Below are 72,089 nucleotides of genomic sequence, written 5' to 3' on the forward strand. Positions count from 1 at the left end.
GATCTCAAGTTTAGGCATAAGCCATTATCCACTAGAGCTGGGAGTTATCAACTAAAGGTTTGGTGACAACAAGAGAGTTCAGCACCCAAGTCAAGGTATGTCCTTATGCATCATCAAAAAAGAGGACAAAACTCATTTGAAGGAGCATCTGGGTGGTTGCTTAAAAGTTTTGTGCCACTCCTGATAATTGGGGCTTCAGAATACTGTGATGGGAGGAAGAAGTGGCTTCCAGAAGATGGGTGGGTTGGAGCAGAGGAGCAATAGGGAGCCCACATTAACATCCTGATTGTTCCTTTGAACAATCCCCGCCCCGCACCTGACATCAGGTGTAAAACAGTTAAGTGTGGCTTCCTGAAAATGACCTTGCAGGCCAAATGAGGAGACATGATGGGCCAATTTTCACCTGCGGGCTGGAACATCTCCACCTCTGCCCTAAACAATTTAAATCCAGAATATTAGAAAGACCCCATCCTCCTATGAACATGGCTTTAAACTGAGATCATTTCCCAAAGCCCTGTTGTATATCTCAGCACTTAAAAGGGATTCGGCTAGTGGGAATGTGGGGCAGGGCCTTTTCTGTGACAGCACCATGCTATGGAAATCCCTCTCTTGGGAGGTTAAAGTGGCCTCATCCGTGATGACTTTTATGTAGGCAGCAGAAACATTTTTATTGGCTTTTAAAGGATCATAATTTGAGGTTGAAGGTTTCAGCTCTGCTTGTCTTGATTTCTGAGACTGTAATTCTGTTCTTGTTAAAGTGACAGGGGGTCCTCTTCTTGCAAACCACCTTGGGGGATCCTTGTTATGGTGAAAGGGAGATATAAAAATGCTTTTTATAAAGTTAAATAAATAAAAGTATCTTTGAAGAACGTGGAACCTCAGGTGTGCTGTTATCTGAGCACAATTTGTACTCCTGCAAATAATCCAAGGGGAAATTACCCAAGCAGTTTAAAAGACCAGAGAGAGAAGGTAGGAAAGAAAAAGTCCTCTGAAAGCACAATTCCTTTAATGTATTCCCTTAACCCAAATTTCATCCCAGATACATTAAAGTATGAAAGGGAAGGCCACTGTTTAAATCAGATGCTTGCTTGCTCTCTTTTTCCTGAATGATGCTTGAGCACCTAATTACACCTATATTTTCCACTGCTAAGGTCAATGACCAGAGATAATATGAAATAAACCCTTATTAAAACATACTTAGAGAGAGTTAGTGCTGTCTCAGTCTGGGCCCTTTTACTCTCATTGGAATGTAAACAAATCAGCATGCCTGCACCTTGATCCCATTTCTGTACAGATCAGAGACCAGGCACCATGTCACAAGTTGGAAAATAAAGCTGGATCATCTCCAGAGCTCATGAATTCATAAATACAGGGAGCTAGTTGGGGGGAGGAATCTAATCCTGCTAAAAGTTGTATACTGTAGCAGCTTAAACCTTACTTACTGTGACTTTACCTTGTAAGAAAGAGTTGAATAGTGCTTTCGAGGGTATAAAATTGTTAGCTAAAGGGGCTAGCAGGGGGAAGTAGATGTTGTGAAGAGTTATCAACATCATTCCTGCAATGTGACTTGAGCTCATAGAGCTTCCTGGTGGCCTCTCTGGGTGCTAGAGAAATGTCCTCCTTCTGTCAGTAGTTTAGTGTAGGGTACAAGCAACAACCACTTCCTATAACGTAACTCAACTCCAACACCTTTGCGTTGACATTATCCAGGTATCCTGGAAGAATTGACCTGGCAATATACTTGTTGATTATTGTACCTGACTTCTGTGCACACTAAAATTGCGTACACACCATCCATTTAAAGCACTCTAGTTTATCCCCTCACCGAGCTACAGTTCTCAGCGCATTTAACCAACTATGGGTCCCATAATTCTTTGGGAGGGGGCTTAAATATGTGTTCTGTATGCCAGCCTAAGAACATTCAGTAACTTTAGCTTTCCATAGGTTTGTCCTTTGACCTTGTGGTTTGTCGGGAGGAAGCAAACCATAGCATGCTAAGCCAAACCATGGCTTAGCTCACAGCAGCACAATAGCAGCAGGACTGGAAGAGGAGCAAAGTGGCTGCAATCTCCTTGCTACTAGCCTGCATGCTCATGTATTCACAAAAAATGTATGGTTTAGTGTTGTGTGCAAACTGGGCCAATGTGATGATTGTTCCTCACATTTACTAGAATAATTATAAAAGAATAACATACGAAAAGACCATAATATCAACATGGTTTATAAGTTGCTGATGGAATCCCTCATTAAATCCCTCCCATGGAGTTTAATGGGATTTGCTCCCAGTAAAGTGTTATAGGACACTTGAAGAATTTCTGTCACAGTCTACCAATACTGCACAATCTGAACAGTTTACCGTTGTCATGCAGACTGAGCAATAGTGGAAACAAAATCCATACTTTCACTATGTGTGAAGAACTTATTGGGTGGAATCCAAGAGGTGCCTGGTGTTCGTGAAAGGACTTTTGGTCCTTTGGAAAGCCCTGTTAATGGAAGAGAAGGAAATGCAATTTTTGCTGATCACCCCTATTGTGCCCCTCACCATCTTTCACCCTCCCCCAACTCTCTGGAGCCACAATCTGGGGAGTGCTGGGAACTGCATAAGGGAAGGGAAATTAGTAAAAACTAACTTCCCTTCCCTCCCACTAGCAGATGCATTGGCTGGGCCAAAAGTCCATCCATGGGTACAAGGGCACCATTTTGTCTGTGGTCAACTAATGCAGGTCAGCTTCACTGAATGTCTTGACTTTCTAGTAACAAAAGAAAGAAGGAATTTAATTAAACTTTGGCTGATGGCTGATACTGTATTTTCAAAATCTGTACAGTTCTGAATCCCTGTACCTAAGGACAAATAGTAGTATGTCTAGATATATCTTTGGTTCAATCCTTTATGCCACTTCATCTTCTTATCAGCACCTTCTTCATTTCCTAGGATCATCAACAGTACAGTTTTGCAGCAGTTCTTATTTTAACATTATTTGCCTCAAAATTTAAACACAGCAATCAATTTGTTTAAAAAACAAAGTGCTATGATACACACACACACACACACACACACACACACACACCAGTATATATCACTAATCTGCTAACATTTTTCACTTTACTAAGGAGTAAAGTCAGGACATGTCCAATTCTTTTGCTTGCATAAGACATTTTAATTCTAACAACCCATACTGTTTTTACTGTAACATCAGACTTATTTTTAAAATCTGCAAAAGACTTCAGCTTTTATACAGTTTATTATAAAGGCAACTCTTTTTTTCCCCTTAAGAAACCTTATTGGGGAGTTATCTGGCTTTGCTGGCAAACTGGTTTGCTTATGTTGGAAGATACTTATTTACTTTTACTACGCACATTAAGAAAGCTATTTTTGCTGTTTACACAAAGTGTGTGTAGTTAGATGATATTTTCCCTGTGATTGCCAAAGAGCCAATATCTAAGGTAAATTGGGTTGCTTACATGTCTAAGTAAAATAAAAATTAAGCAGTGCCTTGGGGGATAGAAAGAAAAGGGTGACAATTTAAACTAAGCCTTAAATGGGATGAAGGTGTTTCATATGCCATTCATGGAACTGGTTCCAAGAGGGAATGAAAGCTTTTTTTGATCAAGGGCATCAAGAGACCTTTCCATGAAAAACAATAAACATGACTCCCCTCTCTCCCAAATGCTTCTCCTCTTTTCAGTAGGGTACTTTTGTTTGCTTTTTATAGAGAAGCAGCATTTTGTTTCTGAATAGTTATGCAAAATTCTCTGCATCCTGATGAATTTACTTCTTTGGATGTCAGGCCACTGATGCTTTGTGATTTTTGGCAGCCATCCATTAAGGATACAGAAGCAACAGGAGAGATGGCAGAGATTAAGGATACAGTATTTTGCTAGTGAAAAATGGAGCCTAGAGAAGAGAACACACAAGGAGTAAACTCTCAAAAGCAAAGCAGAATCCCTTGATTAAAACGTGTTCACTGGGTTGCCTTTGTGAGGGTGAGGCTTCCTTAAGAAATGAGCTGGAAGGAACAAGGAGTAAAGACGGAAAGTGAACTACAACAAACTGAGAGGGTAAACATGATGAAGGTCTCTTGTATTAAGTCACACATACTGCTAGTTGTCCATTATAGATTTGTTCTGTAATTCAGAGAAAAACACATGGTACTATTGAAGTGGGATTCAATACAGGTTGATTGTGAAACTGAAAGAGGGAGAAGGAAGTATAGAACTGCTTGGAGTCCTGGACACAGAACTCAGCTATACAGCTGCAAATAAAACGTTTTAAGTAAGTTTTAGGTGCAATACGCAATGTGACTCTAGATGGTGAGCCTCGTGGAAAATTCAATGTATTTTTTTAAAAAGCTTTTTTAAAAAAAGAAAAACATTTTCAGAATGGTTTTATATGTCTGTAGATTCCACCACATTGGATCTCTCCAAATAGGCTGCAAACAACTGGAAAAGATGGAAGCAGTGCTTTGACTTATTCATTGAAGCTGGTGCAGGTTTTAACTTTGTTCCATAATCCAAGGAACAACCCACCCTTTCAAGGAAAATGATGCTACGTTAGGTTTATCTTATGCCCAATTCAGCATTCCCAATGTTTTCAGTCCACTTTCCACTGGTGTCTCATTGCCACTCAGCTAAATTCTTTACCCTTCAATTCTTTTTCATCACTCATGTGCCAGTAGTCATCTAGCAAAAAATACACTTATGGTGTGTGTGAGAGAGAGAGAGAGAGAGGGTGTGTGTGTATGAGAGAGAGAGAGAGAGAGAGAGAGAGAGAGAGAGAGAGAGAGAGAGAGATGCTGATATTCATATCTTGATAAAAGTGCTGTGAGTGCCAGCACAAAATGGCTGCCATGAACAGCAAAGAAAGTTGTGACAGTATGCCATACAATCACAAAAAGGCTGGCACATCTCATCCAAAAGGGTTGGTTTACTTGATTATTTTGTTTATGTTTTTCTTCTTCCAAGGAGTTCAGACCTCTGTGGGCTCAGTCTGATAAAGACTATGTGAGGTAAATTGGCTTCGTACATCAATTAATGTGTCTGTCTGTTTTATGATTCTTAAATGCTACATCATCAGGGCCTTTTTTGTGTTCCAAATGGAAATCCCTTCAGGCTTAATTACCATTCTGACTGTTGGGCATTAGCAGATGCACCAATAAGAAACTTTGACTTTAAATCGATTTAACAATGATGCTTATAATTAATTCTAACTGGATAGCTTCCACACTGAAGGTCAGAATGCAGTTCTGTTTGCAGTAGTTAAATTTTGGGGCAAGTGCTGTAACTTAGTGCTGTTGCACAGAAGGTCCTATGTTCAATCCTGGCATTTCAGATTAAATGGCTGGGGAAGACCCTCTCTCCCTGAAACTCTGGAGAGACATTATAATAGGAGATAATACTGGTCTAGATGGACAAATAATCTCACCTTCTATAAAACAGCTTCCTGTGTTACCACGCTTTGATAACCATTAGCTTGATGCTAATGGTTAAAGATATATTTAGGCCAAGCCCTACTGCAAAAATAAGTGTTTCGTTAAACCACACACACATACACAGAACATCTAATTTAGCCCATAATTCATTCTAGATGAATGAGAGAGGATCAGAGTATTTTGCTAAGCCATTTCTTTAGCTCTTGGATCCGTTATAGCTGTGCCAGGGTAGGCATATCACCCCCAGCGCAGCAAGTATTAAATCAGATCTCACAATGCAGTCCTTTGTGCGCTTCAAATGGTTTTAATCCATAATTGGAAAATAAGCTTTTATGGAAGAAGAAGGGAAAAAACCCTAAGCTTTTATGCAAATTTTATTACATATAAATAAATAAATCACCTCTCTGTTTCTGTACTTAATACTGCCTGTTGCCCAAAAGGTTTGGGAGCTGCCCTGAAACAAGAATAGAATTGCTTATTCAGAAGGCAAAGGCTTCCAGAACAAATAAAAATAAAACAAGAAACAGATGGATTTTGACAAAGAAGGAACAAAGACTCTGCAGTCTAAGAGGCAAGTTTTATTTAGTGGAATGGACCAATCTCATTCTCAGATGGACTGTATTTTTTAGACACGATAATAGACTGTGGATTCTAGTGGTGTTTTAAAATGGAATTTGATAAGCCAGGGTTCAAAGCACTGCTCATCTCTGATTTGCTCTGGGACAATCATTCTAGATCAGGCATAGCCAACAGATGTCGTTAACAGTTGCCACCAGTCCCACCAGTATAGTCAATGGTTAGGGACAATGGGAGCTGCATTCAGACATGCTGCATTCAGCACCATGCTGGCCACTCCTATAATGACTTGCCAATATCCTGTCATAAGCTACTGTGATCAGGAAACAGAGCAGAGTCATCATTCAAAAGAAGCTTCTTTTTCAATGGCTGGGCTAAGCAGTCAGGAAGCAGGTTTCAACTCCACCCCAATGCGTTTCTGAATGCATCCTTTTACTTTTTCTCATGTAAATAAGTGGTTACCATTTGTCCTATGGAGAAAGGAAAGTGCTGTGCTTTGTGACATTGTTGAACTGAAGGCAAAATCTTCCCCACACCCCTACCACAAACCCCATAAGGATGGAGAAGGCCCTCCCAAATGCATCTCCAGGGTTGCTGGGGAGGGCAATGCATTTGATGTTTCCTCACAGATGGCTCAGCGAAGTGTTTACAGGACCTCAGTGGCTGCAATATGCAGGGGCGTAAGAAGGGGGGTGCGGGGGGTGCGGTCCATCCTGGGTGTCACCACTGAGGGGGGTGACAAAATGCCGGGTGGCACTCACCCTGGGGCCTGCAGTGTGCCCAAGCCACACGTCTCTCCTGGGAGAGACACAGTGGCTTGGGTGCGTGCAGGCTCCATGCTGCCCTAATGGTCCGCCCGCTGCCTTCCCCCCCCCCCAGCTGTAGGGTGGCTGAGTGGGAGGAGGCAGGCAGACTCCAGAAGCCCCACGGTGCACCCCGCCCCTATGGGCAGCTCACCCTGCCCTCGCCCCGCCCCTATGGGTGGGCCGCCTTGGTCCTGGGCGTGCCGCCCCAGACGCCCGAACGGCTTCCTCCACCGCTGGCAATATGTTTGCAATTTCACATGTGTGTTCTTGGCTGAATGGTGTTTGGATCCAGTGATTTGCTTATTTTTAATTCCTATTAAAAATAGAGAGAGAGAGAGAGAGAGAGAGAGAGAGAGAGAGAGAGAGAGAGAAGACAGAACAGCTACCTTCCACAGTCAGTGTTAATGTGTTCAGCCAGGTAATGTCTGCCTGGAATAGCAGGAGCACCCCAGAGTTTCAGGTTCAGACGTCTTTCCTACTCATGATCTTCTAACTGGAGGTACTAAAGACTGAATCTGAGACTTCCTGTATTCATAGTATATGCATGGTTTGGTGTGGTCACATATGCATCATGCAAAAAGGGTAAATGCATCACACAAAACATTTGCATGTGCTAATTTATATGTACTGATTTAGAAATATTTACTCTAAACTAAATGGAAACACTATAATTTCAGCATAGCGAGGAAGACTCTGACAGGGTGATCTTCAAATGCAGGACTCTTTCAAAGAAACCCTAGGTCTGCTTTAATCTCTATAACAAGCAAATGCGATATGCCAAAAACATATTTTTTTAGCATTATAAAAAGAACGACAATTTTACTGTCTTTTCATTTAGTAGACTTTTTATTCAAAAAAAGTTTGCCTAACTACATGAGGTAGTACATGTAGCTGAACAAAATAATACTGTGATGCATGTATGAAGAATATCGCTTACCAATGGCATTTCGAAAGAAAGTCCACAACTATAAAGATAAAAAAATAACAGGAAAAAAACTATTTATCAGCTTTACAGTCTTACACCATACACTTTTCATAGAAAGCTTGATAATGTCACCATTATATAATTTCTCTAGTATACCACAATAGGTCAGATGTAATGCACAGGGCTATCTACCATAAATGAGATCAAATGAAATGGTGAAATGATGTGATTGTAATCTTTGGCACTGTGTCCCGCCCTGCAGGAATATGCATCAGATGAAGAAATTAAAGGTATTAGGGCCTATGTTACAAATTCTGTTATTCTGCAGTTTTACCATTTACCAGTACTATACAGGACAGTTTATGTAGTATAGGTTGTCAGTCTTACAAACAACCTTGTGCATAGTGAGAGCTCAGTTTGGTAGAGCATCTTAATCTCAGGGTTGGGTAAAAAGCTGTATGTTGGGTGAAAAGATTCCTGCATTGCAGTGGGTTGCAAGAAGGGTGACATTTGTGTTTCCTTAGAGCTTTTTGGTTCTGTGATTCTATGTCCATGATATTTCTGGGAGCTGATTTACTGGAGCCCAAATGAACTACTGTATTTTTCCTGTGTATAAGACTAGGTTATTTTATTAAAATATTATGCTAAAAACTTGGGGTCATCTAATACATGGATAGTGGAGAGTGTGACGGGCAATTGGTGGCTGCTGTGAGCAGGATATTGTCTGCGGCATTTTTGCGGGTGATTGGTGGGTGCTGCAAGGTCTGCTGGCTATTGGCTGCTGCGGCAACTGGGCATGCGATTGGTGCTTGCTTTTGGCGAGCATGCAGATGATTGGTGGTATCGTTGATATGCATGCAATTGGCTGTTGCATTCCTGAGGGTGAGCAAATTTCAGCAACCCCCTCCCCTACAAAAGCTCTACAAATCTGGACAATCCCCACCAAAAAAAGCTCAGCAACTGTGGGTAATCTCCCCCTCATTTTCTCTATTTGGAGTCCCAAAAAAGAGGGGGCGTCTTATACATGGGAGCATCTTATACACGGAAAAGTACAGTACATAGTCTGTCTTAAACCCAGTTCTAAGGGTTTACTCAAATGTCAGTCTCACCAATGCTTGACATGATTGTAGGATTTAAAACTCTAAATTTTTAACAGGAGTGGTGGGGCAATGCTTCTGGGGCTGGGACAGGGTGACAGAGAGGTGAAAGGTCCTTGTGTGTACCTGTGAGAGTGCTAGATTGGCTCTGCTAGCGTACTCATGTAGACTTGATGTTGCTGCTGCCCTGCCACACCCCAAGCTCATCTAGGTGAGCTGCAGTGATGCTGCTGCCAGAAAGCCAGTGTGTTCCTCACCCCGCCACACACACAGGGGCTGCTACTGGCTTTGAACCCTACTTTTACATATCATTATGTAAACAACTGCTTGTAACAAGTTGGTGGCATCTGATCCTGCTTTTTTTTTAAGATTTGAATTACCAACACGATACAAAAACAAGACAGTTATTATATTTAAAAAAAATACTGCTCTCAACCAGGATTCGTTTTAACTGGCATTTTAAAAAGTTGTATCAAAACAGAAAAGTGTGAAAATGGCAAAATATCTCATTCTTTTGACTTTGTGTGTTTCTGCAATAATATATGTTCACTGCTTGCTTTAGGGAATTAGTTATTTTTAGTTATTTTAGTTATTTTTTTCCAATTTTAAGCAATGAAAAATGATATATACAGTGGATATAAGATCTATCATAGATATACCTTTACAGTTAATGTTAGTGGCATACATAAAACACCATAATAATAATAAACACCATAATAATAATAATAATGTATTCAGTTTTGTTTTGTTTTTAAATTGTGGAACATTTATGAGCTTCAAACGAATTGCATAGGAATAAATGCTAAGAAAATATAGCAATATTTAACACAGGATTCAAAAAGAAGTTATTTATCATCATAGTTTTTCATATGCATTTTCCCATGTTTAACTTTACAGATTTTCCCCCATTAAGATTTACATGCAGTTAAACCACTTTTCAGTCAGAAAACAGTAAATATATTCTGTACAGCAATATTACATCTTTATACAAACTTGAGGAAGGAAATTAGATGGCATTTTCTTTCTCTTCTTCCAAGCACTGTATTTAGCTTTTGTTTTTACAGTTTACTTGTTACCTTCAAACCACAGCAAACACTCTGAATGCCTTGCCTCCTGGAGGATTCTGTAAACTACAGAAGGGAAAAAGTAGTAACATTTCATATAGGTTAGTTTGTATTTTAAGATCCCAGTCTTACCAAGCACTTATTCTAGAGATAAATCTACCCATACATTTAAGCCATCTGCAGAAGCCCTGGTCCTCCCACCATCAGATGTGCAAATAGACATTCAGAAATTTCTATCTGTACTTCCATCTGTACTTCCAAATGCTCAATACTGTCTGCTGAAGTGAAATATCTAGTTCTCAATAAGTGCAACCCTCCCAGCAAAACACACACTCCAAGTCAATCTTGTGTTCAAGGTTTTTACAGACCCATGCCTGACAGCATGTAAAATTATGATACAATTCAATAGCTTAGTGCTATCAAAACAACTACTAGGATCAGAAATCCTGACACACATTTTATGACATGGGCAGAGTAGGCCTAATGTCCTCAGGCTGGGAAGCCACCAGGGATGGATCTTTGCCATATCCTGAGCCCAGCTAGCTCATGCCAGCCCGGGCGGAAGGTGGGGTTGCAGATTTTGACATTATATTTACTATTTACCAAACAAGGGTGGCATAGCAGAGAGAAGAAAGACTGGATCCCTTGGGAAATCCTAAAGGCACTGGTCCAGCTTATTTAGGGGCTTCCTACTGGAGGAGGAGGAGTTCGGATTTGATATCCCGCTTTATCACTACCCTAAGGAGTCTCACAAGGCACTGGTCCAGCTCATTTAGGGGCTTCCTACTGGAGGAGGAGGAGGAGTTCGGATTTGATATCCCGCTTTATCACTACCCTAAGGAGTCTCACAAGGCACTGGTCCAGCTCATTTAGGGGCTTCCTACTGGAGGAGGAGGAGTAGTAGTTTGGATTTGATATCCCGCTTTATCACTACCCTAAGGAGTCTTAAGTATGCGGGTGGCACTGTGGGTTAAACCACAGAGCCTAGGACTTGCCGATTGGAAGGTCGGTGATTCAAATCCCCGCGACAGGGTTAGCTCCCGTTGTTCGGTCCCTGTTCCTGCCAACCTAGCTGTTTGAAAGCACATCAAATTGCAAGTAGATAAATAGGTACCGCTCCGGTGGGAAGGTAAACGGTGTTTCCGTGCACTGCTCTGGTTCGCCAGAAGCGGCTTAGTCATGCTGGCCACATGACCCAGAAGCTGTACGCCAGCTCCCTCGGCCAATAAAGCGAGATGAGTGCCACAACCCCAGAGTCGGCCACGACTGGACCTAATGGTCAGGGGTCCCTTTACCTTTTTAAGGAGTCTCAAAGCGGCTAACAACCTCCTTTCCCTTCCTCCCCCACGACAAACACTCTGTGAGGTGAGTGAGGCTGAGAGACTTCAGAGAAGTGTGACTAGCCCAAGGTCACCCAGCAGCTGCATGTGGAGGGGCGGGGATGCAAACCCGGTTCACCAGATTACGAGACTACCACTCTTAACCACTACACCACACTGGCTTCTGCCCACAGACCTGGAGCCTCCGCACCAGTAGATTTCTCTCCAGCAATGAAATCCAATGGATGGGCAATTGCACACTATCCTAACCACCACCACCATTCAATCCATCTACACTAGGGAATTGGGATAGATCTATAATGCTCTTTTGCAATTTTACAAATATAGTAAAACTTATTTTGTTGTTTATTTCTACATGCCACCAAATATATCTTCTCTATACCTCTACACATCTCATATATATATAGTCTAAAGAAGGTGATTATTTACAGTACACAGCTATTGCCTGTCTGATTTGGGGAGGTGGGGGTTGAAATCCTCCTGTGTAAGAAAACTTAGCTACCTACACTGAATAATTAGGGCACAATACAAAGTGAAACACTTCTGCTTTTAAATGCCAACTCTATCACTGAATTAAATGAGATTTCACATGCTTAATGTTGACAGGATTTTGCTGATAAATTGTGGATATAAATGTGTATACCTAGGCAGAAGCAAACCTGAAAATCCTGAAGAAACTCAATGCAACTTTCTTATCAGCTACTATGGTATTTGCTACTGGATCAACAACAAAAGAGTTGTTTTTATTCATAAGCAGCTTTTAGGGTTATGATTTGAGCTTCCGGGAAACAGGCAGCTGCTTCTCCCTGGCAATTGCCATTGTTATACAACTCACGTCTCGTTAATTAGCATTAAGTAGAACACAACTATTCCAGGATTAATGTAGGATTGCAAAGAATGGCAGGTGTGTGCATGTAGATAGTAAACACTGGTCTTCAAAGTCACAATCTGTACCTTTCTGAAAAAATCCCATTTTGAAATGAAGCAGTATACATCCTTCTTTTATCCACTGGCATAACGTCAACAAAGCCTCCTTCATTCCGAATCACTCCAGCATGTATAGCTGTCCGGCAGATACTAGATGCCTAAGAAAATTAAAACAGAAGGGTTTTTAAAAAAAATGAAAAATTGCAAATCAAGTGACAGAACTTTTATCTCTCTCTCTCTCTCTCTCTTTTTGTGGTTTATGTAGCACCAGGGTATTCACCATCATTTTCTTTGGGGGAAATATAGTTTTAATAAAGACGAAATGACCATGCATTGTAACTATGAAAGGTACTGGGTAACTCATAGTCTGCATTTAACACACTTTACTAAGCAATTATATATATATATATATATATATATTGGCCATAGTCTTACTGGGTTGCAGTACAGCAGTACAGCCCCATGCATAAATAAGACTGTCCAAAGTACTTTAAAAGTTAGCTTGAACATTTCATATAGTATTACAAGGCCTCGCTTTATTGCTGTGCTGTGAACCCTTTGGCATTCATCAGCATTTAACAGGTCACAGAATCTGAATACCGAGCTGCTTAATCATTTTCCTTCTTTCGCTACTCAGCAAAATTCCAGATACTTACAACAGCACAGAATCAGTTTGCAAAGGCATGTTAAACACTTATAAAAGGATCTTTCAAGCCTTTATTTACATAGATATTTATTATTGATGACAGATGGAATTCCAGGGAATTTTACCTATTCTGCTGTAGAAAGTTATCAATGTGCTCTCAAATATATGAGGAGAGATGTGTGTATATAATTCAAATGTCAATCAGATTGTCAGCATAGTTGAAATCAACCTATACTATTGTACATGACTGCAGTCACCAGCATATATATTGTAGAAGGGAATGATCACATTTCTAGCTTTCACCATTACTTGACAAGTACTGAATAAACCAATCTTGCCAGAGTATTTTCTAACAAACAAGTGATGGTAAAAGCATTAAAAGTGAGCCACAGAAACATGAATTTGGCAGAAACCATTTCTAGTTTATAAGACTGCTGGTTGTGCCTCATTCCTTCCCCAACATGATGCCCTCAGGATAGTTTGGTCTACAACTTCTATCATATTGGCTGGAGCTGATGGAAGCTGTAATCCAAAACATCTGGAGGGTAGTGATATAGCCAGTCACTACTAAGACTCCTTTTCCAGTGACATCTATGCTGGCTTGGTCATGTCCACAGAATGGAAGATGAGAAGATCGCCAAGGACGTTCTCTACAGGGAGCTGGCACCAGGCCATTTGGCAGACCAACTCTATGTTCAAAGATGTCTGCAAACATGACATGTAACATCAACCCCACCATGTGGGAATCCCTTGCAGACAACTGCAGTGCCTGGAGACAGGCAGTTGTCATGTATCCATAGCAATGGCCGGAGTAGAAGAATTTTATTTATTTATTTATTTATTTATTTATTTATTTATTTATTTATTCATACATACCCCACCCATCTGGCTTCCAACAAAATATTAAAATACAGTAGTCTATTAAACATTAAAAGCTTCCCTAAACAGGGCTGCCTTCAGATGTCTTCTAAAAGTCTGGTAGTTGTTTTTCTCTTTGACATCTGGTGGGAGGGCGTTCCACAGGGCAGGTGCCACTACCGAGAAGGCCCTCTGCCTGGTTCCCTGTAACTTGGCTTCTCGCAGTGAGGGAACCAACAGAAGACCTTGGTGCTGGACCTCAGTGTCTGAGCTGAACGATGGGGGTGGAGATGCTTCTTCAGGTATACTGGACCGAGGCCACTTAGGGCTTTAAAGGTCAGAAATGATGGCTGGGAGGAGTGCAGAGAGAAGAAACACCATGGTGCATCTGCAGCAGCACAACTGGACACCTTCACCTGCCCTGGCTGCAGCAAAACATGTCTCTTCCACTTCAGTCTCTAGAGCCACAGCAGGTGGTGTAACCTTCCAACAGTTTGGCTCTAACCTCAAAGGCACACTCCCCCATTGTCTCCTGAGGGAGACGGATGCCAACAGCAACTGAGACATGTAAGTGTATGAATGGAGTCACAGTCAGCTGAGGAGAACAGCCAGTCAGTGAAACCTTTCCTGCTTTGGCTTTTCTTAGTCCGCTTGTGTTGTGTGGTCTACTTTCTGTTTGCAGTTCAACATTCCTCTTGACAATTTCAGATCTTTCCTAGCACAAAATATGTATTGCGGCCACGTGGCATCCTGAAATAGGTTTTAATTGTTAGGGTTTACCACATGGATACGGTATGTGTAAAAGTATCCTGTGACTAGAAAGAAACTGAATATATCTGAACTGTATGTATCTATACTGGTTCACAATTGGTTCAAGTGCCTAAAACAGACAACAAGCAGCTTTGTAAACATAATGTCTGTTTGCACTAAAAAATTAAATCGGAGAACCAACGTATATCAGTGGATCTAAACTGGAAATGAAGCCACATATTTTTAATGATTCAATTCCCCACTTGCTAAGCTAGTATAAATAAATAATAAATAATTGTATAAATGCAATTATTTTACACTCCAGATTTAGAAATATGTTATCTTACTTACATCAGAATAAATTCTTGATCCTATCACTCGAGCATAGTGTGGATTTGCCTGCATGCAATTGTGAGGACAATAGAGCCTTGAAAATTGAAAATAAAATAAAAACATAGACAATTATAACTTTTTCACATGTAAAGTACAAATTTTCGATCATTTCATCCAATGAAAAGCACACATAATGGAACAGTTTTATGTCCATGCTTTGCTTTGTTCTATTATTTTTCCTGTTCTCTTGGTCATATGGCCTTTTTACACTATGGACTGCTTGAAGATTTCCCAATGATTCTGGGTTTGCCTTCAGTTCATAGTACTTGTACATGCTTCAGTGTGCACACAGAACTCACTGTGTGAATGGAGAAGCGCATTTTTATGAATGGGGGCTCAGAGAGTTCCACCTATGTATCAACTACAGAGCAATCTGACTTAGTCAACATAAGGAGTGGTTGTGGTGAGCAAATGGCCAAATCCAAAGCTCTGCCAGGCTCCTTTTCCTTTTTTTCCCTTTTCCATTTCTCCCCATAAAAAATGTTTTAATGGGAAGGAAAATAAATATGCCTGTTCCAGGATTGGCATAGTGGCCCTCATCTGTACCCTCAATGTATGAACTTATATTCATAAGGTTCAGTATAATGTCAGCAGCCTGAAGTTCAATATATAAGGAAGTCTAATGACTCTAATATTTCTAGTTCAACATCACCATATGGTTTGTAATAGCCTTTCCCCTGCATTGTGATAGGAATGGCAATTAAACAACAGACAAAATTAAATAGCTTACCTTGGGCAATGTGTGGCTGGCTTGTAAAATGGGCATAATTGTTCCACAGTTGTTTCACAAGTGATAGCTTGCACTGAAATTTTTAAAAGCATACTCAAATAAATGTTAATAGATGACATATACATTAATGAATGAGTAATGGTGTATTATATAAATTAATGCTAACCTGGCACTTTAGAGACTGTGAAGGAATTTGCAGACTGGTATTTGCTACAATAAAAACAGAAATGTAGCTATTATTACCAATATCCATATATTTGCTTTATGTATGCTCTCCAAAGTGATGTACAATAAAATCATAAAATAATTGCCACAAACATTTTTAATAACTGAGCAAAAGGAGCACAAATTAATTGGAAAATGGAACAAAAATGTGTTGTTTGAATACTTCTACAACTGTGTAGAAATCCACTCTGCAAGCATCTTTCTAACTTATAGTGTAGTGCTATACCTGTCTTCTCCGAAGTAGATTTCATTAACTTCAATGCATCTCATTCCCAACCTTGAATAAGAATGCAGCTTTAGGTCTCTAAATAAATAAATAAAGTCAAAGAGGCTGCATAAATATGTATTTAGGTGCTAAACATTTAAGAGCATCCAACACAAAGTCAAGTGATTGATTTTAAACCTGCTGGAGGATCCTTAACTGTGTTGATTCAGCCTAAAGTTCCACTGACTGAACAAGAGATGGCAAAAATTATAATGCAGAAATTTTGGAGAGATGAATGTAGTGACAGCCAGGTTACTTCAAAAGACCAGAGGATTTCAGAAAGACTGAGATGACTACTGAAGTAATTTTCTGATTAGTATTCAAGGTTCATAGATACTATGTTATCTTACAACATAACAGTAAACAGTGACAAGTATTATATGGTAAAACAAAATGTCTGCTCAGGATATATATTTTTATTTCACAACATTTAAAAACTTGATTATAAAAGCAGCTTTATATGGCAGAAAAACAGGATTTACATTGGTATATATATATATATATATTGCAGGTTTTGGTGTCCTCGGGTGTCTTCCCGTGTAAAAGTTGGGGTGTCTAGGCGACGTTTCGACGAGGTCTCACTCGTCATCTTCAGGCTGGTGCTTTCGGCTTCTTGTTACTGGAACAGAGCGGGATCTCAATGTTTGAGTTCCTATAAATACTGTAGAGGGGGTGTGGTGTCTAGCCTCCAATGTTCTGGGCAGAGAGGACACCAAAACCTGCATTCCTGTACCCGTGAAAATCTACGAAAGCAAATATATATATATATATATATGCAGGTTTTGGTGTCCTCGGGTGTCTTCCCGTGTAAAAGTTGGGGTGTCTAGGCGACGTTTCGACGAGGTCTCACTCGTCATCTTCAGGCTGGTGCTTTCGGCTTCTTGTTACTGGAACAGAGCGGGATCTCAATGTTTGAGTTCCTATAAATACTGTAGAGGGGGTGTGGTGTCTAGCCTCCAATGTTCTGGGCAGAGAGGAAGTTCCCAGGCTAGTGTGCCTTTTCTTCTTTTGTTCCTTAATTACTTGAGAGATACCTTGAGTGATTTCTTGAGTGATATCCTGAGTACCACTTAGGTGGGTCATTAGGTGTGGATTAGTTGCTAAAGTCTTTGTGTCTTGACCTCTTGAACTTTGTGAAGAGTTTTCCTGAGAAGATGGCTGTATTGCACTTAGTTGTGCTTTGGCTTGGCTTCGTGTATAGGGGCGAGCTGTGGTTTTGTGGCTTGTGTCAGCCAGATCTGTGTAGGGATTGCAGGGGGGTGCAGCATCCGGAGGTGCCACCATGGATTGGCTACTGGATGGTGTCAGTAATTCATCTGTGGAGAGGGTCTGGGTTTGGGTCTGGTGTGGTTGATTGGTGTTGGCGTTCTGTGTGCCTCTGGATCTGGTGTCAGTTTTTGTGGGGAGGGCTAATTTCCAGATGTCTGGCAAGCGGGATGTGTCGTCACGCTTGTTCATGTTGTGAGGGTGTTTCTCTATCTCGATGGCTTCCATGATTATTCTCTTGTGGTGATGTTCCGTGTTAAAGAGCAATTTGGAATCTGCAAAATTAATTTCGTGTCCTGTTTCTTTCATGTGTTGGAAAAGAAAGAAACAGGACACGAAATTAATTTTGCAGATTCCAAATTGCTCTTTAACACGGAACATCACCACAAGAGAATAATCATGGAAGCCATCGAGATAGAGAAACACCCTCACAACATGAACAAGCGTGACGACACATCCCGCTTGCCAGACATCTGGAAATTAGCCCTCCCCACAAAAACTGACACCAGATCCAGAGGCACACAGAACGCCAACACCAATCAACCACACCAGACCCAAACCCAGACCCTCTCCACAGATGAATTACTGACACCATCCAGTAGCCAATCCATGGTGGCACCTCCGGATGCTGCACCCCCCTGCAATCCCTACACAGATCTGGCTGACACAAGCCACAAAACCACAGCTCGCCCCTATACACGAAGCCAAGCCAAAGCACAACTAAGTGCAATACAGCCATCTTCTCAGGAAAACTCTTCACAAAGTTCAAGAGGTCAAGACACAAAGACTTTAGCAACTAATCCACACCTAATGACCCACCTAAGTGGTACTCAGGATATCACTCAAGAAATCACTCAAGGTATCTCTCAAGTAATTAAGGAACAAAAGAAGAAAAGGCACACTAGCCTGGGAACTTCCTCTCTGCCCAGAACATTGGAGGCTAGACACCACACCCCCTCTACAGTATTTATAGGAACTCAAACATTGAGATCCCGCTCTGTTCCAGTAACAAGAAGCCGAAAGCACCAGCCTGAAGATGACGAGTGAGACCTCGTCGAAACGTCGCCTAGACACCCCAACTTTTACAGGGGAAGACACCCGAGGACACCAAAACCTGCATTCCTGTACCCGTGAAAATCTACGAAAGCATATATATATATATATATATATATGCTTAGGTAAAGGTAAAGGTACCCCTGACCATTAGGTCCAGTCATGGACGACTCTGGGGTTGCGGCGCTCATCTCGCTCTATAGGTTAAGGGAGCTGGTGTTTGTCCGCAGACAGCTTCCACGTCATGTGGCCAGTATGACTAAGCTGCTTTTGGTGAAACCAGAGCAGCGCACGCAAACGCTGTTTACCTTCCCGCCAGAGCGGTACCTATTTATCTACTTGCATTTTTGGGTGTCCTTTTGAACTGCTAGGTTGGCAGGAGCTGGGACCGAACAACGGGAGCTCACCCCGTTGCGGGGACTCGAACCACCGACCTTCTGACCGGCAAGCTCAAGAGGCTCAGTGGTTTAGACCACAGTGCCACCCGCGTCCCATGCTTATAGGCTAATATATTAAAAACTTGAGAACTACCTACAACATTTGTGGCTGAATATTTGTATTTTTACTCACCCAATTGACTGAACTCCATTTCTATAGGATTTAATGAAATAATTTCTTCTTCCTTGCCTGGTAACATCAACCCAGCCCCCATCATTATCTAGGATGCCATAATGTATTGCAGCTCTGCAAATGCTTGATTGCTACGATAGAAAAATGCAGAAACAGAAATTAAGATCCATACCCGAACAATTATTTCCCCCATGACATTTCCAAAAGGAGGAGCACCTCTATTTCAAAGCAAACTCTTGTATTTTTCTTATATTCTGGCATACTGCAAGTCAGTCATCTATTAGTCATTTTCAGTTTGATGCTATCAAAGATGAGTTAGCAAATGATACCAGATATATTAGGTTGTGTCCAATTAAGTTCTACTCAGAATAGCCTATTGAAGTCAATGGACCTGACTTAATCAGGTCAATCAATTTCAACATGTCTATTCTGAATATGAAAGACACTGGATACAACCCAGTATGTCTGACTATATTTGTAAATTTTCTAAGTGAGGTGCTAACTAAATCTCCAACTCAAAATGAGATAATGAGTAAAATCTCACCAAACAGTTATCCTCAGATATTTCTATCAATTTTAGCTTACTTTTCACCCAGTTCTGTTTATATAATGTTTTGTCAGTGATAGTGTGCATTAGCTAACCTCCTAGATAAAAAAAATGTAATCAAATAGTGCTACAATGAATGTTAATTATAACATTTTTACCATGTCATAATGTACACTTCCAACAACTTTGGCACTGCTGTCCAAACAGCCAGCAGGACATTCATACCTAGGGGGGAAAACAGTTCGATCTGAGAATAATGGTAAAAACAATCAAATTTAAAAATGCATGTAATCCCATGGATTCTGGATAAACTGGAAGGATGCCCTACCTATTACAAGTTGTTCCTTTGCACTGGTCCCTTAGCCGTACTTCACAGGAAACAATTTGAGCTGGAGGAGAAAGTGGCCCTTATTATTGCAGTGTCCCACAGCGTTAGAAAAAACCAACAACAAAATGAAACAGATGATAAAAATGAAATTGACTTACACATTTGCAGTTTGCTTATGACTTCATTTCTGTCACCATCATCAGATGCTGCATGTGACCTTAATCGATTTTGTGATGAATCCTGAACATGTGACTGCTGCCGTTCAATCTCATTGGTTTCCATCTCTGGAGAGTAACGTCTTTCTGAACCTTCTGTTATAGCAAACAAATGGAACAAATGCCATTTTTTAAACAACAGTCAATTCCTGTGAATCAGAAATGGAATAGCAAGTGTGTCTTGTAACTAGCCACGAGGAAGCCAAAGCAATCCGATGGAGGTCTAATTGGAAGTAAGTCCCACTGTATGGAGCTTAGTACTTAGAACCTCCAGGCCCTGCTGGGAGCAAATTATCTCTCACTACAATTAATGGGACTTGAAAATGTTTAGTACTGGCTGGCTTGTGATAATTGCTTTTACTATCATGTCACTAAGCAAAGGTTACAAACAAAAGTAAATCTATTAGGATGCAAAGCTACTGACACAATGAGAGATTATCCTCTTCAATCTGGAGATAATGAAGATGCATTGAGAGGCAGCATCACGGGTACAGGCTTTTCCTCAATATTATAATGTTCATTATAATGTCTGTAGAGAGCCAGTTTATATTAGTGAGGGGTGGAGAGCCTATGGCCCTTTAGATGTTGTTGGACTCCAACTTCCATTGACCCCAGCCAATGGCCAGGTATGATGGGAATTGTTGTCCAAATACATCTGGAGGGCTATAGCTTCCCCATGCCTGCTCTTTGGACTCAGGAAGCTTAGAATCATAGAATCAGAGAATCATAGAGTTGGAAGAGACCTCAAGGGCCATCGAGTCCAACCCCCTGCCAAGCAGGAAACACCATCAGAGCTCCTGACATATGGATGTCAAGCCTCTGCTTAAAGACCTCCAAAGAAGGAGACTCCACCACACTCCTTGGCAGCAAATTCCACTGTCAAACAGCTCTTACTGTCAGGAAGTTCTTCCTAATGTTTAGGTGGAATCTTCTTTCTTGTAGTTTGGATCCATTGCTCCGTGTCCGCTTCTCTGGAGCAGCAGAAAACAACCTTTCTCCCTCCTCTATGTGACATTCTTTTATATATTTGAACATGGCTATCATATCACCCCTTAACCTCCTCTTCTCCAGGCTAAACATGCCCAGCTCCCTTAGCCGTTCCTCATAAGGCATCGTTTCCAGGCCTTTGACCATTTTAGTTGCCCTCCTCTGGACACATTCCAGTTTGTCAGTGTCCTTCTTGAACTGTGGTGCCCAAGAACTGGATACAGTACTCCAGGTGAGGTCTGACCAGAGCAGAATACAGTGGCACTATTACTTCCCTTGATCTAGATGCTTGAAAGGCAACATTCCAGATTACACAGAGAAAACTCTATTCAAGTACAGTTCTACGCAGGGAAGACCTTTACTTATATTCTAATAAGTACATGTTGGTCAGCACTCCAATTACAGTGGTATCTGGTTTACAACCATAATCTGTTCCGGAGGTCCGTTTGTAAACCAAAACAGGTTGTAACCCAAGGCACACTTTCGCCAATGGGGCTTCCCCAAAAAATTTGTTCGTAATAAAAAAAATGAGTTGTAATCCAAAAAAAAGGTTGCAAACTGGAACACACACCTCCAGGTTTGACGTGTTCGTAATCCAAAAGGTATGCAAACCAAGACATATACAAACCAAGGTACCACTGTATGCTACATTTGATCCCCAGATAGAAAGTGTGAAAATGCCTTGTGTTGTGTTCAGAAGGTTCTGAATTAGGATAAATTTAGGCTGCAATTCAATGTTTGCTGACTTGAAAGTAAGCCCAGTAGGATTCACTTCTGAATAGACATATATAGGTTTGCACTGTTAATGAATTCATTGCATGATTTTTGGTCTTTCTTAAAAGATGGAATGATATAGGTGTCGATTTGCAAAAGCTTTTTGGTACAAATTGTTAATGCCAAAAATTCACTATGTTTTTCTGACCATCAAAGTCAGTTCATGTGGAGTAAAAAAATACAAATAAGCCTTTGACCAACACATAGAATTCCCATGGAATCAAATAATCCCTTCCCTTTCCCTTGGATACCAAGACAAGTGGCAGCAGATACAATTTAATTTGCTGAATACACACCTTTATAACAAAGATTTTCTCTGCAGCCTCCTCCAAAACTAGGTGGACATGCAGAACATGGGCGACCATGCTTGTACGGTGCATGCCCCCACCAATTACCCCTGGGGGGAGAAATGCTATTTAGTGAAATATATTCATGATAAATATTTTGTTTTGCACAGTTTAAAAGGTCTATCACTGACCTAATAAGGACACAGGCACTTGTGACTGTGAAACTTCCTCTCACCCAACTGGGGCAGTTGGTTCACCTGGACTGCTTTTTGGGGGGCACAAGTCATACCTCCTAGATGGGGCTGTAAGAGTCGCACAGCTATAGCTATGGCGACATGCAATAAATGGTAGATTTGCTTCCAAAGCGTTACCCTAAATGGCCTGGGGGCAGGGAGGGCAGAGACATGTATTCTCTGGCCTTAATAAGCTTTTGATATAGTATTTTATTGAGCTACGGGCACAATTAATGCATTTGGTAAGTAGGACAACGTGATCTATAGCTGCAACATATATAGCTAATCCCCAGAAACATGCTCAGAAGATTATCCTTCCTGCTGGTAGAGCCAAAGGTACAGAAGAAATTGCTTGATTTCACAAATGAGGGCTGAGATTGATAAGTGGCCAAACTGAGGGGTATTTTTATTTTTCCTAATGAGAACAGAAGAGAGGATACATTGGGGTACATACTCTTTGTATGTGTTTTATGCAGGCTTCCTGTCCAGAAAGCTATGTGGGTACAGCGTTGTGTGGGATGTTTTTCCTTCTCTTTGTGTGTGCTGTGTTCTGAAATGCTGATCATGAGCCACACAAGGGAGACTCAAACCTTTACTTGGAAGGATCATTGGTGACTCACAATAGTGGTGTTGATTCTGCCTATGTGAGTCCCAATGGCCCTTGTGGAAAGGGAGCATTGGGGTATAATTTTCCATGTTGTGCAGCAACTCAGGGGAGAGTGCTGTGGGTCCGCTCCTGGGATCTGAATTCATTGGCTCCCTCCAAGTCTGTCATGCAAGCGCCTGTCTGGCACAGCTCCTCATTAGCATATTTCGGTGGTGTTTCCATGTGTCTGGGAGGGAGAAGTGGTGTTTGCTATTTTTCTCCTTATGGGAACTTTATGGTTGTCCCTCCACTCCTTTGGGTACAGTACGTGACTATCATTCTGCCAGCACAGTAGTGCCATATCTCCCTCCCCTCCCAAACCAAAAAAAAATTGGAGTATAGGTCTGCTCTGCCCATGCTGTTCCAAAGCCAAGGAAGAATGTAGCCGAGTGCAGCCTTATTTAACACCATGCAAAATTACCATAATGCAGGTGAACTGCTGCCAATCAAATCCCCTCTAATCATCTGTTGTAAAATGAGCAGATTGTGTATATAAATGGAGCTGGCAGATTTTCGAGAATGCTTGGAATGTTGTAATTTTGGACTAAAACAGATTTAGGTTGGAGCTTGCAAAATTCAAAACGTGTTACCATTGCACTGGGTCAAAGCTCCACTAGAAACAATGCAACACATTACAGAAACTCAAAACAGAAAATTAAGTCTGATTTTTCTCTGTTACCTAATAGATTAAATGTTCCTTTGTCTGTGGACAGACAATGGGTGACTTACAGGAACTTGCTGGGTTGTACAGGGGGGGAAACCCAAACTGAAATCAATGGAATACTTAAGAGCCATGTTACAGATTGGTTGCAATATCACCAAGTATATGACATGTTTAAATGTCAGACAGAAAGATTGGATTTCTGGACCAAAGCTCACAATTTGAAAAAGAACTCTTACAAAATAAGGATAAACCTCTGTCTAAAATGCATAATTTTTTATTAGAATAGGAAACAAAAGACGAGCAAGTTAAAGCTCCAATGACACATTAGGCAATAGATATAGGACACAATATAGATCTTAACCTCTGGGAGAAGCTTTGGAAAAGCGACCTGAAATTTACTGCATGTTATTCGTTGAAAGAGAATTATTTGAAACTGATTGTTAGCAGGGCCCTGTTAGAGGGGCTTATGCTAGGAGTCACTGACCGTGAGTGCTCGGTATATGGTTAAACTCCCAGAACTGGAGGAGTGGGGGGGAGTGCTGCGTAAACACATGGTTTGCAGTGTCCCCCATAATTCCTGTCTGTCACTGCTTAGCCTCAGACCCCAATTGGGGGCTGAGAGGGATACATGCCCAATGCCTAAGCCAAGGTTTCCTACATCTGTAATTTAATAAAGTTGTGACCTAATTTTAATCCCATAACTATGCTGTGTTGTGTCTTATTTATCCGGGCTTGGCTCATGGGGATGAGGGGTCTACAACTGGGCATGCAAAAGGTTATTTATGTATGCAACAACTGCAGCCTGTGTTTTGTTATTCCCATATTCCCAAACTGGAAAGTGAATGAGCTCCCAACTAAAGAGGATTGGCAACTTAAATTGATAGAATATGCAGAACTTGCACATTTAACATAGAGAATAAGAGAGCAAGAAGAACATACATTTAAAAAAGAGTGGAAAACCTTTATTGAAAATAAATGTATACAGCTGAAAACACTGGCAGCACTAAGATATATTTATAAATGTGACATACCTCCCCCCCAACGCTAAAAGAAAAGAAACCTTAGGGATTGGGAATATGGAAAAGAAACATGATGGTGGTGAGGGGTTGGGGGGCTTTTGGGTTGTTGTTTTTATTTTGATTGTATATTTTGTGGTTTTATATTTTGATTTTGTTCTGTGAACTACACTGAGGTACCATGTGTGCCTTATGAGATTAAATAGCAGCTTGTGTGTGGAAATAATAAAATACTCCCACCCCAACCATTTCTGTAGTCCAGGGATGACTACTAATCTTTGGTCCTGCAGATGTTAGATTATAACGCCCATCATTCCTAACCATTTGGCCATTGGCTGGGGCAAATCTGGGGCTGAACATCTGGTCCAACAACATCTGGTGGGCCACAGGTTCCAACCCTCCCAAAGTAACCCTCCCAATAGCTTTTCTGTTTTTTTTCAAAAATGGCACTGGCGTTATTTTATACCTATCTCTGTGTACCAATGTACCATAGGTAACTTCTTAATCTGTCATATATACTTACTTGGGAGAATAATTGCACACCAGGTAAATGGCTTTTGGCCATATCTGTCCCCAGACATTCATGTTATGGCACAAATTAACTGCACAACCTATTCTGCTACTTGTGGCCCATACCACCTATTGGACAAAATGAAAGAAAGACAGTTAAATGCCTGACTCAAATAAAAACAAATGAATATTATAATACTATCCAGAAAACTTTAAAAAAAATACAGGCAGTACTGCAGTCATAGAGAGAGAAGAAAAATTAATATAGTTAAAGTTTAACACACTGAATAGTCGAGGAAAGTATATATCCTGCAGATTTCTTGCTAGCATGAGTGGATTCTGATGGGATTCCACTTATTTACATCATCTGTTGATCTCAATAAAATAAAACAGTTATGGTCTTTGATCATGCATAAAAATGCAATTATTTTGCTCTTAAAAGCAATATATATATATATTATACACACACACACACACACACACACACACATATATATATATATATATATATATGCAGGTTTTGGTGTCCTCGGGTGTCTTCCCGTGTAAAAGTTGGGGTGTCTAGGCGACGTTTCGACGAGGTCTCACTCGTCATCTTCAGGCTGGTGCTTTCGGCTTCTTGTTACTGGAACAGAGCGGGATCTCAATGTTTGAGTTCCTATAAATACTGTAGAGGGGGTGTGGTGTCTAGCCTCCAATGTTCTGGGCAGAGAGGAAGTTCCCAGGCTAGTGTGCCTTTTCTTCTTTTGTTCCTTAATTACTTGAGAGATACCTTGAGTGATTTCTTGAGTGATATCCTGAGTACCACTTAGGTGGGTCATTAGGTGTGGATTAGTTGCTAAAGTCTTTGTGTCTTGACCTCTTGAACTTTGTGAAGAGTTTTCCTGAGAAGATGGCTGTATTGCACTTAGTTGTGCTTTGGCTTGGCTTCGTGTATAGGGGCGAGCTGTGGTTTTGTGGCTTGTGTCAAAAATGGCACTGGCGTTATTTTATACCTATCTCCATCGAGATAGAGAAACACCCTCACAACATGAACAAGCGTGACGACACATCCCGCTTGCCAGACATCTGGAAATTAGCCCTCCCCACAAAAACTGACACCAGATCCAGAGGCACACAGAACGCCAACACCAATCAACCACACCAGACCCAAACCCAGACCCTCTCCACAGATGAATTACTGACACCATCCAGTAGCCAATCCATGGTGGCACCTCCGGATGCTGCACCCCCCTGCAATCCCTACACAGATCTGGCTGACACAAGCCAGATCTGGCTGACACATATATATGCTTTCGTAGATTTTCACGGGTACAGGAATGCAGGTTTTGGTGTCCTCGGGTGTCTTCCCGTGTAAAAGTTGGGGTGTCTAGGCGACGTTTCGACGAGGTCTCACTCGTCATCTTCAGGCTGGTGCTTTCGGCTTCTTGTTACTGGAACAGAGCGGGATCTCAATGTTTGAGTTCCTATAAATACTGTAGAGGACACCACACCCCCTCTACAGTATTTATAGGAACTCAAACATTGAGATCCCGCTCTGTTCCAGTAACAAGAAGCCGAAAGCACCAGCCTGAAGATGACGAGTGAGACCTCGTCGAAACGTCGCCTAGACACCCCAACTTTTACACGGGAAGACACCCGAGGACACCAAAACCTGCATATATATATATATATATATAATCAGTTGTATTAAGTGTCACTTTAAACAAAACTCGCTTAAAATGAATTCTGAATGTTTCATTACTAAATTCTATACTTGTCTCTTTAAACTGAATTCATGACACACTGGGCCAGTTCACATGTCAAGGTAAACCACAGTTAATGGCTTATCATGAATAGGCCAATTTTGCCTTCTTTGCCCATATGTGAGTAGAAGAAAAGAAACACAATCCCTGGCTTAGTGTTATATCCAAAGTGAAAACTTCTCATGTTGATTGCATCACTGTTGATATTGGGAAGAATAATGCATACCCACCTGTGTATAATGGGTACATACAGGACCAGAACATCTATAAGGGCAGTAGGGGTTGCATTCTTGAGGATAAGGATAGCTGAAGTCTCTCACTTCATCATACCATGCTTGGACATGAAATGTTAGAGGTCTATATCTACAAAAAAGGAACCAAACAAAACTCAAAATAATTCAAACAGCTGCTGCAGTTATCAACAGAGACAATGTTTATACGACATTTTTAAGGAAAACTTTTTTTTTACACTGTGTGAAATCATTTGTAAAATATATTTATTTATACCTTCCCCAGTGTGCTCCCAAATTCTGTCCAATGGATGGAAGAAGACTTGCAGGACCATGTTCCCAAAGACATGTCTCAGCCCAGGATTGTGCTGATCTCTCCAGCTCTACATCCCATGTCTATATTTGAGGAGGTGGGGAGAGAAGGAAAAATGCAATTGTTTGAAAGTGTTTTAAGCTTATGAAAAGGGACATTTTGTGATGCACATGAACAAACAACCTATGACGCCACTTATCGCAGTGAATTAGGACTTCATTTGGCAATACTTATGACATACCGTAAGTCTTTGTTTGACTGATTGGTCCTTCATACATTTTTCCAGATATGTCTTAGATCCCCTGAAGAGTCTATATTTTCACAATAATTTGTGTTTGGACTCATGAATTGGTTGCCAGATTCCAAATTGCAAGGAGGTTAGTTTACTTATATCATAAAGATTATTTCAACTATCAAGCATCTAAATTGTAATACTACATTTGTTGCCATTAGAATCATAGAATCATAGAGTTGGAAGAGACCACAAGGGCCATCGAGTCCAACCCCCTGCCAAGCAGGAAACACTTTTATGTTTAGCTTTTATGCCTGTTGCTAACCTGAGAAGCAGATTGAACTGGAATTAGTGGTATCACCAGAATTCATAATTAGTCAGTCCATATGTCAAATCGAATCTGTTCATAACTCCCATCTGTATAATGAGACTAACTTTGACCCAGTGAAATGATAACGTTTTTTGTAATTTAAACTAGTGATTTTTACAAATTCAAGAAATTTGATACTTCAACAAATTGTACAATGCTGTTCTAAAGCAGAGATTCAGAATCTGTGACCCTCCAGATACTGCTGGACTCCAACTCCCTTCTGTTCCAGCAAGCACAATTCATAATCAAGAGTGATGGGAGTTGTAGTCTATCAACATCTGATGAGCTACAGATCCCCCTTCACTGTTCTACATACTTTTTTTGGAGATGTTTCTACTTTGGTAATAATTAATGGTATCCTATAGCAACCACCTGGCAGAAAGCCCCATTGGACTTAATGGGGCATATTTCTAAGTGGACATATATAATAGAGAATCCCACTGGGTAATCTTTCTATAGTATATTCCAGCAAGTAAGGCAATGCTTGTGATCAAGTGGGATTTTTAGCGGGAATCCATTTTCTGCAGTGAATAATGAAGTACAACTGTCCAAAGCACTGCAAAAGCTGCCTTTAATGAAGCATTTCGTTTCTTGTGTTCACTCATGACAGATGAACACATACATCCTTAGGAACTGTTGAGGTTGGATCGATTATTCAAAGTCATCCTGAAAGGTTTATACTTTTTAAAATAGTTAGAATAATATTCTGTTTTCTACATTGCCTACATAGCAAAATATCCACCTTACTTTTGTATGTTTAAATGCAGGCAGAATAACGTATATTTTCTTTAACTACATTACTGTAGTTGAAACGTATACATTGCATGCGAGCTTGGTGCAAATACAGTGGTACCTCGGCTTACATATGCTTCAGGTTACATATGCTTCAGGTTACAGACTCCGCTAACCCAGAAACAGTGCTTCAGGTTAAGAACTTTGCTTCAGGATGAGAACAGAAATCATGCTCTGGCGGTGCGGCAGCAGCAGGAGGCCCCATTAGCTAAAGTGGTGATTCAGGGTAAGAACAGTTTCAGGTTAAGTACGGCCCTCCGGAATGAATTAAGTACTTAACCCGAGGTACCACTGTAAGGTATTTGTTTACTGAGTACTGATCCATGCACAGTTGCTCAGTGCATTTCCACTAACTAACCCCTCAATTAATGTTGAGGTGGACACAAAAGTTTTGGGACTGTATTCTCTATAAAAGGAAAGAAAGACCTCTTAATCTTTGAAGTTAAATACCACTTAACATTAACCATACAATTAAATAGCACCTAAAATAATATGGAATGGGAATCTTTATCTCTACACAAGATATGACCTGGGTCATTGTTGATGTAGAAATAATCACAGTTACAAAGTTAAAATTAATTTGTAATCCATTTACAAACTAAATTATTCCAATGTAGCAAGGAAATATTGAACTAGCTGCAAAACAATATTCTGACACGCACAGGTTTCTAATATATCAGTGATGTTCTCCATTATAGCCTAATTTCAGACAAATATCCAAGCAATTATATTAGTATGATTGTACAATAACTAATAGTTATCAGTAGATACATGTTTCCATACTAAACCCTCAAGCTCTGTTCAGTTTGCTAAAGTTCACATGTGGAAATACAACCAGCTTAATGTTTGTGAATTTTCACTAATTTGCACAAAAATCAGTATGACACAAAGTTGAAAAGAGATTTGAATATGTACATCAGATTTGAATATGAATTAAAATGTGAAAAAGGGATATCTCCAGCTGCCTCAGGACCAATCCCCAAGACAGATGCCTCACCCTGAGAAATATGCAAGTATCTTATAAAATGATCTTCAAACAATTTACCAGAAATGTCACTGATTTTGGTTTCATAATTGTACTCTGAAATGCTTCTACAAGCAACTTCTAATCAGTATCCTGAGTCTCAGACAAAGGCTTGGTGTGCACATTACATTAAACCATAATTTAAAATAAACTATGGTTAAATGTGAACAAGCCGCACGCTAATAATGCACACTGCTCAAAAGTTCCCATTACACTCCGCCCTCACTTCACAGACAGAACAGTTAAAATGTGGCTTTTTGTATCATCAGAATCCAAGCTCAGTGCTTCTTTCGCTAAAATGAACCCTGACATACCGCAAGCCCAGTTCACATGGCATGGCAAGCTTGTGTCATCTGTAGCATAGCAGCAGTGTAAGTGGAGAGAGAGAGCATCCCAGAAACATTTGAGCAATGAGCACCAATACACTGTGCATTTGCATGATTTAACCATAGTTTATTTTAATCCATGGTTTAATGTGAAATCTGAACTGGGCCAGAGAATCACAGAATCTTTTGGAGTGGCATACAGAACACAAAGAAAACCTTTCCAAAGCAATATGTGAAAACCTGTAAAGTAAATTAAAAAGAGCTAAGATTCAGACTTGGTAAAGACAGTAATGCATACAGTTGGCACCAATAAAAGTAAACATTTACTGTGGCATGATAGAAAGCCTCAATGCAGTATTCATTCTAAATATAAGGAATAGACTCGTAAAGTAAATATCACTGTACAGTATGGTGCTTTTTACTTTTAAAATAAAACCCACTATATTCTTTAAGCCAAATCACAATGAATAAGTGAAAGAAGGATACAAAAACTGGATAGGAAATATCATAGCAAAGCAGCACATTTTAATTAGATACCCAGATCCAGCTAAAGAGATGTAGGTAGAGAAGCAGGCCTCCAATGAATATCTCTTCCTGAACCTGGAGTCATGGGCTTAAATTTTGTGTGCATTTGATAGAAAAAAATATATACAGACATGAGTACATATCACTGGCATACAGGGGCATTCTCACTTTATCTAAAAACAACAATGTGAAGCTTCCTTATTCAAAAATATATTACCTGAACTTCTCATACAATGCTGCAAACTAAATGCCAATAGTTGGGATCTTTTTAAAAACAATATTCAAAGCTCCTGGTTCCACTAGCTGAAGTTGTCTCCACCCATCTTGCAGGGATTCCTCCTTTCTCATCAGTTCCCTCCATGTTACATATGGCATAGGACTGGGCAGGGAAGTCAGCTTTCACCAGAACTATCCTAGGCACTTAACTCTGGACTCAACACAAAGTACTAATTACCACTTTGAGTAAATTACACACTGTCCAAAACATATCTGTGTTATACTGATGGATGTGTGCAAAAAAATAATGACCCAAATTGAGTGCCAAAAAGAAGTTGAAAGCTGCATGAATTATACAAATTATGGAACTATGCCTGCTTTTGACTGTTTTGTGTAATTTATGCCACTAAAATCATTGGGAGGGGGCAAGAATTATGAAGGGCACTGAAACTCTACCCCTCCAGCAATCTCACTAGGCATGGTTCACACACTTTCAAGTCTAATTTTGTAACTGTAATGGCTAGAACACAATCTCAGTGCCATCAGTTTAAAAATGTCACTTTAATTAACCCCTGACTGAAGTTCCATAGAGGTGAAACATTGATTTGATCTAGTATACATGCATCAGGTGATTGTGCTAAGCTATGTAAATATGTGTGCATTTGATTTGATCTTTTATTTTGGTTAGTGTACTGATTACATGTACTTAAAGCCTGCAGCCCTCAATACTGCTAAAATGAATTTAACAGAAAATAAATGCACAAAATGAAAGATAAATAAAAGAATGCTTCTTTGTTTTAAATTTGTTGTTGTCACTGTGATAAAGTTTACATCAAGACTATACATCCTTGGGTATCACAGCAGAGATTTACCTACATGCCCTCTTGACCACTTTCACAAGGCAGAATCTACTGATGAAAAGTTCCAGATAAGAATAAGAGGATAAGTTGACATTGCTCAGCCCTTTGATGCCATGTCAATAGCCTCTGGGTGAAGGCATGGAATCTGGAGCACTTCCGCCAAGCTTTGAAGTAAAGCAGGAAAGTGGAAAGCTAGAGAGGAAGCATTTTCACTTTGAAAACTCTAGCTAGGTTCTTGGTTAAGTGCTCTACTTATGAAAACCAACCACTTAAAACACCCCACAGGTCATAGTCCTCTGTTCTTGAAAATGGGAATTGTGTTCATTAGGTGTCTCTGAAACTACTGAATTTATATTAGCTGCTCTGGCTGAACAGCAGGGTACAGATACTGTAAATAAAAAATGAAATGAAAGAAATATAGAGAGAAAAGAAAAGAAAGCAGAAAAATATGAAAAGTATTTTAAATAAGTAGGAAGGCATACAGTGGTACCTCGGGTTACATACGCTTCAGGTTACATACGCTTCAGGTTACAGACTCTGCTAACCCAGAAATATTACCTCAGGTTAAGAACTTTACTTCTGGATGAGAACAGAAATCGTGTTCTGGCGGCGCTGCGGCAGCAGGAGGCCCCATTAGCTAAAGTGGTCTTCAGGTTAAGAACAGTTTCAGGTTAAGAACGGACCTCCGGAACAAATTAAGTACTTAACCCAAGGTACCACTGTATTGGAAACCTTTTTTTCCAGTTCAATCCTATACAAGCCTACTCAGAAGTAAGTATAGGATTACTAAGATTGCAATCCTATATCAGTTTCCCTGGCAGTAAATCCAAATCAGTAGGACTTACTTCTAAGTATACTCATATAATACTGTATTGTTAACCTTAGAACAGGCCTTTTTTTTGGTTCCCCCCTTCAACTCCTCTCAGCTATAAACCTTCATTATATCTGACAAGCAATGTAAATATGTATAGAAAGATGAGGCATCACTAAGTAAATAGTGCTAGAAGCAACTTCCCTTGCCTACTCAGTAGCTTTTGTCACTAACACATCACCAAAAAGCAGGAAATACGTCAGCAAAAAAGAGGGTGAAAGGACACAAATTTGCATAAAAGGTGACCACGCTAATTTATAATTACTATAATATTTAGTCATTACTCCCTACTGAAACATGTGAGGCCACATCAGCATTCTCCTGAACTGAACTTGTGACTGTCTTGGGCTGGATCTAGACACATCAAAGAAGCAATTCAGTTAAACGTGTTGTAAACGTCATACAGAGAAATTCCGTTGGCGAAAGATGGAACTCCGCAGCTCCATCTGATGTCACAGTGTTATAACACATATAAAGTGTTTTATCTTTACCAATGTAGCTGAGTCCTTGGACTGGACAAGTCTTTCAAACAGATTACTTTCTTTGACACCCCTTCAAATGGAAGACTCGTGGGAAACTTGACCACCCTACTTATCTCCAATGACCTCTTGCTTTCTCCAGCTCTCCTCCTTCTTTCACTTTTCCTTGCCTCCTTTCTCTCTAGCCACATCTTCATCTGTTTCTTTTCCTTAAGCCCCTGTGGCTTCCCCACATTTTTCCTTTTCCTCCTTATTTCTGCTATCCTCACAGCTGATTCTACCTACTTTCTTCTTGCTTGATCTTTGTTACTTTCTTGTCTTCTTCCATGTTTCTTCAATGCCTTCTTCTGTCAGATACCTGTCTCATCCTTCTCTGAGGTCCTTTTCATGCCTTCTCTGCTGCATTTTATAAGATGCACCTTAAGCCCCTCACGCCTTTCCCTTTCAATCCTTTCCAGCTATAGGACTTCATTTTCAAATAATGAAAATGTGAACGAAACTACAACCATAAAGTTGGGTTGTAGCCTGTGTGTAGCATGTTGCGGCAGGTAAAGGATAGTCTCAACCACTCTACTAGATGCTAAGATGTTGACTCCATGTTTCTACTTGACCTTTCACTTCCTTACTGCAATAAAATATCAGCTGAAGTCAAAAGGGTACTAACTGTTCTGTTTTTTTAATTGATTCAGTTACTTCACCACTGCCTTTTTAAGGAAATAACTTGATGCTACAGTTGCTTCTCTTCCTTCATCCTAGAGAAAACCAGATCACTATGAAATTTGTAAAAACCATGCATTATTGTTACCCTCCAGTAAACATTGTGCAAAACATTGTGCTCAGTAGCACATGGCCAGGAGCCAGGGAATTCTTAGTTGCATCAAGAAAGCAATGGCACTTATGTTGAACAGAACTGAGAACAAGTAAAATTGTGGCACTCTAATAAACTGGGGATCTTGTGGGGACTCTAATTAGTCTACTTATTCTATTTATCCTTTGGAAAGTACATCCACTTTCTGCAAATTAAGAGATACATGAAAGGAGCAAGCTGAGAGAAAAAGCTCATAAATTCAGCACTGCCATATTGTCACATTTTAACAAGTTGCAGTTCCTCCCATATCCCTGGCAACACTGTAGCTAGAAAGGCTCTATCGGAATCAAATTAAAGTTTGTTGCTTACAGAACTTATTACTTGTATTGCATAAAGCAATGGCACTGTGATCCTGTTTACAAATGTAATTCTGGTAAGTTACAATGTTATAAGTGATTGTGTAAATTTCAGTGTTCAGTAATAATTTATCATTCATTCAAAAATAAATGTTTTGTAGACTTTATATGAATCTTTTGACAGCACCTGTATCCCTCTAACCCACTGAATACAGGTGCATAAGTGTACCTTCATTTAACCCTGAAGGGGCTAAATCCTTTGTGCATGTTCCAAGTGAGGGCACACAAATCATTCATGGGTGCTCATGAATTGTTCCCACCTCTTCTGCCTCCTTCTTCTCCTGTCCCATCTTACCTGGGGCAGAAGAAAGAGTGGCAGCTCCAGCTCCCCAGCAGAGCTTGCTTTCTTGCTATCACCTTTTGTAAGAAGAAATTGTCACTGGGGATGCTGGGAGGTGGCACCCCTTATTTTGCCTCAAATACATTCAAATGACTCTTTGCGAAGTAAGAGAAGAAGGTGACAACTGCTGAAGTGAACACTGAATGTGCAAATCAAGGGGGACCTATTGATAGCTGCTCTATCTACAACTCATTGCAAGTGATCAAACAAGGGGAGTTCACTTTTACAAGTTCCCCTTTTCTGCTACCCCAACCCCAACCAAATATTGGCAAATATGGCTGATCATACTGCTTGAATAACAGAGTACTTCCAAGTGTTAGCTTCTTCAGTGAAGGTAGTCCCAACAAAAAAGCAAATTATTGTAATTATTTATTAAATTTTTATACTGCCCTTCAATCTGAGGATCACAGGACGGTTTACAATATCAGGAAGTACCATATGGAAGAGACATTGTTTCGCACAGCAACTGCTGTTCCCTATGCTAATATTATGTTTTGAGTAGCAACAATCAGCATGACTTGCAGCACTTCCAGCATCTATATCGAGAGTACATAGCAAACCAGCATTTCGGTATTCAAGTCACACGCAGAGCACTATGATCACTGAAGAAAACAGACATTGTCTGGAAGCTCTCTGTCTTCTTCCATTTATAATGCTTTCCTCTGTTTATTTGGTGTGGTAATGGTAACAAATATATATTAACAATATGTTAAACTTGACTATAAAAAGCAATAACAGTTTCTGAAACTTAAACATAATGTTAAGTTATTCACCACAAAACGTGTGCATGCCCTTAAAATGTGAATGCCTAAAACATGTAAAGTGCCTTTCAAATTGTTTCATAGGCTGATATACAGTATATGCCCACTAAAAAAAAAACCCTTGCATGATAGCACTTGGTGCCTGATCTATGGATTTTTAGCTGAATGTCTCGATCTGCATTCTATTACAGAGCCTCAGAAGAGCCCTGACTACACACAATCAGCCACCTCTTCCTCTTTCTCAACTCAATCCAAGCCAATCATATTTAAGCTGGCATGGAAATCAAAGGCATGCCCAGTTAAGACGTATCAGGTAGCAGATGATATGAGAGACCTCTGCCCAAGACCCTGGAGAGTTTTCCTCTGGCAGTCAGAGTATACAACAGTGGGCTACACCAAGGCAATTTCTTTTTTTTCCCCCATTCAGCCAAGCCACACACTTTCCCAGAGCAGCATGAGGTTAGGAGAGAAGGAAACCACTTCCGTGCCACTCTAGTAACATACAACTCTTCCAAACGTCAGTGATATGAAAATTGTAACAGCCACCCTCATGCCTTAGCTTGGCATCGTGCCAACTGTTCTCACCACTATTGATATCACAGCAGTATCATAGCCTAGATAATATCATAGCCTTCAGCTAATGTGAATTAAAACAAAAACAAAAAAACCCATACCTTGAACCCTGAGGTTTTTGATAACTACTGCCTGGTCACAGATTCTCCCTTCCTAGGCTTGAGAGGGTGGTGACAGGCAAGCTTCAGGAATACTTGGAAGAAATTGATTATCTAGACCCATTTCAACACAGGTTTATCCTGGTCTTAAATCACACTTGGTCACCTTGGTAGTTATTCTTTACCAGGAGATGGGACAGTACAACTTTGTTACTCTTGCTGGACCTCTCAGTGACTTTGAATACCCTTGGCCATGTTATCCTCCTAGACCTACTCTGTGAGATGGGAGTTGAGGCACAGTGTAGTAGTTTGAATCCTATCTGAGGAACTGGTATTTTAAAAGCATTGGATGACTGCACCTCAGCCCCCTGACCCTTGTGTTATAGAGTGTCACTGGGGGTTGTCCTGTTTCCAATGTTATTTATCATCTGAAGCCACTGAGAGTGGTCATTAAAAGGTTTGAAGCACAATATGCTGATGACACTCAGCTTTATTTCTCTGTTACATTTGAATCAGATGAGGCCATGTAGGTACTGAACCAAAATCAAGATGCAGTAACAGGTTGGATGAAGGCCAATAAACTGAAACAGAATCCTGGCAAGAGGGAAGTTGTTCAGCAATGTGCCACTTCTGGATGAAATTGTACTCCCCCTAAAGGAACAGGTATTCAGGGGAGTAATTCGTCTTTGTTCTTGGAAGCCCAGGTGGCTATGTTGGCTAGCAGCACTTTCTACCAAGGTGAATGAGGGTTACTGGCAGCCAGTAAGCTAGCAGGCCAAGTTCCGGACTGTTTTAACATAGAGCTCTCAAGAACTTGGAACCAGGATACCTCTCTCCCTACTGCCTTACCCGAGCTTTGAACTCAGCTTTGGCGGCCCTCTTGGTTGTGTCCCTATCTCAGTTAATGGCAACCTGTGGGAGGGCCTTGATACCTTGATGCTTCTTTAAAGCACACCTATGCACCCAAACCTTTTCACCAGAAAATTAATGGTGTTCTTGGGTTACCACTTACATACTGGTTTCACCAGTTCCATAAACTGAGTTGGGTGGAATAGGAAACTACAACTTATCCTAACAGTATGTCTTTTGGTATGATTGGGAGAATCAGGTTTCGCTCCTGTCTCCAGCCACCCTGCGGAAAAATAAGTGTTCATCCTGGTAGAATGTTTTTTAAAGCTTTCACGGAAAAGGCTCACAGAAAAATTTACCTTGTTATAAAAGACCTGGGGAAAACATGTCCATTGCTAGGGGCTACAGTACAACAGAAGTAAGCCCCATTGGTACCTAGGGGTAAACATAACAGCAAAAAATCTGAGTCTATTTAAGGATAATTATGAAAAATGTTGGTCTGAAATTAAGAGAGACTTGGACAGTTGGTCAAAATTGAAGCTTTCTTTGTTAGGCCGAATTGCTGCTATTAAGATGAATGTATTGCCTAAGATGTTGTTTTTATTTCAAACATTGCAAATTGTGGATAAGACGGAGTGCTTCAGGAAGTGGCAGAGAGATATTTCTAAATTTGTCTGGCAGGGCAAAAAGCCCAGAATTAAGTTTAAGATATTAACTGATGCGAAAGAAAGAGGGGGCTTTGCCCTGCCAGACTTAAGGTTGTACTACGAAGCCGCAGCTTTCTGCTGGCTAAAAGACTGGCTACTTCTAGAGGACACTGATGTGTTAGATTTAGAAGGTTTTAACAATGCATTTGGCTGGCATGCATACTTATGGTATGACAAAGTTAAGATCAATAAGGCCTTTAAGAACCATATTGTCAGGAAAGCAGTGTTTAATGTCTGGACAAAATACAAAGACCTATTGGAAAATAAAACTCCAAGATGGCTATCACCTCTGGAGGCTAAGGCCCGAAAAAGACCCAATATGGAGGCCAAATGGCCGAAATATTGGGAAATAATAGAGAAAGAGGGTAACAATTGGAAATTGCAGAGTTTGGAAAAAATGAAAGATAAAGTGCGAGACTGGTTACATTACGCTCAGATTCAAGAAATTTTTAAAAAGGATAAAAAGTTAGGATTCCAGGTGGAGAAATCGAAGTTGGAAACAGAATTGTTAGAACCTAAGACTAAAGTACTTTCAAGAATGTATAACTTGCTGTTGAAATGGAATACACAAGATGAAATGGTTAAGTCGGCCATGATAAAGTGGGCACAGGATATTGGGCATAATATTATGTTTGAGGATTGGGAAAGGTTGTGGACCACGGGGATGAACTTCACGGCATGTAATGCTCTGAAGGAAAATGTAATGAAAATGATTTATAGGTGGTACATGACCCCAGTTAAACTAGCCAAAATATGCCATGTGCCAGACAACAAATGCTGGAAATGTAAGGAAAATGAAGGAACATTCTTTCACCTCTGGTGGACTTGTCCCAGGGTGAAGGTCTTCTGGGAAATGATATATAATGAGCTGAAAAAGGTATTTAAGTATACCTTCCTTAAGAAACCAGAGGCCTTCCTCCTGGGCATTGTCGGCCAGATGGTGCCAAAGAAGGACCGAACATTCTTTTTGTACGCAACAGCAGCAGCAAGGATACTTATCGCCAAGAAGTGGAAAACTCAAGATCTACCCACTCTGGAAGAATGGCAGATGCAGCTGATGGACTATATGCAACTGGCCGAGATGACTGGCAGAATTCGAGACCTGGGAGAAGAGAGGGTTGAAGAAGATTGGAGGAAATTTAAGATTTATTTACAAAAATATTGTGATTTGGCGGAAAGTTAAGTAGGATGTTTGATCATAAATAATTGGCCACCACAAAATCGGATCGAAATGGGATGTAAAGTGAGATTAAGAGAAACTAATTTACAGAGGATTATATTTAAATGAGTGGTTATAAAATTTGCAAATTAGATGATAAATTGCTGGGAAAAATTTATGATGATGAAAATGGCAGCGGGAGATGTGAGGAAGTCCAAAGAAGTTATGAAACTTTGTTGAGATAAAAGAAAGGTTGTTTATTTCTGTACTTTATTTTGTAAAAACCCCTAATAAAAATTTATTAAAAAAAAAACAGAAGTAAGCCCCATTGAAAATAGTAGTACTTCCTTCTGAGGGGAAAGCCAATGGCTGCAAACCCTTGCTTTTCCAGATGGCTGCAAAGTGATCTTAGGTATGGCACACATGGCTTCCACAGCAATTTTCAGGAACTGTCCAACATTATGTGTGTCAGCCAAAATTAAGCAGTTCAAGGTCCCCATTATTTCAATGGGAGAGTTAACTTCCCGCTATAATTCTTCTCCACTCAGGTCAATATGACTTAAAACTTCTGGGTTATGCCCGGACATTCCTTTAAAATAACTTAAATAGTTTTAAAAATGGGAATTGATGAAACCTTTCAATCTATCTGGAACAAAGTGTTGGGTCTACAAAAAAACAACAACCCTACTTCATAATATCATAACATCACAAACAAACAGTTAAATAGGAAGCAAGTTTTGAAAAACATACAAATGCCAAGTAGTTAATATTTCTGTGTTGTTCAGTGATGCAAACTATTATTTCTTTCTTTCTGCAAACCAGCAGCAATGCATCCTTACCATATATTCCATATTGGAAGCTTGTGGATACACCTGACCCCGTAATTTATTATGAAGATCCAAGATACTTTGCATATCACTGTCAGTGATAGCTCTTTTTCCTCTTTGCTTGGCGATCCACCATTCACCATCCTCATCCATGTATTTTTCTAGCATCTCCTCAAATAGTGTTGCATTGGGGAGTACCATAGCAGAAACTGCTTGAGCTATGAATAGCAAGGCAGTTACTCTGAAGCAGTCTTCCACTACACTCTTCATGATGAATGATTAAAAAAACTCCTCTGGGTTAACTCCAAGATAAAGACTTCTTCCAAGTTGACTTGCTGCAAAAGCAAAAGAGAGTGAGGTTATTCTGAAGCTAAGGTACAGTTAGGAATTAATTTGGTGAACAACAAAACTGAAACTGTGTTTTAAAGAGGAGGGTTCTAGTGTGGTAGCCAGGGGACTATCTAAGAAGCCAACTAATGCAGACATCCAACAATTATACTGTATGTATGAGATGATAATTTATCTTCATTCTCATGAACTGAAGGATGCTGTACAAATCTATTTGAAGGCACAGTTGCGAGCCTGCATGAAAGGACCTCATTCTCTCCATGAAAGCACAGGCAGTCATAGAATTAACAGATTAATTTTGCCCTCATAAGCTCATCTAAAAATATTTTTGTAACTTCAAGATGCATGATGAGCCTAAAATAAACGTAAGAATATATCCAAGAGATCATGTCGAAAGCTAGCTTTCTGAGTCAGATTTTAAAATAAAAATTAAAGGCACAATCTAGCCAAATGTCCTAAATTCACTTATTCGGGATGAAGCCCCAGTAAATACTGAAGTACTTGCTTGTGAGTAAATGTGCATAGGGCTGTGCTGCATATCTCATTGATTCTCCCTGAAATCCATGTGCTTAACTCTCCCACCAAAATGTAAAAGTACTTAATGTTGGCTCAATTATGCCACAAGTCTGGTGAAAAGGCTTTGCCAAACATTTTTAAAATCTTTTCAACGCCAATCGTAACAACAAATTATAATAAGGTTTTCAAAATCTATAAACTGCAGCCTAAGTTTGCTCTACCTTACAATTAATAGTCACCTTGGAGTATTGCTGACACTCTTAAAAATGATTCTAGTAGATGTCCTGAACAGAGAGGGCAGTTCTCACAGAAATGAATGGAGCGCACATCATTTAATTTATATCAACACAGGATTGCTTAGCTTGGAAAGGGGCCACAACCATATAAACGTTTCAGCATCCCCTGCATTCAAAGCTGTGAACCAAATGATCGGGGGCGGGGGAGGTGGGCAAGAAACAGAGCGCGTTTATTATTGAAGAAAATGTCAGTGCCGGCTGTAATTTGCTACCTCCCACCTATCATCATATGGCCATCTTAAACAGTGTGGGGTTTTGCCCATTAGGAACCATTCAGACTGGCTCCCTGGTTTCTATCACATGAAGGGAGGTGCGGGGGGTGGAGAGAGCGCTTTATCTCAGAAACTTTTAAAAAGAAAACTTTAGTTGCCCTTATACTAAACAATCACAGCTCGGAATCCTGCAAGACGCCACGTTTGGTCTTCATCCTTGAGATGTTCAACGGTCCATGAGCTTTGCACGCCGCCCACCCCCACCCCCCCAAAAAAGTTCCCTTTGCCCCGTCCGTGCTTCTTTCCCGAGTGCCAAGCAGCCCCGCGCGCTACTCGATCGCCTGCCTGCGAGCGTGACTTTTCCGCTGGCTACCTTGATCTCTATCGAGGAGGGCGGGAGTGAGGAGGCACTGAGAGAGAGGAGAGAGAGAGGGGCAGAAGCGCTGCCGGCTCGTTCCTTCACGTCTCCCCCGTTGCGCTTCGGCAGAACTGCAGTTCATTTCCCGGCAGGGATGCCGAGAGAGCGCGCGGCAGTTCGCCGGAGTGAAGCAAAGCTCTTACCTCGGGCCTCTCTGGGGTCTCGCTTGTGCATACGCGGCTCAGGAGAGAGCCGAGCGCGCCTTCTCCCCTCAGCTCCTATCCCACCGAGGAGGTGAATGGCGGGTTCGGGGCCTGTGAGAAGCCAGCAGGCGCCTGCTGCAAACTTTGGCTCGTCCAAGTTTCTCGCCCCCTCCTTTTTTCTTATTCCCTCAGCGCGGCCACTTCTCCCGCGCTCTGGCTACGTGGGGGCCTCCCGCCTTTTCCCCCCTCAGCGGCACGGAATGAGCACGCTCTCCCGCCTCCGAGTGGCAGCCGCTGGTGAGCCCGAGGAGCTGAGGCGCTGCTCTGTTTCGCCTCCTTGGCCACCGGCAGCCCTTTATCCCGAGCTCGGAGGGCGCCCACACCCACCAGGACGCGCCCGCCCTGCTCGTTCACCGCGCCCGCCCGTCCGCCCGCCCGCCGGCCAGAGCCACCTCCGGCCTGACCCCGTTTTGGGTGACTGGATGCCGCAGCAGCCCACGTCAGGGGCTCCGGTGAGACGCTAAGCGTGATGTCACTCCAAGACCTGCTCGAGGGCGGGTCAGTGGACAATTAGCCGAGCCCGTGTGGGAAAGGGGCGGGGCGCGGAGTTGCCGGGCTGGCCTGAAAGTGGTCCAGGGATTTCCAGGCGAAGGAGGCCTGTCCTGCTCTTCAAGAGAAGCCACTGGGACCTTCTGCCATGGAGATGCAGTGAGGGGGAAGCCTTCAGGAAGAGGTAGAATTGTAGCCCACCTAAAGGTAAAGGTAAAGGGACCCCTGACCATTAGCTCCAATTGTGGCCGACTCTGGGGTTGCGGCGCTCATTTCGCTTTATTGGCCGAGGGAGGCGTACAGCTTCCAGGTCATGTGGCCAGCATGACTAAGCCGCTTCTGGCAAACCAGAGCAGTGCATGGAAATGCCATTTACCTTCCCGCCGGAGCGGTACCTATTTATCTACTTGCACTTTGACATGCTTTCAACTGCTAGGTGGGCAGGAGCAGGGACCAAGCAACGGGAGCTCACCCGTCACAGGGATTCGAACCACCAGCCTTCTGACTGGCAAGTCCTAGGCTCTGTAGTTTAACCCACAGCGCCACCCACGTCCCGCCTAGATGAACTCAAAAGGTTTAAAAGTGTGCTCAGCTCCAGCCGTGCAAGGCAGAGACAGTTTTGCACCTGAAACATAGGAGCCAGCTCCTGGGGGGCAAGGTTGCCTCTCCTATAAAATATTCAAGGGGGCTGAGCCCCACCCCAGTTGATGTGTCACATAGTTGATTCAAATAGTGAGTGTGCCATGTTTTGTGATGGATTATGTAGGGTGGGGCTTACCTGTCCCTGCCCCAATATTTTATTCAAGTTGACACCCCTGGCCTGAAATAAATAAACTGATTACCCTCTGGAAGGAGTGGAGATCCACCCAGAAATAAAGGCAGGAAATCCTTGTTGGTAGTCAGGATCAACATGCCCCCACCCAGCCCACATCTTTCACACCTTGGTGCTGATTAGGCCACAGAGAAGTGGCAGCCAGGTGTGTCACAGGTAACATTTGATGTATGTTTATGTCACGTCACACCACTTTGAGGTAAGCTGGTGCCACTGAGCGTGTTTTGGTTGTGACATAGGAAGCCAGGTTGATGCCAATGAAAACTCCCATTGCTAATCATCCCTGCACTTGAATACAAAAGAAAGAAATTTCAGTCCAGTTGAAGTATACTAGAGAAATAAGAAGGGGACGACAGAGGACGAGATGGTTGGATAGTGTTCTCGAAGCTACGAACATGAGTTTGACCAAGTTGCGGGAGGCAGTGGAAGACAGGAGTGCCTGGAGTGCTCTGGTCCATGGGGTCACGAAGAGTCAGACACGACTAAATGACTAAACAAAAACAACAAGAGAAACAACAGTGGTAGAGTGTAGCATCTTATCAGCTGAGGTCATTTCTTTTACCATCTTGAGATACTCAGTGGCACTTTGCCATATCATATAAATCAGAGTCAAGCAATAACTAGGATAACCTGGTCATGAGTAACCATATTCTCATTTGGTAAGTTTATTGTGCTAGCCAAAGGCCATGACAATCACATTATAATATACCTAATACAAACATAATAACAACATAACAAACATCAACAATATAAAAGAAAAACAGAAGTGCCATCAGCAAACTCAACTTCTGATTAAGCCTCAGAATCTCCCGAACAAGTTCCATCAATATTATCTAGTTCACTGTTTCTAATCTTTTTTTGCTACAGTAACCTCTAGCCAAGAATGTTGTGTTTGTGTTTCAGTGATGTCTGCTTGGGCTGACATGCAACCTTGCATACTCCTACACCATCAGAATTTAAATGAAAAAGATTATTTCACTTTACTCTGGTCTGATCCAGCCAGGCTCTTCTTATGATCTGATATACTGATTTTGTATCTGCTCTTAAAAATTTATTGCAGTTTTTATGTTCAGGAAAATATAACAGAAACGATAGATCTTAAGATGATTACAATTTCAGTTTGGGCTGTTAAATTATCAGAAAGTAAATAAGCACTTAAACTTTATGACTGTGCTCTGACTGCATTTGTTTGATTTGTGGGAACATAACATTTTTGCAACCTTGACAAATGTGGGTTTGACCGAGGCTAGAATCAGTCTCCATACAAACATTAGATTCAAAGTGAATTACTTAGATGGAAGGTAGATAAGAATTTACTTTGCATTAGATTATCTCTAACTAGTAAGTTTGCAACTGATCTTATTAAGAACACACGCACACAGTTTATTTATTGGGTAAAACTCTTATCCTGACAGATATTAAAATGCTTTCCCCCCCCCCCCAAAAAAAACCACTTACATGTATTGCTTAAGACTTTAGGTTGCTTAAGACTTTAAAGTAAAAACCTTCTTGTGAATTTCAGGTGACAAAGAAGAGGGAGTTGTTATTGTATGGATTTACATGTTATGCTTAGGACCACTTCACAGATCACAACAAAATGGTCCTACTGTCTATACTGCAGGTTAGCTGCACCATGAAGAATATTTGAAAAGCATTCATATGAAAGTCTTTCATAAATACATGCTACAAGTCTGTGGTTTCCATGAATATGTTTACTATAAATTTGTGCGCGCACACACATATTCTTAAAACTAGTGGGGAGGACCTGTGGCCCTCCAGATGATGCTGGGCATCATCCCTGACTATTGCCCAAGCTGCCTCTGATTGAGGCGAGTTATAGTCCAACAACATCTGGAGGGTCATTGGCTTTCCATCTCTCCACATTACAAAAATAGACTGAGTGGAAATGTGACAACCCATCCTTGATGATAAGAAGCAATGGTGATCAGTCCAAAGCCCAAATACTGAGACCTTCTGACAAACACTTGACTTTAGATGGAGATGGACTGGATGAGCTCACAACCACTTCTTCAGAGGATTTGGTTTTGCCGCCAGAATGATTTTGTTTTTTCCTAAGCTATTCTCAGCCGATTTCTTTTTCCCTACTGGTGGCAATGGTGGCCTAAGAGAATAACATGAAATATAGCATTGTGGGTAACCAGCACATTTTTCTGCAATCGTGGTTTAGCATAATTATATGACTGGGAAGGACCACACTGCTGTCACCCTCTTTCACAAATGAATTCCAGGGGGATTTTGTAAGTGAGGATGTTCAGATAGAAAGGGCAGATGCCCTTCATTGCTCTGTGGTTCTACAGAAGGACGGTTAATCAGACCACTTTCCTGCTTCATCAGCTTACATCATATAGATGAACTGCAATCAGAAAAAAATGCCCTAGCCAAACTGGTGACAAGAATGAAGTCAGACCCTATGGTGAACTGATGCTGACAATGTGCCTAGCCTTCTGTAAGGCAACCAATAATAGCCAGTGTCACTTAACATTGTAAGAAGACACTATTTTATACAGGTCTCAGGACTTCTCTCACAGATTATGGATTTGTTCTTTCATTTACCCATGCAAGGACAGCACACCTCACTCACTAGCAACTTCAGAAAAGGGCAACCAGAATTATAAAGTGGGTGGAGGAAAACTTGCAGCATTGGGGACTTTTTCCATTTGGAGTAAAGGTGAGTTATATGTGACATGATAGGCATTTATAAAATTATGCATGACTTGGAGAAAATGGACAGAAAAAAGTTTTTCTCCATCCTCCATAACACTCAAATTCATAGACATCCAATGAAGCTGAATCTCAGAAGATTTTTATGTTATTTATAAAAATATTTATATCCTGATGTATCATAAAAAAATACATCACAGTGGTTTACATTAATGTAAAAAATTTAAAACGAAACAATAACACCATAAAAAGGGGGGAACAAGTTAAAAGCAAAACGAAAATAAAAATAAGTACTTCTTCATACAACACATAGTAAAATTATGGAATTCACCATTGTTCACAGACTAGGGGAATTGGAGTCCAAAAACATCTGGATGGCCACAGGTTCATCATCCCTGATGGATTCATGTGAGCATGGAGGGACGAAGCAGGATCTTGATGGAAGGCTCTGGCTCCAATCAATGTATCTTAAGTAAATTGTGTGAACAGATTAAGTGCATGCAAACTCTATGTGTGCAGACTGTGCAGATTTATTGCAGCCCCTGTATCTTAAGATCCATACAGTCTTAAGTGCATAAATGCACACAATCTGGATGTGTGTAGGTCAGAGTCAGGGCACAACACCATGGCTCACTTCCCCACCAGTTCCTTGACCTATAAACACTCAATTGGCTTTTGTGTGTGACGATGGGGACTGTTAACTATTGGTGCTGGCCCAAGACATTTCGCTACCTGAATAGGAGCCCAAATGTTCCCTTCCACAAACATAATTTCTACGGTCAATGTTTTTTAAAGTCTTGCTGCAATCTTAAGGCATCATTTCTGACCATCATATAGCCCATCCCTTTGAACCGGGTTGCTTCACCCCGCTAAATAGTGGGACAGGCCCATTGTCCATTTTCAACACCCAAGAAGACTGTGCTACGGTTGTACTAAGGTATTGCAGAAGGAGGCAGCAGCTTATGGATCCCACTTGGACACCTCTAGGAGAGAAGGTAGCCTATGAGTAGCACACCTTATGAGTAGCACAGTTCTTTTCCAATAATCTAGGAAACCCTCAATGCATAGAATAGCTTGAAAGTCTGGGGCAACAAAATCTCAGATAAGGATCCTTGGCAACCAGGAAAACAGGCCATTACTTCTCCACCTGGAATCTTGTATTCATAGAACTGCCCTCTTTCAAGCAGCCATGGCTTCTTCAAGGCAATGTACCTCATGGCCCTGTTAGGACAGTAGGGTAGGCTTAGAACAAGACCTAATGCAAGCAATCTTTCTGAGCTAGGAGAAAGTAATACACAAGCACCCCCACATCTCGTTCTGTGCTACAAGGAATAGGATGTTCCACCCCAAATATTTTTCATATATATTGCAGCCTCTTTTCCATACTCATGAAGAAAGGCAGGGAAGGATTTTTGCTCCATTGATTGGCATGGATTTCGGGGGGGGGATGGTATAATCAGGAACCCTTGCCCCAAGGAGACTGTGTTCCCATTCAAGGATTTCATGCACCCAGTGCCTGGAACTCTGGCACCCAAGGCATCTTACCATACTGGCTATTGGATCCAGCATCTATTCCCCAGCTCCTTGCCTATTTGCTAGCATGCTATTCACATTCCTTTTGAATGTCCCTCAAAGTCTCATTTAAATCCTCACAACCAGCAGATTGCATTTAACAAAATGATGGGAAATGCCATGTGAATATTGCTCAATTTCAGTAATTGTATGCAGTTCTGAATAAAAAAAATTGCAATGGCCAGTGAGCCAAAAATGCAAGCATATATTATGTATGATCATTAGTAGCTCCTTAGTATTGCCCAGCAGCAGTTTGGCTAGACTTGTTAAGTTTTTATTAATATTTTAAAGTTTATGGAAAAAATATTTTAATTATTGAGTTGGATTATATAAAGATTAAAGCACAGTTTCCAGCTATACTCAAGGAGCACTCAGAAGAGACCTCATGAAAATCAGATTTCTCCCGTAAATCCCATAAGATGGATTCAATTTCCATTTTAATTAATAGCTTATTTGCTAGTCATTTGCAATTCAGCTTATGGGCAAGAGTGCTAACCTGGCTAAACAGTGTTTCCTTGTACTGGGCAAATTGCTTTATAATGTTAGGCCAGGTTCCCCCCCTCCATTTCTGACTTTTTACGGATTCTCTGAAGAATCATTATGTGAATAATAAGACAAGTATTGAGTTACAAGTAGCATTGGCAGAGCAAACGTATCTACTTTACAGAGCACCTTATCTGTACTTGTGATAGACCATGTTCTGGATCTATGGTAGGCGGATGAATTGATGGTCTTATGGTAGGAAGTATATTTCCTTTTCGCCTTTTCCATTGCTTGGGACACAATTGAGCAAAAATTAGTCATGAGTAAGGTCCACTGAAAGCAGCGGAACAGGCCCATCTACATCCCATTGCTTTCAGTAGGACCATGTCATAGCTAACATTTTGCAGATGATGACAGCGCAATAACCTCCACAACATATATAAGCTGTGGTTGTCTATGCAGGGCCTAGTGGAATACAAGCAAATCAATTCCGGGCCAAACATACCATTTGATATACTGCACCATGTTACCAGGCTTGCCTATGTTGCTATTTACACATACAAGTGAACACATACATGTGTATTCACAGAAGCATGGTTTTCAGTCACCGCACTGTATAACTGTATTACTTGGAATTCATCAATGCCAATATACAGTTGGGGGAATTAGCAAAAACAAATAAATTTCAAGCAGATGCAGATTAAATGCAGATCATTAGAGATAAAGAGTGGATTTCAACATCACAGTATTACCATTCTATTAGTCAAGAGGTTTTGCTTGCCACACTCATCATATTTGAAGTGGGACATGCACTAAGATACTTGCAGTAGTAATGACTGGGGTTTGGACAAAATATGTGTAGAAAGACCTTTAGAAAATGGAAAGGAAGGATTGGGTTCCCTGAGTTTCACAGTAGCCTGGGAGTGCAGAGTATACCTAGACTTTAGCAATACTAAGCATGAGTTCCTTTAGTGGCTGATCTGCTCTAGCTCAGAGTGAGAGCTTGCAAGGTTTCAAGCATGGATTTTTAAAATTCCCTGTTCAGAAATGGGACAGACTGGACTTTAATGGTTGCATCCACCTTTAGTCCTGGGACATACACAGGGTTGCAGCTGAACCAGGTTTCTCAGTAATGCACCACATTACCCAATAGTGGATCAAATGTTAAATTGGCATAATTTATGCAAACATCATGCTCAGGAGAATGTGGTCAGTTAATAAAATGCAATGTATTAAAAATGACATGGCACAATCCAGGGAAAATTAAAGGTGCATTTTATCCCGTTGAAATCTGAAGAATTCAACACTGCTTAACTCTGGCCATCATGTGCCCACTGTTTGCAGATAATCAAAGATGCTGTTCCAATCCACTAGTTTAAGCGCCTTGTTCAAAGGGAATGATGAAATCCTAAACAAAGCCACCAGAGATGTAGAACACAAGTCCTGCACAGGCATTCTAGCCACCCATGCACTTAGAATCAATGGCGGAAGAGGAGGAAAGAGCATGCTAACTCTCCTTTCCCCGACACTGTTCTTCTCACCCTTCATGAGCTGGACACAACCACCTGCAGCTCCATGAACAATTTAGAACTTAAAATTGCATAGGGAACCTGCCTGACTAGAAAGAGTTCTGCACTTCTGAAAATTCTGCTTCCATATCCTTGAGGGCTACGGGGACAGTGGCAGAGAACAAAGCCAATATGCTCATCCCTGAATAGGGCTCTAGTTGACCTTCTAAGGAATCATCTGTGGTCAGGAGAAGTTCATCAAGTGGGGTGGAGCTGCAACACTCACTTTGTGGCAGGGGGGGCCTACTGTGGCTTCCCAGGAGGAGGCAGGTGGTATGGAGATTGCTGTCGTGCAAAGCATTGATAGAAGCACCTGATTGGCTCTGAGGGTGTAGTGCATTTTTATCTGTTCTACAGTTCTACTTGGACCATTATCGCCATCCCTGATAAAGCTCCCTGCTACACAGAAGTATAGCATGGGGAGGGGAGGGAATAGTTGATGAATTACTAATGCCTCCTTGGTTTTGCCATGTAGTGCATGTTGAGTGGATTATGAAATGTTACAAACACAGTAAAAGCTAGCATGCCATGTACCCACAGGAACTGTGTGGTAACCCACTTTATACTGTACAAATCTATGAATGCTATGTGCTTCCTCCCTTCAAATCCTGAAGGGACCACCCACTCACTGACTTAGGATGATAACTTTCTCCAAAAATGACCTGTCAGCAAGACATAATATATATTTTAGTAATCTGGATGAAAGTGTCTGACATTTCCCCCTCTCCTTCCCAAATCTGTAAGGAGGGGGGGTCTTTTAAAATGCAGCAGAATGCATTAATTCCAGATGTTTCATACTTTCCCCATTTCACTTTAAAATGCTAGAAAAGCAGTTTCTTCCAGCCTGTAGTCAAAAGGTGCATGATAAAACTGCATGAAGCAAATGATGTTAATCCAACAAGTAGGTAGCAGAAGAAAAGGTGAAGGTGTGTGAACCAGGAAAATTAAACTATCGTGTCAAAATAAGTTCCAGAGTTTTAAAGTTGGAAAGAGCTATGGCAAAATCCATCTTCCAATTAGTTGCAAGTTTTCTTCTCCTGAGAAAGAGGCTTCAATTTTTCTGCCTTGATCTGAGGGCACTTTTCCTAAGAATTTTGGTAGGTGAGGGTTTTGAGGGTTATCATTGAAAGTGGCTGAGGGTAGGGATGTCTGAGAATGCTGATGGAAACAGAAATGGAGACAGAAATTGCTGATGCTCATTTATTCATCTCATGTTCATCAAGCTGGAATATGAGGGTTCAAGCCCTCCCTCCGGTACCTTGGACATAGGTTTTTGGCCTCACTGTGTAGCCGATGTTATATTCATGTCTATCCAACCAACCAAACCTGAAGCAAATCAATTAGTACGAGGGGGGAAATAAATATACATCAGTGACCACCATTGTAAATATAAATACAAAGAAGAGAGAGTGACAAAAAAGAAGAAATTGGAACGATAAAATACCTGAGTCATCTGAAAATGAAAAGTTAAATAAAAGCTGGAGTTATTGCTGTTAAATGAGGATATTCATGTAAATGTACTGTCCTTGTCGTCATAAATTTTTTTGCAAGGTATCCCTTTCACCAGTGTACTGACTAATTATAGCTCAATATGGTAAGAAGAAATTACACAGAATTGCTTTCTGTATATTGATTGGACTTGACTCGTTATCCTTTGGCTGCTAGCCCTACCACAACATCAGCCTGCTTGTTTAAGTGGTAAAGGAGGCTTGCCAGGCAGTGAAGAGAACTAGTAATCACCACTGAAACCACAGTCCCACAGTGGCACAACCACAAAACTAGCGTACACAAAACATTTGCTTTCCTCATGACAACTCCCACACTGAAAAACATGCTACTCCAAAATACTAAATGCATTACATTTAAGGAAGGTTGAGAACACTTTGCTGATCGGACTCATAAATAAACTTTCAAGAATATCCTAAAGCGGCTTTGGACATTAGAAAAATGGGTTTCAAGTAAGTGACCAAGAAGTTCTCACATTGCAGTTCACCCTAGCTATCTGATAGTGCTTGTCACATTCACTTATCCAAATTCTTTCAAAGATTTACACTTTGGAAAGCGCTTGTGCTTAACTGTGTCAGAGAGAGTTGTCAAGTTGGAGTCAGTAATAGCTGGCTGTTCCCTTAAAGGTGATTTGACTTTCCTTTATCAGACATGTGGCCTACTAAACATACATGTGAGAACCAGGAGAAACGTATCATACCAAGAAGCCTGTACCATACCATCTTAAAATTTGTCAGACCTCACTAAAGGGCATACACAAGATGATGTGGTTCACCCAGTGGTGAGGACGGGCAGGGCTGAAGCAACACTACTTATTTCACAGCAGGGGTGATGATGTCATCTCCTGGGGTGCTGTTTGCAAATCCTCTGCATGCCAAATAAATAAGCTTTTCTCAGAATCTCGCCAAGAGGGAGAAAGTACATTAACACACATGGCTAAGGGTTAAAAACTACTGCTTTTATTTTGAAAAAAAAAATGGCAAAATGTATTTATTATGACAAAATAGCACACGATGAAGCTTTTGTTGCATTATCTTAGGAGGGTTGTGGTTGTATGAGTTGCAATGAAGAAAGTCTGCACTGGAGAATTTACCTTCACACCACTTGATGGATATGTTCTGTCCTGTGCTATTTTTCTAAAAAAAGAGAGATGCTGGAAATCACCATGAAAACCTCCCTCATTCTCTTAGAATGGCAATGGCGCCTACCTGAGAGGTTCCGGAACTAAGTTCCGGAAAGTTCCAACTGAAAGAAAGCCTGGTTCTCTCTATCCTATACAGATTTTGGATGAAGTTTTAGGGTTTAAGATATGAGGATGAAAACAAGTGTAATATTAAAAAATGGACTCACAAGAGCTATATACATGCTGGTTCTCCAGGCATATACAGTGGTACCTCTAGATGTGAACGGGATCTATATCACATGTGCAGTCTTCTGAATTACAGGGGCACAGAGCAGACTCCCCACTTCAAATTCTTCCTTCCAACGTTCAGAGGGACAGTGAGCCACAGATGGCAGGATGAGGGCCAGCAGAAACAGCCCCTCTCTCCTGCTCATGTATTTGTAATGATGGGTGTAATGAATGCCTGAATTGGGCTGATATGCCAGCCTAAGCGGTGTGTGGATTATTTTATTTATCAGGAAAACAATGAACAGTGAAGAGAGTGCAAGTATTGCGAAAGAAATTATTTTTAAAATTGGACTAATATTCAGCCTGCCAAGTAGTGCAGTTAATGAAAGAGTGCCCTTTCGTGCTGGAAAATTTTTCCACAGTTTGAATATCAACCTGTTATAGAGGCCACTCAAGGCAATATGCAGGCCTGCCCTTCTAAAGAAATGGTTTCAAACATGGAAATTATGGCCCTCCATGGAAAATAATGTATTTTTAAAATAATTTTTTTAATTAATTTTCACATTTAAATATTATCAGCATATACACCATAACAAACAAATACAATTAAAATAAAAATAGAAAATAAAACATTTTCACATCTTATTAAATCCATATTTTGGGATTACTCAGATCCCTTGACTTCCCTCTATTCCCTCCCCTGGTTCTTTTATATTATCTTATATCATACATGTATATAATTTCCTTATCCTCCAATTATTTCCAGATTTGAACATTGTCCTTAATATTACAAGTGGGGTTTTTTTTAAAAAAAAAAACCTGCTATAGTATTAACTTCTTTACAATGTTTTTGTATATATGCAATAAACATTTTCCATTCTTTTTTATATTTGTTGTCTTTTGGTTTCTTAGTCTTCCAGTTAATTTAGCCATTTCAGCATATTCCATTAATTAAAGTTGCCAATCTTCTTTAGTTGAGACTTGTTCTTCTTTCAAGTGTTGGGCGATCAATGTCAGTGTGGCCGTTGTTGCGTACATAAACAGATTTTTTCCATCCTGTTCATGGAAAATAATGTAGGGAAAAGAAATAAATCCTGTTCCCTGACAGAGAAATGGTAATATTTCATGTCCTCAGTAACCCCTCTGTCTGTCTTCAAGATCCAAATCCAGATCTCCTCCTTCTTTATCAAACTTCCCTCGACTGCAAATCTCTATGAGACAGAGCAACAGTGCACAGGGGTCCCTCTATGGGTGCCTGCAATATATAGACCCTCTTTACACACATTGCACTTGGAGTCACCACAGTAGTAGAGGGCAAATGTTGTTCTCCATACCTGACTCTAGGAAGCATAGTTAGCTGCTCCCAAAGGGTTTCCACAAGGATTGCAAAGCATCTCTGATAAGCACCACTACTCACTTCTATGTGTGTAAGCCTCTAAGGAGCTGAGGGTGTTGCCCCATCTTGTTTTACAACAACCCTGTGAGATATTTCAGGCTGAGAGATAGTGAGTAGTCTGAGGTTACCCAGAAGATGTGACTGTGGATTCAAATCTAGGCCTCTCCAACCCCAAGTCTAGCACTCTAACCACACCAGCTCTCAAGTATGTGTGAGACCCATTGAATCCAACAATATTGTGAGTGGATTTGAACATGCACTTATTCTGATGTGGCATTTTATCTGTGCATGTTCCTCCAGAAGCATCAATGCACCTGTCCATTAGTTCTTCTTCACACAGTGCCACGTGTGGAGAACACAACTTTCCAGAAGGACTTCATCGGTGCTGGCATGTTATCTGAATCTGTCCCTGTGTAAAAATACAAGGATATCTGTTTTGAATGTCTTTTTGAGTAACTTGTTTGGAGAAAATACTTGGTTTTGGCTTGATAGATGGATGCAATCGGAACCCCATGGAAGAGTAGTGGAATGTAGGAAGCTTCCGTATACTAAGTCAGACCATTGGTCCATCTGCTGCCTACGCTAATTGAATTGTGGAATTGTAGAGCTGGAAGGTACCCTGAGGATCATCTGGTCTATCCCCCTGCAATGCAGGAATCTAAAGCTTCCATGACAAATGGTCATCCAACTTCTGCTTTAAGATCTCAGGGAAGGAGAGTCCACCATCTTCTGAGGGGGTCTGTCAAATACAGTGGTACCTCTAGTTACCAACTTAATTCGTTCCGGAGGTCCATTCTTAACCTGAAACTGTTCTTAACTAGAGGAGTGATTTCGCTAATGGGGCCTCTTGCTGCCGCTGCACCGCCAGCACACGATTTCCGTTCTCATCCTGGGGCAAAGTTCTCAACTTGAGATAACTCTTCCATGTTAGCGGAGTTTGTAACCTGAAGCGTTTGTAACCCAAGGCGTTTGTAACCCAAGGTACCACTGTAGCTCTTACTGTCAGAAAATTATTAGTCAGAATCTCCATTCTTGTAACTCGAATCCGTTGGGTTCGGGTCCTACCCTCTGGAGCAGGAGAAAACGAGCCCTCTAGATATTGGCAATGGTTCTTTTAGGGTTTCACACAGGGATCTCTCCCAGCCCTACCTGCATATGCCATGAATTGAACCTGGGATTTTCTGCATGCAGAGAAGATGCTCCATCACTAAGCTAAGTCCTCTCCCCACCCCCCACCCCAGTGGCTTGTCCCAATTGGGGATGACATCAGTTCAAAAACTGTCAAGCGAAGCCAATATGTTTGATGGACATCAGTGCCAGTTACAAGAGGGAGAGGAGTGGCAGCAAGGCAGCGAGGAGCTCAGCACAGCATAGGCCATTGCAGCAGATCCAACCTTCGCTGGCCATTACCGCGCATAATAGTCAATGCCACTTAACACATAGGATTACTTTGTAAGTCAGCTGCCCCTGACTTTTGACCAAACTATATGCATAAAAAAATTAAAATCCTTAAATATAGGTCGGGTGAGGAGTTCTGTTCACCCTCTGCTTCTCATTGTCAAACAATATGTTTCCTTTCTTAGTCACTTCAAACATAATCTGCAGAAATTTTCTGCTTTTAACACACTTCCCCTAGTTCTTTCTCATTTATTCTAGTCTCTGATGTTAAAAGAACACATTTCAGTGGATTGACTAAACTATATTATCTAAGCATTAGGCATACTTTAAGGCCTTAATCAACAGCCGGATCTTTGCTCCTTCCTAGTGAAAAGCAAGAATTGGAAACTGACTATGAGCCATGAAAGGCAGAAAAGTAGTCAGTGGGTGCCTCACTCCCTCTCCTGGAAAATCAAGGCATAGCACTGGTTTGCTATGACATCAGGCTGCTGTTTGTGATTACATCTTCTGAAATATTCACAGCAGCTTGTTCCTTAACCATGAGAATGTGACAACTTCCAGGCCTGTTCGAAGACGGTTTTGTTCCAACAGGCATTCAGGAAAGATTGATTATGCTTGGGGGTGGTTTTTTGTGTGCTGTTCCTGTTTAACATGAACTCATTTTTCTGTTTTAAAAATTTCCTGATTAAAAAAAAAATTTTTTTTTAATGCTAGTTGCCTTGAAATAAGGCAGGACGTGAATGCTCTTATAAATGAATCATCCAGGCAGACTCTGTGCAAAAATGTATCTCAGCAATTAAGCAGCCCACAGTGGGCTATAAACTGGCAACCTAGAGGATATCAGATTCAGATTCAGTCTGGACACCACCACCCTGCTCCAGAAAAGCAGAATACTGCAGTGAGACCTTATGCATAAGCCTGGAATCCTCTTTGTATCAAAAGTGGAACTCCCTGGTCTCTATATACAAAAGCATTCCAGTCAGGCAAGGTTGGTCATAGGAATAATCAATAGTTAAGACTTCCTATTTTGCATGCAGAAAAAGACCCAGGTTCAGTCCTCAGCATCGCCCCTTAAAACACCTGGTTGTAGATAATGTGGGGTGTATGGGGCATTAGGGGAGGGGTAGTATCTCTGGTTGGTGATACGCTCCTTCTGATGTATTTTGTCCTTCTTTGGTTCTCACCCCAGCCTGCACTCAGCTCTTGCCAGTGGCTCCTAGAAGCTGTCAGCAGGTGATAGCGGCCACACTCTGGGAACAGCTTCTACTGGCCAACTAAACCAGATGAAAGTAGCCAATGGGTCTCAAACCCTCAGTGAGTTAGGGACTTCACCCGCATGTGAAGACAGGGTCCAGCGGATTCAGCTTCCAAGGGTCCCAACTTGAGTAAAATATTGGGATGGCCCAGGTAAGCCCCACCCGACACAATCAATCATAGATCACCTCATGAGAGCCAGTGTGGTGGAGTGGTTAAGAGCTATAGACTCGTAATCTGGTGAACCGGGTTCGCGTCTCCGCTCCTCCATGCAGCTGCTGGGTGACCTTGGGCCTGTCACACTTCTCTGAAGTCTCTCAGCCCCACTCACCTCACAGAGTGTTTGTTGTGGGGGCGGAAGGGAAGGAGAATGTTAGCTGCTTTGAGACTCCTTCAGGTAGTGATAAAGCAGGATATCAAATCCAAACTCTTCTTCTTCTTCATACACCATTTGAATGGCAATGTCTATTCACTTTGGGGTGGCAGTTCCCTCAAATACTTTATTGAGGGGGCTGAAGGGACCTCAGCCCTTAGGAGTTGGCTCCTACACCTGCTTCAGTTTCTCCCATTGAAATCTTTGGGACTTGGAAGTGCTTCACTTTGGTGGAATCATGCCCTGAGGATCCGAGGCTGAAAACCTGGGCTGACAACACAACAAACTGAATGCAGCTGAAAGAAGGATAACCTTTGAAAGAGCTGCATTGAATATATTCCAGGTTCCTGAAGAGGTAAATAGGCATAGCCTTGCTGCTAGGGAGAATGTAGGCAATACAAACTGTGATGTTTAATCCCTTTTGAATAACCCATTTAACACGAGCCAAGTTGTAGTTAACAGAATGTTACAAGCTGCTTCCTCATTGGGTAGCAATACTGGTAATTTTAGATGGGGAAGGTGGGGTGAATTTCATGTCTCGTCTATTATCATAGACCGCTTGCTTCTGTTTTGGATCTAAAATGTAAATAGTTGAAAGTCCTTTTCCCCCAGCCACAAATGTTGTGTGAGCAATAGATTTCTGAAGTATTCCTTGGATATCTTGAGCATAGCTCATCCAAAGGCAATATTTATTCTCAGGCTTAGATTTGTTTGGTTTTGTAGATGTATCTATGTACATATGATACATTTGTATTTCTTCTGGGCTCCGTGTGATTTCAAGTAGCAATGGGAAGGAGGCTCATGTTCCTAGCAATAAACAGATACAATGCTAAAACTCCGAGAGAGAGAGAAAGTTCGCTTGGTTACATTTGCTTCTTGGTTCACAAACTGAGCTTGAGAATATATTATCCATTTAAAGAATTTCAGTCCAATGGCACCTTGAGGAACATTTTACACGACTAAAGGTCAGACAAGTAAGCTTAAGCTGACTACTTGTATTTTTGAGAAAATACAGTCACTGGGCAATACTCACTGCCCAGATTGGATATCTGCATTGGGTTTTCTGCTGAAAATTGCCCATCCAGGCTATGTGCCCTGAAAGGTGTTGTTTGCAGTAAACAGCATTTTCTTTTTTCTTTTTTTTCCCTGCATAATTTTTATTGTTTTTTAAATCATAACAAACAAAAAATACAGCAATTTACACCTTGTTGTCACGGATTTCTTTCTATAAGACTTCCTTCAGCTTCCCCTCAAATCATCCATACCCTAATTTAACAAATTCACACAAATCCTGGCTTATATTGACATTATTTTCTCTTTCCTTCTTTTTCTCTTTAGACAATATTCCAACCTTTTCACAGAGCTTTTTTAAACCCAACTAGCGTTATCTGACCTTCACTTATATTTTCCAGATATTCCACAAATTTCCCCCAATCCTCAATGAACCTTTGGTCTTTTAAATATCTAATTTTCCCCGTCAATCTATCCATCTCCGCGTATTCTAGTAGTTTTGCTCTCCATTCCTCAAGCGTCGGTATGTTCTGTTGTTTCCAGTTTTGAGCCAATAGGACCCTTGCGGCCGTTGTTGCATATTGAAAGAATTTACTGTCATTGTTCTTTATATCACTTCCTGCTAGGCCTAACAGAAAAGCCTCCGGCTTTTCCCCAAAGTTGTATCTTAATATACTCTTCATTTCATTATATACACTTTCCCAAAAACCTTTGATCTTTCTGCAGTCCCACCACATGTGGAAGAAGGATCCCTCTTTTTCCCTGCATTTCCAGCATTTATTGCAAGTTTTATATACTTTTGCTAATTTTGCAGGTGTTATATACCTCAGTAAACAGCATTTTCAGGGGGGAAATGCACTCAGGAGGGACCAATTTTATGTAGAAAAGTGATGCAGAGCCCCAATACAGATCAGGAGCATGTTCTTGATCAGGAACACATGACTGCTTTTTCTCCAAAATAAAAGCAGCCATGAAGTGTATGCTTGTTAAAACACATGATTAATATCTAAGGATATACAAAACTGACCATTTTTATTTCTCTCAGTTTCTCATTTTTCTGATTCTTCAGGTCAGTCCTCAACATTTCCATACCATCATCTTGGTGTACATTTCCCCTAATATATACATTAAAGGTAAATTGACCCCTGACCATTAGGTCCAGTCGTGACCGAGTCTGGGGTTGCGGTGCTCATCTCGCTTTATTGGCCAAGGGAGCCGGCGTACACCTTCTGGGTCATGTGGCCAGCATGACTAAGCCGCTTCTGGCGAACCAGAGCAGCGCACGGAAATGCCATTTACCTTCCCGCCGGAGCGGTACCTATTTATCTACTTGCACTTTAACATGCTTTTGAACTGCTAGCTTGGCAGGAGCAGGGACTGAGCAATGGGAGCTCACCCCGTCGCAGGGATTCTGATCGGCAAGCCCTAGGCTCTGTGGTTTAACCCACAGCGCCATCTGTGTCCCTTAATATATATATTACTATATGCAATTTCCCCAATATACACTTTTTGCAAAGCAATTTTTGTATGCATTTTAATGCACACATGTGCATTTTTTCTACTACTTACTTTGCTGCATAACTGTATTATGAAATTCAGAGAAGTATACATTTTGATGGATGGCTGTGCTTTGGCTTGCACATTGTTTTGGAATGTGCTCAATAGGTAGGTTTGCCTTTAAATGTGGACTGAATTGAATTTCTCCCCCACCCCCACTAATATCATATGCAGTTTGGCCCTAAATATCAGTTCCTTCTGCACACAGAGTTCAATGGACATCTCATTTAGCTCCCGGGTGCAATATCCTCACAGACCACTTTTCTTGTGGCCATTTTAGGTGTGAGAAAAGTTACTGACCTCATCACATGGTAAAAATTGATTGTGACATGTGACAGAGCAATCAAATTACTGCTTTTTTTGTGTGGCCAGCAGTAATGCACTACGCTACCCCCATCCCAGTGGTCCTGATGCAGTTAGTAGCCTCGCCACAATTAGACTGTGCAGGATTCCCAGTCATGGTGAATAAGGACTTTCAGCTCAATACAGCTAGAAACTCCTTTCCGATCTTTGTTCTGAGCACATGATGGTCAGAAGTAGAGCTGGTGGCAACACTGGGAATCAGGGTTGGTCTGCACAGTCCCCAGATAAGTTTTTAAATCCCTATTCTAATAATGCCTGAATAAGACTTAGGTTTTCCCAGAACTGACAGCCACAATTGACAGTCTAGTGGGGCAGGGAATATAGAATTTTCCACTCTCCCAGTAATTCAGTCTAGTGCTATGTGTGTTAGGAGAATGCAGTATCACTGAAACAGAACCACTACTTTGAGGAAAGATATCCAGATCCCTCCAAGAAATAAGGAACAGCTGCCTATTCACTGAATCTATAAGACAGATTTTCTGAAAAAGTTCCCTGTTAGGAGAGCAAAAGATGCAATCAATTTCCTCCTGCCAGAAAGGCAAGCAATGGGGGGAAGAACAAGTTTGCGGAGGAGGGAAAATCCCAGATGTTAACTGCTTGCTGTCCTTCTCATTCAGACTAAACGATAATATTGAATCCAGCGTCTGGAGTATCTGACACAGACAAACATATGAGCAAACAAATTAGCCAAGTCTAATTATCATTTGTATTTTTGTGTCAATAATTTTTACCTGCAGCAAGAACATGCTTGCTTTCTATGATTACAGCTAATTTCCTAGCTAATCACACACACACACACACACACACACACACACACACACATATATATATATATATATATATATATGCTTTCGTAGATTTTCACGGGTACAGGAATGCAGGTTTTGGTGTCCTCGGGTGTCTTCCCGTGTAAAAGTTGGGGTGTCTAGGCGACGTTTCGACGAGGTCTCACTCGTCATCTTCAGGCTGGTGCTTTCGGCTTCTTGTTACTGGAACAGAGCGGGATCTCAATGTTTGAGTTCCTATAAATACTGTAGAGGGGGTGTGGTGTCTAGCCTCCAATGTTCTGGGCAGAGAGGAAGTTCCCAGGCTAGTGTGCCTTTTCTTCTTTTGTTCCTTAATTACTTGAGAGATACCTTGAGTGATTTCTTGAGTGATATCCTGAGTACCACTTAGGTGGGTCATTAGGTGTGGATTAGTTGCTAAAGTCTTTGTGTCTTGACCTCTTGAACTTTGTGAAGAGTTTTCCTGAGAAGATGGCTGTATTGCACTTAGTTGTGCTTTGGCTTGGCTTCGTGTATAGGGGCGAGCTGTGGTTTTGTGGCTTGTGTCAGCCAGATCTGTGTAGGGATTGCAGGGGAATCTAATCCAAAAGGAAACACCCCCCAAAAACCAAGACACAGAAGAAAACAATGGCATGGCCCTCCTTCCTTATATCAAGGGCACTACAGATAAAATTAGCAAAATCCTCCATAAACACAATATCAAAACAGCCTTTTGCACCAACCAAAAAATAGCCAATATCCTCAGAAACCCCAAGGATAAAATCCAGTTGGAAAACCAAGGGATCTATGAAATACCCTGCAAAGTCTGCCCAGCCACGTACATTGGACAAACAAACAGACGAATAAATGCACGTATCGCAGAACACAAGAATGCCGTCAAAAAAGAAGAAAAAACTTCCTCTCTTTTCCAACACATGAAAGAAACAGGACACGAAATTAATTTTGCAGATTCCAAATTGCTCTTTAACACGGAACATCACCACAAGAGAATAATCATGGAAGCCATCGAGATAGAGAAACACCCTCACAACATGAACAAGCGTGACGACACATCCCGCTTGCCAGACATCTGGAAATTAGCCCTCTCCACAAAAACTGACACCAGATCCAGAGGCACACAGAACGCCAACACCAATCAACCACACCAGACCCAAACCCAGACCCTCTCCACAGATGAATTACTGACACCATCCAGTAGCCAATCCATGGTGGCACCTCCGGATGCTGCACCCCCCTGCAATCCCTACACAGATCTGGCTGACACAAGCCACAAAACCACAGCTCGCCCCTATACACGAAGCCAAGCCAAAGCACAACTAAGTGCAATACAGCCATCTTCTCAGGAAAACTCTTCACAAAGTTCAAGAGGTCAAGACACAAAGACTTTAGCAACTAATCCACACCTAATGACCCACCTAAGTGGTACTCAGGATATCACTCAAGAAATCACTCAAGGTATCTCTCAAGTAATTAAGGAACAAAAGAAGAAAAGGCACACTAGCCTGGGAACTTCCTCTCTGCCCAGAACATTGGAGGCTAGACACCACACCCCCTCTACAGTATTTATAGGAACTCAAACATTGAGATCCCGCTCTGTTCCAGTAACAAGAAGCCGAAAGCACCAGCCTGAAGATGACGAGTGAGACCTCGTCGAAACGTCGCCTAGACACCCCAACTTTTACACGGGAAGACACCCGAGGACACCAAAACCTGCATATATATATATATATATATATATATATATATATATATAAAAACGCTACCCATACATTCCCCTTTTTAACTATCACTAAAGTGTGCAAAGAGAGGGAGAGGGAGAAGGAGAAAGAACCTTAGCATTAAGTAATACTGCCAACATATCCTTCAGGTTTTTGTTTCTTTTTAAAAGCATAGCTGGAAAAAGCATTTTATCTCTATTTATAAGATTGATTAGCAAATAACTGGAGTAAAAAAATGTGTCACACATTTACTTTCATTGTGCACATCTGCCCATATCGAAATTCTACCTTCTTAAAAAGATGAGATAGTATCACTAAAGCAGGCATAGGCAAGCTCTGGCCCTCCAGATGTTTGGGACTACAATTCCCATCCTCCCTAGCTGACAAGACCAGTGGCCAGGGATGATGGGAATTGTAGTCCCAAACATCTGGAGGGCCAGAGTTTGCCTATGCCTGCACTAAAGGCTACTGCACACCTGGAGATTGTTCTGCTTTTCTGGAAATAGCCACCACTTCTGCAATTAAAGATGGAAGAACCACAGCGAAGATAAACGAGTGAAAGAAGTAATGCCATACCAAATGCTTAGTGTGGAAGTACCCCCATTCTTCATTTGTATTTGCTCACACCACCATTTAATCCTATTGTTATAAATCAGTGTGTGCTAAATGCTTGTGTTTAATGAATTTTAGAATTTAATTAGAACTGAGACTCAAGATCTACCCACACTGGAAGAATGGCAGATGCAGCTGATAGACTATATGCAATTGGCAGAGATGACCGGCAGAATCCGTGACCTGGGAGAAGAAAGGATTGAAGAAGACTGGAAGAAATTTAAAATTTATTTACAAAAATATTGTAATTTGATTGAATGTTAAGAAGGATGCTTGATCATAAATAAGTGGCCACCACTAAACTAGATTGGAATTTGATGATAAGTGAGATAAAGGAAAAGACAAACCCTTTGGGAGAACTATTAGATTATATTTAAACGAGTGGATATAAGATTGCAAACAAGATGATAATTTGCTTGAAAAAACTTTTTAACACTGTAAGTGGGAGCAGGAGACGTGAGGAAGTCTAAACAAGTTATGAAATTCTGTTATGATATAAGCAATGTTGTTTGTTACTTATGTTCTTCTTTTACAAAAATCTTAATAAATATTTATATTAAAAAAAATAGAATTTAATTAGAACTGGTATATTAGAACCCAGAAATAGCCAGACCCAAGTATGTATTATGGATACTAAAAGGTATGTGGACACACTGATTGGTTGGCATCTGCCTTTCTTGGGAGATAATAGAGGAGTGTGCTTTTGGGAGTGAAGTCAAACTGTTGGACAGTTGCAACAGAGAAGAGGGTGGGTAATAATTACTCCTATTGTTGCTGTCCTTTTGCCCCTAAGCTCTTTTCTGAAATTTTGGGCAGAGATTTCAAAACACAAGCAATACCAGTGCTAAGCCCACAACATATTGCCAGGTTAAATAGTTGTAACTGAGATCAAAATACAGCACAGTGTTCAAGAGAGGAAAAGACACCCACACTTCTAACGCTCAGTCAGTTGCCTACATCTAGTGCTTTTCCCAGAAATGATACTTAGAAGAGCTTATGAGCTGAAGCAAAACCATTATGTCTCCCACTTATAAAAAAATATTATGCAAGGTATTGGACTTAAGTTTTACAAAATCCCCTGCACTTGTATCACATTATTCTGTGCCCACTTCTTTGTTTCAAGTTTCACCTGGCATTTAACAAAAGATATGGGCAACGTTATGCCAAAAAGCCCCATTTGCTTTTGCTATTGACTGTAGCCTCTGTGTTTTATATAGGCCAGAAACTATGAAAATCCAAGTGCTGAGTAAAAGCCCAGATTTTGGATGCTTTAATGGCCTAAAAAAAAATTGAATCTAAAAAACCATGGAGTACACATACATTTAAATGTTTGCTGTCATCCAATGTATATTATATAGTCCAATTGACCCTCCCATCAGATGTCAAGGGGATAAAGAACTACACAACTTTTAGAAGACACAACTTTTGGAAACCACCCAGAGTGGCTGGGGCAACCCAGCCATATGGGGCAGGGTATAAATAAAAAAGTTATTATTATTAAAATTGTTAAGCTGTTCTGTTATGAAGAGGGGATAAAAAGCCCTTTCCTTAGGTAATTTGGAGAACCATGGCCAATAACAGCCATTTGGACTTTCTATTTATCTGAAACGTAAGGAGCATCAGTTGTGTGTATGTCCTAAAATAGCCTAATGAGTACCAGACGTGCTCATTGGACACATAATGCTGACCAGTGGTGGGAGAGAGAGAGAGAGAGAGAGAGAGAGAGAGAGAGAGAGAGAGAGAGAGAGAATGAGATGAAAGGAGCTTTGTTATAGTAAGTCCTGCTAGTATACAGTATATTTATGTGGATGATGAACTCATCTTTCTCCTCACAGCTCCAGGAAGATAATATTAGCACAGTTTCTCAAACAAACAAACAAACAAATTCCTGTCATTCACAGAAGTTTCTGTTCATCCTGAACCATAATTTTTTTGCCTCGGTTTCAGGACACTTCATAGATGAGATTCACACTCAACCTTTGCAATTCCAAAGCCTTCAGACTTGCCACATGGAACACATCATCAAGAGACAGCCATGACTGATTGTATGAATCACAATGGCATATGAGAAAGAAGGTGGTCTCAAGGGCTTTATGTGCTGTGAATCAATACGAGTGACATTTTGTGATGGTGTTTCATTTTGAAATGGACTCGGGCCAGTACCGATTAAAGCGATAAGTCCTTCCTCACTCATTACATGTTGGTGTGCAACTACCCTTTGTTTCTGAAGTTATAATCTGTGGCATAGCATCCATTCCAATCTATCTATAGTACAGGCCTTACTCTTATTGAAGTACCAAACCTGCATCGAAACTGTACGACTTCAGACTGCAAATGAAGCCTTGGCGTGATTGAGCTCTTCCTAGCTCAAAATGTTCCCTGAACAATAGCCGCCTCATCCATTCCAGGGAGAAGCTAAGGACAGAATCCTTCTCTCTGACATCTCTACTTTCATATGCACCAACATTCCCTATTTACCAGAGATATTCCCTATTTTCTGCTCTTTGTCTCTAATAAATGATTTTCTTTATTTTAACCCTGGGTGGTGGTTGTGTTTGCTGTTGTTGTTGACCTTTCCAGGAGACACCTTGTTGAAATGTTTTATGTATTGCTGAGCCAAAACTTCTCAGTTGACATCCTTCAGGGAAAATTTATGATATTTTACATTTTAGCATCCCCTGCTGAAAAAAATATTATCGCTGGATATTCTCCAACTTTTTCATGGCCACTTCCACCATTCCCAGCAATGCCCTCAAACATTACTAGGCTTGGGTCTTTAAGAAGGATGTGAGGCCACCAACAGAGTTTCTGCTACCCCCAGCTGTGGCAGGAGCAGGAAAACGCCACGGGGGAAAAAGTAACTGTTAGACAATTTATTTTCCCTGAAGAAATTTGATTAAACTGCCTCCTCAGCCCATCCATTCATCCACCCATCCACCCACCCACCCATTAATTAATTATACCACCCTTCATCTGAACTTCACAGGGTGGTCCATGATATAAATACAGTGGTACCTCGGGTTACAGATGCTTCAGGTTACAGACTCCTCTAACCCAGAAATAGTACCTTGCGTCAAGAACTTTGCTTCAGGATGAGAACAGAAATCGTGCTCCAGGGGTGCAGTGGCAGCGGGAGTCCCATTAGCTAAAATGGTGCTTCAGGTTAAGAACAGTTTCAGGTTAAGATCAGACCTCCAGAACGAATTAAGTACTTAACCCGAGGTACCACTGTAAAGCACATAATAAAACAAGGACAAAAACAAACCAAAACCTCAAACACATTGAATGTTTAACCAACCAAGCTCCTGATGATAGAGGAACATTTTTGCCAAAATATATGTAATGAAGATGCCAGGCAAGCCACCCTGGGAAGAGCTTTCCACAAATGGGGGGCCACTGCAGAAAAGGCCCATTCTCATGTTGCCACCTTCTGGAACACTCATGGAAGAGGCACATGAAACAAGGCCTCAGATGATGATTGCAGAATCTAGGTCAGATTACATGGGGAAAGGCGGTCCTTGAGGTACTGTAGTCCTGAGCCATATAAGGCTCTGTAGGTCAAAACCAGCACTTTGAATTGGCAGCCAGATTGTCAGGCCAAGATAATTTTTTTAAATTATCATTCTGGAATGGGATGCCCCTATTTCCATCGGAGAAATGTTGGGGGGTATGCAACGATGAGGGTCAGGTAAGTGCCACTGCCCCATCTGCTACTGCATTAACATCAAGACACATTGCTGCCAAATCGCACACCGCAGCTCTAACGAGTTGATAGCATACTGTTATCCAGGGTTAAGTAACTAAATGAATGCTCTATAACAATTTTGTTTTTCTATTACATCTTTAAACAAAAGGATAAAAACCTGGCCAGCTTTTAAATCAATGGAAGACAAGCAATCTGTTATAGAACAAATGAATTTTGAAGGTGTCAAACAATGGGCAGAAGTTGCAAGTTAAGGCCTGGGCAGGATGAGAACTAGCGCAAGCACAGTATGGAGGGCATTAAATTATGAGAGCTCGTGATACCATCTGACGTGGTGCAGTCCAGACCCATATGAATCCAGTTCCTATTAATTACACATTTCTATACATGCTTACCCAGCCTAATGTGTGTAATTATTCCCATCTCAGGCTCCCTGAATTTCCAAGTGAATAAATGTCAGTAGAACTTAATTGGCTTCATTCCAACTACTTCTGTATAGTTGACTGATGGAATGAACCGTTAATGTGTTAAGGATGGAGATAGATGATTAAGTTGCGTGCACTTAAACATCTCAAATTACTCTAACACCTACTATGCTTGGTGGGGGAATGCCAAAAATAACATCCTTTCAATAGCAATGGACAACAGAGTGAGCTGTAATGTTTTACCAGTGAGGCCTCTATAAACAATCTCTCTCTCTCTCTCTCTCTCTCTCTCTCTCTCTCTCTCTCTCTCTGTATGGAACTCTGCCTGTGTGGATAGTGTCATTATATATTTTAGACACTAGGAGGCACTGAACATAGTTTTTTTTTTATGAACACAGGCATTTCCCGTTGCTGTTCTGTTCTTGTTTGAGAGAAACAATAAAGTTCTTGTCTCATTTCTTGATTGTTGTCACCTCTAAGCCTTCCAATATGCTGTCAGTCGATCTGCTTAGGAAAATAATATCTCTGATTAGGCCATGAAATCTTCCAGAAATTCATGTGAATAGAATAAAAGGCAAACACAGGGAAATAAAGTTAGCTTTTAAAAAATCAATATTTGTTGGTAAGAGCATGCAGATTTTCAGGTTACCAAGACTTGCCATTCTTGACCTGAAGAATAATGACCTAAACATTTGCAGTGAGTAAATCTCTAGGCCTAGTCCAGAAGGGCCTAGTTTGTCAGTCTCCCCATTCCACTTCCTTTCCTTATAAATCCATTAGATGGCAGTGAAACACTATCATTTTCCTGATGTGGTCTTTGGTAATTATTGCATTGTGCAACAGAAAAATCACTCCTACTGTCCTTTAGGGCCAAAGCAACTTTAAATGCTTCAGCATTTAGATACACAGAGGAAGCTTATCTATCATTTGGACAGGGCTTTTATAAGATTCAGGTCTCAGTCATTTAACGTTCCCAGCCACAAATACCTTGGCTATAACTCAATGAAGAGTGAAGTATGCCCAAGTTCACTGAAATCAGAGAACTTAAAACACACTTAACTCTGCATTGGATCGAAGTCTTTCTAAGATTTGTTCCTTAAAAGCAGTTTCTTACAAGGCAAGACTGAAGCTGTGCCAGAAACTGATGCTGCCAAGTTTTTTAGGGCTGCAACGCTATGCACACTTACTTTGGAGTAATCATCTCTGTGGGCCAAAGATGGTTTGGAGTGTTTTGTAAGGCTTTAGCCATGTACTTAGTACATGGTTTGTAGTGCATGTTCCAAAAAGACTGGGTACCACTACCATAGAGAGGTATAGGGGGTTTTTGAGAGAGAGAATATAACAATTATTGTAAGGCTTCAAACTGAAACAAACCCCCTTAATAAAATGTAGATGATGCAAGCCCACACCATATAAAGGTTTCTTTGATGCAATTTGATTTCATTTTTAAGTATGGGTTTATATTTTATTAGCCGAAGTATTGTGCTATTACAGTTGTTAATCCTATTACATATATATATTATTATGCTTATCTTCTTGTCATTGTTCCCCCCGCAATCACTTAGCACAAGGCAGCTTCTAGACAACCTACAAGCAGATTAAAAAACATAAAGAATTGTTTGAAACTGCCACCAAAATTTAACATAAAACACCAACCTCCACAGACATCAAAAACATACCAACAATTCAAAGTTACGTTTTCATAAAGCCTTGACACTGCTGGATTCTATTCAATCAAATGCCTGGGAAAAGAGGAAAGGCTTAACTTGGCAATGCAAAAGATGTCAGTGTTGGTACCAGGCAGGTTTCACTGGGGACAGCATTCCAAAGGCAGGGGCCCACAACCCAAAAGGCCCTCTCATGTATTGCTGCCGCCTGAGCCTCTTCAGAGAGGAAATCCAGAGAAGAGCCTTAGTAGATGATCTTAGGATCCAGATAGATTCATGCCAGGAATAAGAAAAACGTTTTAAAATAATAAAGCAAATGAGAGGCAGTTGACCAAGTCCTAAGTGTTGACTAGATAGCTCTACCACCACCACCACCAAGAAAAAGAACCATATTTATTGCATTGCATTAATTGAGTAGCAACTGTGCAGCATATTGTTCATTATACAAAACAGAGATGGAAACAGTTTCGGTCTTAAAAAGATCGCACACATAATCACATTATCATTTACAAACTGACTACTATATGGCACCTCCCCCCCAAAAAAGCCCTAACTTTTACTATTTGGATTTCTTATATGCCTCTTATTGCAAAAGTTTTGTGGTTTTCTTTGAGATAATACATTATCTTGTAGCATAAGAACATAAGTAGCAGTTTAAAGAGATTGTTGGGGTCAAAACTCATTCGGAAAAGCATGGATCTATGTAATCAGCCGTGCTAAACAGTGTGATTATGGTTTATCATGTCAGCTTAGATTTATCTGAAGCATGCTTCTATTTTTAATAGTACCATTGTAAAAAACAAAAACAAAATCAACAGGCCCAAATTAAAAAGTATGCACTTTTCACTAGACCACAGAAAAACCTTGAGTCACATGGCATTAAGAATCTTATTGGAAGTTACAAATGCCAGTGAATTTAGAGTTAAGGCTAAAAATATAGCCTTAACTCATTCTGTTGTGTTTAGGTATTCAAGGGAAGAGTGTACCTAGGCAGAATGGGGTTAGTTAAGGACCCACCAGGCAATTTGAATATATCCACAGACACAGCATTATATGTCGCCAGTCCCATTTGTGGATAGTGCTATATTAATGACACAATATTTGCTTTAGCGGCCGCTACATCTCTCTGCCAGGTCAAACATTTGTAATCTGGACCCAGCCTTAATATATCCTTTCAAATGGGAAAGCCACAAACAGCCATACGCTACATCAACATAACTTCCCACAATCTATTAGCCTGTCAGGATTACAGCTGCGGCAGAGCCAGTAATAGCAATCACCTTCCACGAAGGCATTAATTAGAATGTGAAAGTAATGAGGCTCCTTACTATGTGCAAATCTTTATCTCACTGTGCTGATTCCCCACCCCCCTTCAAATGTAAAGAAATAAATTCAAAGGAGTTTATTTCCTGCCATTTTCCCTGAAAGGGACTCAAGACAACTTACAGAGAAAATAGGAACAGCTAAAAACATAGGAAGGGAAAAAGCAATAATTAAAATACAATTAAACATTTATATGAGATCTATTAAACCATACAGATTTTGTGTGTGTGTGTGTGTGTGTGTGTGTGTGTGAGAGAGAGAGAGAGAGAGAGAGAGAGAGAGAGAGAGAAACACATACAGATAATTGCAATAAAAACAACACAACACCAACCCTTTCCTTAAAAACAGTCAGTTCCCAAAAGTCTGTTTGAACAAGGACAACAAGGAGGGAGTCAGTCTAACTTCTCTAGGGAGCGAGTTCCAATGTTTGAGAGCAGCCACAGAGAAGGCTCTTTCCCACATCTCTACCAAACTCTACTCTGTGAGGGTGGTGACACTGAGAGAAGGGGCTCTCCTGAAGAACTTAGACCTGGACAGTTTCTTTATTATTATTATTATTATTATTATTATTATTATTATTAGCCAATCATGTAAAGCTGAATGTGAGCAAGTTAAACATGCGTTAGTTGTGAGTCATCTATATGTCTCAACTTGCTCTTCTAGGCCTGTAAAGAAGATTCTCTCCAAGTTATATTCTGCTTTTATTCAGTTTATCTCAGTACAATATTATCCATTTCTTTCCCCTCTGGACTCAAACAGCCTTATTCCAGGCACTCTGCTAACAGTTTTGTCATGTTTCTGCACTCAGGCTGGCACCACTATTTCAATACCTAGCAGTCTACTATACTTAGCATAATCATTCACCCATCTTGATTAGGAATTCACCACATGTAACAGAAATGTCATTTATTCTTAATAATGCTGTAGTGCTCTCTGGTGGTGGGAACCATTTCTTGCATGCTGCTTCAACTGATTTCTCTTTTTCAGAGTTCAGAAATGGTTCCCAATTTGTGTGTTTGTGTGCAACTGAACTTGTTTGTATCCAGACTTGTGAGAATGGAAGTCCACTTCCCCAGTGGTGTTTTCCCACCCACATCTCCTCACTGTCCTTCTCTTCACCACTGAAAAAGTCTCTCAAAATGGCCTGGTCTGGGATGATTGAGGATTTTGATATGTGCACATTCTGTTCTGAGCGGACTTGATCCACATTTGTGAATTAGAGTGTAGTGATCCATCAGTTTATACACTTTCCTGAAGATTGCAACACATTTATTGGCTCAAAGCAATATCAAAATCCACTTTGAAATGTGTATTTTACAGTTAGAAGTGCCTATGTCTAGAGACCATGCATTCAAAAATACACATTTTAAAATTTTCACGCAGATTTGTAAAAAACAAACAAATAACCCCCCCCCCAAAAAAATAGCTGATTCATACAGAAATGAGATGGAATGAACTTGTAGGCAGAAATGCACATCTTCCAAGTATTCTGATTTTCCAGTGACCATCAGAGAAGCCATCCAGGTTTCTGATTTGATAAATTTAATAAATAATGATTTTTCTTTTAAAGTGAGCCTATTATCATCATTATCTATAGCCATATATAGGTCTTCCCTATTGTCATTGGAAAAATGTTGGAGAGTATGGAAATGTGAAAATGATATGGCCCCCTAAATCACTGGTCTATCTATCCCTAGCAGCGGGAGGGAGGAATTGAAAATATTTTGCCAGTATAATTTACATGAATGGTAGCTCAATTCCCAACATCTGCCTTAAATGTTGCCCATACCCACTCCTGATATACTTCCCTGTGCCCCACTATAGGACTTCCCTGAGGAGGGCAGAAGGTTCTGGAGACCTCACTGAAGAAGTGGAGAAGGAAAGCCCCATCAGATGGTCAGATTTCTAGTCATATATTAGATAGTCTCTGTGTATTTTTAAAATATATGGAATATTGACATGCATGTAGCATTATAAAGGTGATGAAAGACTTCCTATAAAGCAACAGTTCGTATTTGCTGCTAGTGTAATATAATGACTTTTTACATACCCTTTAATGTATTTTAAAATGCGTCTGTAATTGAATGGCTGCCCAACATCCATAGAGAACTAAAGGCTGGAGTGTCCTGTAGAACAGATTTGCAAAATGACAGGGGACCAGAAAAAGATGGATGAAGGAAGTGTGGCAGGACAAGGACCTGTGAGAAGAAGAGATACAACTACCACCTTCTTTAGGCAGATCTTTCACTGATGGAAATAAGGAGCAAGATCCATTCAGGTAAGGAGAGTATCATCAACAATACACATGCTGTAGAGTAAGCAGCATGGCACAGCATGCTTCTTGTCACATAAAGAGTACTGAAGGACATGGAGTGCTTTC

General features: G+C 40.9%; 1 protein-coding gene across 2 annotated transcripts; it reads right to left on the reverse strand.

Moving 5' to 3' along the window:
• Positions 1-9,132: 9,132 nt before the first annotated feature.
• On the reverse strand, positions 9,133-42,038 carry CRISPLD1 (cysteine rich secretory protein LCCL domain containing 1). Of its 2 annotated transcripts, none has more exons than XM_083749634.1 (15): positions 41,582-42,038; positions 39,661-39,983; positions 27,380-27,498; positions 27,103-27,235; positions 25,141-25,256; positions 22,068-22,168; positions 19,954-20,106; positions 19,796-19,856; positions 19,626-19,692; positions 18,921-19,051; positions 15,708-15,751; positions 15,542-15,614; positions 14,770-14,845; positions 12,192-12,322; positions 9,133-9,963 (listed from the first exon to the last, which is right to left on the reverse strand). In XM_083749634.1, the coding sequence occupies exons 2-15, from the start codon at positions 39,916-39,918 to the stop codon at positions 9,912-9,914; spliced, it is 1,515 nt and encodes a 504-aa protein (XP_083605760.1). In that variant the 5' UTR covers positions 39,919-39,983; positions 41,582-42,038; the 3' UTR covers positions 9,133-9,911. The 2 variants fall into 2 exon arrangements, with proteins under 2 accessions (XP_083605760.1, XP_083605761.1); XM_083749635.1 differs by lacking the exon at positions 41,582-42,038 and adding an exon at positions 40,752-40,813.
• Between the last annotated feature and the right edge of the window lie 30,051 nt (positions 42,039-72,089).

This window comes from Podarcis gaigeae, assembly GCF_964106915.1.
Source record: "Podarcis gaigeae genome assembly, chromosome: 7".
Lineage (NCBI taxonomy): Eukaryota > Metazoa > Chordata > Lepidosauria > Squamata > Lacertidae > Podarcis > Podarcis gaigeae.

Coding starts and splice junctions, on each gene's coding strand:
- CRISPLD1 (XM_083749634.1), bottom strand. CDS start 39,918: ATGAAGAGTGTAGTGGAAGACTGCTTCAGAGTAACTGCCTTGCTATTC. Junction 15,752..18,920: donor AATGGAGTTCAGTCAATTGG/GTGAGTAAAAAT, acceptor TTTTTATTGTAG/CAAATACCAGTCTGCAAATT. Junction 12,323..14,769: donor GATCAAGAATTTATTCTGAT/GTAAGTAAGATA, acceptor TAATTTTCTTAG/GCATCTAGTATCTGCCGGAC.